The sequence below is a fragment of the Monomorium pharaonis genome, chromosome 1 (genome assembly GCF_013373865.1).
Source record: "Monomorium pharaonis isolate MP-MQ-018 chromosome 1, ASM1337386v2, whole genome shotgun sequence".
Taxonomy (NCBI): domain Eukaryota; kingdom Metazoa; phylum Arthropoda; class Insecta; order Hymenoptera; family Formicidae; genus Monomorium; species Monomorium pharaonis.
This window is the reverse complement of record NC_050467.1, coordinates 28400694-28472782: the sequence shown is the minus strand read 5'-3', so window position 1 is coordinate 28472782 and position 72089 is coordinate 28400694. Positions and strand designations below refer to the sequence as shown.

The 72089-nt window shown below is 42.2% G+C and overlaps 4 protein-coding genes and 1 long non-coding RNA gene across 6 annotated transcripts; 2 read left to right on the top strand and 3 right to left on the bottom strand.

Moving 5' to 3' along the window:
• Window positions 1-13288: 13288 nt before the first annotated feature.
• On the bottom strand, window positions 13289-17370 carry LOC118646722. Its single transcript, XM_036290250.1, has 4 exons — window positions 17082-17370; window positions 16242-16987; window positions 14347-16200; window positions 13289-14290 (listed from the first exon to the last, which is right to left on the bottom strand). The coding sequence occupies exons 1-4, from the start codon at window positions 17368-17370 to the stop codon at window positions 13289-13291; spliced, it is 3891 nt and encodes a 1296-aa protein (XP_036146143.1).
• A 3202-nt stretch (window positions 17371-20572) lies between these two features.
• Window positions 20573-22229, bottom strand: LOC118648886. The gene is made up of 2 exons (XR_004965473.1): window positions 21064-22229; window positions 20573-20964 (listed from the first exon to the last, which is right to left on the bottom strand). It is a non-coding gene; the product is annotated as an uncharacterized LOC118648886 (long non-coding RNA).
• A 10731-nt stretch (window positions 22230-32960) lies between these two features.
• LOC118644157 lies at window positions 32961-38228 on the top strand. The gene has a single exon (XM_036290245.1). It carries the CDS (start codon window positions 32961-32963, stop codon window positions 38226-38228), a length of 5268 nt encoding a protein of 1755 aa, XP_036146138.1.
• Window positions 38229-39681: 1453 nt separating this feature from the next.
• Window positions 39682-42127, top strand: LOC118647031 (trihelix transcription factor GT-1-like). Its single transcript, XM_036291167.1, has 5 exons — window positions 39682-39867; window positions 40495-40572; window positions 40703-40768; window positions 40893-40961; window positions 41289-42127. The coding sequence occupies exons 1-5, from the start codon at window positions 39756-39758 to the stop codon at window positions 41843-41845; spliced, it is 882 nt and encodes a 293-aa protein (XP_036147060.1). The 5' UTR covers window positions 39682-39755; the 3' UTR covers window positions 41846-42127.
• A 121-nt stretch (window positions 42128-42248) lies between these two features.
• LOC118646981 (putative nuclease HARBI1) lies at window positions 42249-61166 on the bottom strand. Of its 2 annotated transcripts, XR_004964332.1 has the most exons (6): window positions 60217-61166; window positions 44490-44874; window positions 43492-43705; window positions 43145-43417; window positions 42619-43004; window positions 42249-42537 (listed from the first exon to the last, which is right to left on the bottom strand). XR_004964332.1 is itself a non-coding variant. In XM_036291047.1 (4 exons), exons 1-4 carry the CDS (start codon window positions 44861-44863, stop codon window positions 42675-42677), a joined length of 1191 nt encoding a protein of 396 aa, XP_036146940.1. In that variant the 5' UTR covers window positions 44864-45520; the 3' UTR covers window positions 42249-42674. The 2 variants fall into 2 exon arrangements, 1 of the variants encoding a protein (XP_036146940.1); XM_036291047.1 differs by lacking the exon at window positions 60217-61166 and having other exon boundaries at window positions 42249-43004; window positions 44490-45520.
• Window positions 61167-72089: the final 10923 nt, after the last annotated feature.

Sequence of the window (72089 nt, the reverse complement as noted above, 5' to 3'; positions counted from 1 at the left end):
AATACCAGCCCCGCGATGCGAAGTCCAAGCCAATACCAAACGCGCAGAGAAAATCCATCCCCGCAATGCACGAAACGGCCAGGGCCGGCAATAGGCACACGGTAACCTCACGCTGCAAATCGTGAAGTGAAAGCGTAAGCGAAATTTCCTCTCTGATTTCCGTTATTTGTCCGTTCGCGTTGCGAATCCGGAGATCGCGCGCTCCAGTCGTCGGCAACGCTAATCGTCGTACGATTTTAATACCCTCGTCTCCCAAAATTGTTCGGCTAGACCCTGAGTCGACCAGCGCCATTAACGGGAATTCTCCGATAAAAATACGGAAATACCGTAACGGCGGTAATTCTAGGGCACGAAACGCTAAATTCAAATATTCAACGTCGTCAACAGAATCAATGTCGCGGGTCTCAACCGATTCGGCAGGAGTCGCGACAACCCGCTCTAGCGACTCGCCTCCGCGTTTCCCGTACACGTCGGGCAAGTTCTCACCGTGACGTCCTTCTTTCCGCATCGATAACAATGCACGCGGCGGGTCTCCGTGCACTCCCGCGCGACGTGCCCACTTTTCTCGCAATTCCAACAACGAATGGCTGAAGCACGTGCCGGATTCGCGGCGGCGGTCGCAGCCGGTACGACGGCGGTGGTCGGGGCCTCGGCGGCCCTCACCGGCGCGCGAGCTCGCCGACCCGATCTTGTATTTCCCGTCGGGCCAGACGCGGCGAGTCCCGCCGTCAGGGTGTCGGTAACGCGGGATGACTTCTTCGGCGGCCTGTATGCCAGGTCAGGGAACAGAGATTTCTCGGGTGGCGTGTAATTACAGAATCGCGAACGAGACTCGTAACTCGCCTCCACTCGAATGGCCAATGTCTCGAAAGTCACAAAGTCGCGGAACTCATCGCGGCGCAGAGCCATCTGCAAGTGCGGCTGCATGTTGCGATGGGCGTAATTAAGTTGTTCCTCGACAGTCCACGGGGGACTCAAACGTTCGAAGAACGATTGCATGCAGGAGAGATACTCCGCGACCGGCTCCTGTTCCCCCTGCACGCGTCTCAAAATCTCATCCCGCAACGCGAACTGAAAGTCCGGTTTACCAAAACGCGCACGCCACGCGGCCACGAAATCCTCCCAAGTTTTCCATCCATCGCGCCGATTCCTAAACCAATACAGCGCGGGTCCCGTCAAGAAAGGCGGCAAGCATTTAAATAACTCGGCGTCGTCGACCGGGCACATGGTGCGGCCCTCCTCAATGCGATCGAGAAAGGCCTCCGAGTCACTTCCACGCGCTCCCGAAAACGAGGAATTCCACCTACGCAGCGTGTGGTACATGTCCCTCGCGTCATTTCGCTTAGGTGAGCGCGGGGGCGAATTACGGGCGCGAGGGAGGTGAGGGGAGGCGACGGGCTCCATCTCAGCCACGTCGTCCTCGTCGAATTGCCCCGGGCTATCGGGTCGCATGTCCGCGGGTGGCGACAGGTGTAATAAGTTCGACGCCCCCTCCCCCGCGCTTGTCGAGGCCATTGGCTCTGGCGGGATACCGAGTTCGAAGCGTATTAGTCGATCGCGCAAAACAGTACTCCCGCCCTCGCCCCCCTGGCCCCGCTGTAGCAACTCCTCTCGCAATTGCTCCGCTGTTAACTTGTAAATCCACCCGTAACGCTCGCGTCCCTCCGACATCTCGAAAATATTATTTACGCGTGATAAATATCCCTCAAGGATACACGAACACGCGAATTCGCCGTGGACCCTCCGCTACAACCTTCACTAATAACGCTAAGTCGGGTGAACGACTACGCGGGATAACAAACCTTGAATCGACCTGTATTATCGCCAATATAATTTGAACCGATCCGTATCGGTCAACAACAAGCGTCAAAATTTTCACGCAAAGTCGGATTACGGAGAGGCTCCCAAGGCGACACGCGCGAACGTAAACACGACGCGGGGTTCCGTAGAGAGAGATAGCGACACTCGATCAAGATCACTATCAATATTTACCTGTTTCCTAACACACATTGACAGGCAATTGTTTATTAGAAAACTAGTAAATATTGATAGTGATCTTGATCTTTAATTAATAAGAAAGTAAATATTGATATGGATTGTTTAAAGAATTGTTCCAAATCTGTTGAAGTGACAGATTATTATGGTACTAGAAAAGTTCCTTGTTTTATACTAAAGATGGAAATTTTCAATCATCCCATGAATATTAAAGTAGGCTCTTGTTCTGGATACATAAAGGGTAATCATGTCTGTGACCATGATCACACCACTTGTGACACTAACATTAATTTCATATGGCTAATAATTTCACTTATCTTCTTCTTGTCTAGTTATTCAATTTTAATGTATCTGAGATACATAAAGTTACATAGAGATTTAAAGACAAATAATCTTTCTATGAAATATAATAAATTTCAAGTAGAATTTAAGAACAGTACTACACATTTTAAAAGAAATGTATTACATATTTTACTATACTTATTCTTTGGTATTACTATCACTCATGGGTGTTTGAACTTTAACCCTAATGGCAAGTTACTAGGAGTATCTGGAGATTTAATATGCACTAAAGAAGGAAATTATTCTCTGCAGGAACAGCACTTTATGATTAATGTTGAGAAAATGTATATCACTTCTGAATGGTATTTTGACAATAATTTAGAATGGGCTTGTGCAGGTGGATCTTGTCCTTGGATTGATGACTGTTTAAAAATGAACAATGAGAATCCCATCAAAATAAATTCTGTTAAATGGAAAAAGAATTTCTGTAAATCTTTCCCCAATTCCTGTCCATTTGGAAGAGGATGTATTTTAGGAGATATAACCCTAAATATCTATAACACTTTTGATGTTTTCAAAATCTCAAGCATAAATAATTACAATAATGTAAAAATTAACCTAAATGGATGTGAACTTAAGAACACTATAGAATCAACTGACATAGTGGGTACACATGTCATAGTGACATCTCAAACAGCTGCATGGTTATGTGAAGATTATTCTAAACCATTTTCAACAGAATTTCAACAATTAGGAGATTTACAAATAATGAATAACGAAACTATACTGTTCAATTGGGAAATTTTGAACTGTGGCACAGACTGGTATGATATCAATTGTAAAATTAGTAGAAATTTCTTATCAAGCATAAAAAACAGATGTATAAGGCTACCAAATCAGACACCAATAGGATTTATAACAAAAGATTTAAATGGCAACTATGTTATTTTATCAAAAGGGCCATTTGATATTAATATTGAATGTAAAGAGGGGGAGAATGAGTTAATAGTGGACTCTTATAATTGTACTATAAAAACAATGGAAATTTGGGGAACAAAAACACATTCTACTGGTTTATATTTAGCTATTATAGCCACATCCAAGTTTGATAAAGTTTCAACAACAGTAATCAACCCTTGTACAAATGATATCATGACAATTTCATGCAATGGTCAGTTTAATTATATCACTATACCTGAGACTTCTTATGAGACATGCTTGAGGAATAATATAACAGACAAGACATTAACAAATAATCAATTCTATCATATGAATGACTTTGATCATGTAAAACCAGTGGGTTTTTCTAATTATTTTATAGGCACATCATCATCAGTTTTAGGATTAATGTCTGCTCTTGGAGGATCTTCTATATTATGGATTTTAATATTAATTCTAATAATTAAGAGATAATAATACATTAATAAATATCAATATTTAATTATTACAATTAAGATATTATAAGTTAATGCATAGTATATTTATAGGATGGAAATCTAAAATAAAATAAAATAAAATATAATAAAACAAAATTTTGCCAGGCCCCGGCTGCACTGGGAGTAGCGGTGGTCTCCTCCGCAGTTCCAGCACCCAGCTCGGGTGCCCCTCGGCTTTTTCGGCCCTTCGGTACCGCGCTTCTCCGCCCGCGCCTTGTCGACTCCTGGGTCCGAGTCCTCCTCCGCCAACTTCCACCACGGGACGGCAGCGTCGGTCCCCGTCTGTGTCCCGACTTCCCGTCGGGTGGCCGAGCCGGTGTCCGTCTGGGCCGCACTCTCCCTCGTCTCCCTTGGCTCGGGGGGGTTGGTCCCGGCGTCTCGCCGCTCCGCCTGCTCCTCCCGCCACAGCTCCCGCACGGCCTCCAGCATCTTGGCAGCCCTTGGCGTCTGCACTCTCATGTCCACCAAGGCTGCCGCCAGGTGGAACTCCACAAACCGTCCCTGCATCCTCTCTTCCAACGGATGTGCGGGAGTCTAGTACGCTAATCTTCGGTGTTGACGGGATCCCACGGACGGACACAAGAAAGAATCACACAACAACACAAACATATCAGTCTACATCGACACAATGATACGGTTTCAGGTCTTTTATGTGGACTTTTCCCGCTCCTGAATTATCCAAATTTGATAGCTCGTACACCACGGGAGATAAGATTTTCGCAACTTTAAAGGGGCCATGAAATTTCGGTGACAATTTTGCGGCAATATTCTGAGATGCCGCAGAAAGCGTGTGCTGTCGCCGCAATACCAACTCCCCCACCCCAAAGGATCTGTCACGTCTCCGCGCGTTATAATAAGTCGATTGTTTTTGATAGGCAAGCTCCAGATTTTCGTTAACCCACCCGTGTAGGGCCTGTAGGTCTTTCATTCGCTTTGACCACTCTCCCGTTTCGCTTTGTTGTACCTCGGTAACATCTTCACGACGGCGACGTACCGTGCGGGCAGGCTCTAATTCTCTACCGCAATTTAAGAAAGCTGGCGACGTTCCTATCGACGAATGATGCGCGGTATTGTATGCGAAGCGAAAATCGCTCAAATGTACGTCCCATTCCCTATGATCTCTATCAAGGAATGCTATGATCATCGTCTTCAGAACGCGATTCACCCTCTCCACGGGGTTAGCTTGTGGATGATATGGCGGAACGGTAGTGTGCTTAATTTCGTAATCGTCTGCAAAAGAACGCAGCGTACGGTTAATAAATTCTGTCCCGTTATCGGTGAGTAGAAATTTTGGCGTTCCCCATCGCGCGATTACTAGATCTTCTAATGCCTCCCGTATTAATTTCCCATTCGCAGCTCTTAACGCACGGCACTCTACCCACTTCGTAAATAAATCTTGGATGACTAAAATATACGCGAAACCTGACTTGCTACGCGGAAGCGGTCCCATAATATCGGCGGCGACCACAGTCCACGGGACTTCCACGACTCGACGACCCATGAGTCCAGCTGGGCTCGCCTGCTCGACTTTCGTGCGTTGGCACGTGCCGCACTCTCCAACGTAAGACGCGACGTCCCTAAACATGTTAGGCCAGTAGTATGCAACGATCAATCGATGGTGAGTTTTTTCTACCCCTAAGTGGCCCGCCTGGGGATCGTCGTGTGCCTCTCGGAGAGCCTCCCCCCGCAATTCCGACGGTAACACTAATTTCCACTCATTCAAATCGTCGACCACGGCCGAAGTTGTAGCACGCGGTCGCGAGTAATACAATTGTCCGTCCACTATTTTCCAATCCAGGAACCTATTCGGAGTTTCGGATACGTCGCAAACTCGATCGAGATACCAGCGGTCACGTATGTCGTCGGGAATCTTAACATCGACAACGGCGGCAAGGGGGATCTCGGTGTCACTCTCAAACATTCGGGATAACGCGTCAGGCACGTGATGTAGAGCGCCTTTTCTATGCACGATCTCATAGTCGTATTCGAGCAACTCCAGTGCCCAACGAGCTAGTCGACCTGTCGGATTCTTCAAATTATGCAACCACCTTAGACTACTGTGGTCCGTTATTACCGTAAATTTATATCCTTCTAAGTACGGGCGGAATTTCTGAATAGCCCACACAACCGCTAAGCACTCCTGTTCCGTTACCGAGTATTTTCTTTCGGGATCCGACAAGGCACGGCTCGCGAACGCGATAATATTTTCTACGTCCTCGATATGCTGAATCAGGACAGCACCCAGCCCAACGGAACTAGCGTCAGTCTGTAATACGAACGGAATCTGAAAGTCGGGACACGATAAAGTCGGAGCGGACGCCAATCGGTCGCGAATCTGCGCGAAGGCGCTTTCCTGCTCCTCTCCCCACTCCCAGCGCTGCGCTTTCTTTAGTAATCGAGTCAGAGGCTCACTTACAGTCGCGAAGTGCGGTATGAATCGACGATACCACGATGACATGCCGAGAAAACGTCGTAATTGTTTAAGGTTACGCGGCGCCGGATATTCAAATATCGGCTTAGCTTTGTCGGGGTCGATAGTTAGGCCGTCCCGCTGCCAGATAAATCCCAAATAACGAACCTGTGAGCGACAAAATTCACACTTCTCGGGATTTATCGTAAGACCGGCAGCCGTGATTTTGCTGAGAACGCGCTCTAGCCAATCTAAATGTTCCTCGAAAGTAGGCGTAACAATCACGATGTCGTCTAAATACGCGAACGCATGGGGTTCCATTTCCGGCCCGATTAATTTGTCCAAAAGACGTTGAAACGTCGCGGGAGCTCCAGTTAATCCATACGGCATTCTCGTGAAATGATAAAGTCCTTTCCCGGGGACGCTAAACGCGGTGATCTCTCGACTATCTTTCGCCAATGGTATTTGAAAGTACGCCTGGCTCAGATCAATCGTAGAAATGTAACGCGCCGATCTCAATTTATCCAGTATACCATTCATATTTGGTAACGGATACGCGTCCTTTTTCGAAACGCTGTTAACTTTGCGAAAATCTAAACAAAACCGATATTTCCCGTTTGCTTTTCGTATCATGACAATGGGATTGGACCACTCACTAAACGACGGCTCGATAATTCCGGCCGTTAACATTTTGTCAACCTCCCCGCGAATCGCTTCCTGCACTTTAGGCGAAACCAAATAACAACGCTGTTTAATAGGAGCGCTTTGACCAACGTCGATCTTATGCTCCGTGAGAGAAGTGACACCGGGATCGGTAACCGCGTCAGGTATCTTATTTTCCAGGAACTGTCTCAACCGATTTTCCTGGTCGTGGTTAAGCTCGGATAGTCCACAGCAAACGCAAACGCCCTCATCATCGGCAGAATCGAAGGAACGACGCTCCCAAGGTCGGTTCGCGAAATACCAGCCCCGCGATGCGAAGTCCAAGCCAATACCAAACGCGCAGAGAAAATCCATCCCCGCAATGCACGAAACGGCCAGGGCCGGCAATAGGCACACGGTAACCTCACGCTGCAAATCGTGAAGTGAAAGCGTAAGCGAAATTTCCTCTCTGATTTCCGTTATTTGTCCGTTCGCGTTGCGAATCCGGAGATCGCGCGCTCCAGTCGTCGGCAACGCTAATCGTCGTACGATTTTAATACCCTCGTCTCCCAAAATTGTTCGGCTAGACCCTGAGTCGACCAGCGCCATTAACGGGAATTCTCCGATAAAAATACGGAAATACCGTAACGGCGGTAATTCTAGGGCACGAAACGCTAAATTCAAATATTCAACGTCGTCAACAGAATCAATGTCGCGGGTCTCAACCGATTCGGCAGGAGTCGCGACAACCCGCTCTAGCGACTCGCCTCCGCGTTTCCCGTACACGTCGGGCAAGTTCTCACCGTGACGTCCTTCTTTCCGCATCGATAACAATGCACGCGGCGGGTCTCCGTGCACTCCCGCGCGACGTGCCCACTTTTCTCGCAATTCCAACAACGAATGGCTGAAGCACGTGCCGGATTCGCGGCGGCGGTCGCAGCCGGTACGACGGCGGTGGTCGGGGCCTCGGCGGCCCTCACCGGCGCGCGAGCTCGCCGACCCGATCTTGTATTTCCCGTCGGGCCAGACGCGGCGAGTCCCGCCGTCAGGGTGTCGGTAACGCGGGATGACTTCTTCGGCGGCCTGTATGCCAGGTCAGGGAACAGAGATTTCTCGGGTGGCGTGTAATTACAGAATCGCGAACGAGACTCGTAACTCGCCTCCACTCGAATGGCCAATGTCTCGAAAGTCACAAAGTCGCGGAACTCATCGCGGCGCAGAGCCATCTGCAAGTGCGGCTGCATGTTGCGATGGGCGTAATTAAGTTGTTCCTCGACAGTCCACGGGGGACTCAAACGTTCGAAGAACGATTGCATGCAGGAGAGATACTCCGCGACCGGCTCCTGTTCCCCCTGCACGCGTCTCAAAATCTCATCCCGCAACGCGAACTGAAAGTCCGGTTTACCAAAACGCGCACGCCACGCGGCCACGAAATCCTCCCAAGTTTTCCATCCATCGCGCCGATTCCTAAACCAATACAGCGCGGGTCCCGTCAAGAAAGGCGGCAAGCATTTAAATAACTCGGCGTCGTCGACCGGGCACATGGTGCGGCCCTCCTCAATGCGATCGAGAAAGGCCTCCGAGTCACTTCCACGCGCTCCCGAAAACGAGGAATTCCACCTACGCAGCGTGTGGTACATGTCCCTCGCGTCATTTCGCTTAGGTGAGCGCGGGGGCGAATTACGGGCGCGAGGGAGGTGAGGGGAGGCGACGGGCTCCATCTCAGCCACGTCGTCCTCGTCGAATTGCCCCGGGCTATCGGGTCGCATGTCCGCGGGTGGCGACAGGTGTAATAAGTTCGACGCCCCCTCCCCCGCGCTTGTCGAGGCCATTGGCTCTGGCGGGATACCGAGTTCGAAGCGTATTAGTCGATCGCGCAAAACAGTACTCCCGCCCTCGCCCCCCTGGCCCCGCTGTAGCAACTCCTCTCGCAATTGCTCCGCTGTTAACTTGTAAATCCACCCGTAACGCTCGCGTCCCTCCGACATCTCGAAAATATTATTTACGCGTGATAAATATCCCTCAAGGATACACGAACACGCGAATTCGCCGTGGACCCTCCGCTACAACCTTCACTAATAACGCTAAGTCGGGTGAACGACTACGCGGGATAACAAACCTTGAATCGACCTGTATTATCGCCAATATAATTTGAACCGATCCGTATCGGTCAACAACAAGCGTCAAAATTTTCACGCAAAGTCGGATTACGGAGAGGCTCCCAAGGCGACACGCGCGAACGTAAACACGACGCGGGGTTCCGTAGAGAGAGATAGCGATACTCGAGCACGCCGTAATCACGCGGTCGGGCGAACAGCACAGCTCCGAATAACGAACCGAATTTCTCAAACACTGAGTACTCGCGACACCGAAATTACATGAGCCCGAAAATACTAAAAGTAAAAGGGTCAAATCCGCGACACGCACAATTTCACTTTTCTGAAAGAAAATTATAAATTAGCACAAATATCCGCTCACCAAAATTCAGGTCACACTGAAATATAACACAAAAAAAATGCACAATGAAATATCACACATAAAGAAAATTCGACATGCACACGATATAGATCTCTCGCCCTTCCGAACCCGAAAGTAATAAACAAAAGATTTTAATCACTTTATTTTTACAGGGGGCCCCACGTTGGGCGCCAAATTTGTAACCGCCGCTCGCGAGCGACGGCCAACTTCGCCTCCGTCCCTGGCCGCGGCCCTGAGCCGCCCGGGTGTCGGGACGGCTATCCTCGCGAGGTTTCCCGACGCAGCACTAAGTTGGGCGCCAGGTACGTTAAGCGTACCACTCTGTGTGCACCAACTCGCAAACCAATGTTTCGAGACGTGAATTTCGGGAAAGACGGGCGCACGCTAGGCGACCGGGGCGTTAGCGGCTCCGAGATCCAGCTGCTCAGCCCTCGAATGGTAGAGGGGGAGGTTCGGTGCGGGCGGATGGAATCGGGAAGGCGAGAGAATTACTTGTACGACACAGATGTAACAAATAAAAATAACAAGTGTATTTGATCGTAAATAATACAGAAACTACCGACTCTGCGGAGCGGTGGTGGCTCGCGCGCGTTATCAGCGGGTGTCCGCTGGATATCAAATTCTTCGAGAACGGTCTGTTAAACGAGCGGGTTATGATGCGTACGCGGGAACTCTCCGACTTGTCTTACGCTTGACTCGGCGCCGTTGGAGGACGCCGACTTCCGTCAGGGTGACCTCGCCACGGGCGAACGGGACGGATCGCAACTCCGAGCCCGCGCGACATGCGACGGACTCGTGTTCTCCCGTGCTCGAACGATTCTCGCGAAGATAAGCGCGATGATGGCTAATGCTTCTCCCGCACGGCGGGATACGACAAACGCGTCGACAATTATCCGAATATACTCCCCGAAGGGCTCGCAGTCACAGTGCGATCGACCAAATTTTACAACATTGACGAACAAAATCTTCTACGACGCGACAAGATACAGCGCGGGAATAACCCGCGACACGACGACCGGACGCAACAACAATTGACTCGGCTGCGGATCGGGACGCACACGCAACGCGAAACGATTCAGAAACACACGGCACGCAGCGAAATCACGCGGACGGGCGCGATCGGGCGAGACGACGAAGCTCCGTGGAATCCGGAAGCTCGAGATTCTCATAAACGCCGAGAGATTTTGCGACAAGTACGCGATTTCCTCGCGGCTCGCCCAACCCGCGAAATCGGTGGCTTTACAATATGCGTGACGCTCGTCTCACCACTTCGACTCTCCTCTCGTGGCCTCCTCCGGGTCGGGATAACGTTCTTCCCTGCGTCCTTCTGTACAGCTAGGCTCGGGAGCTCGAAAACGCACACACAGTTTTACGAATACGTCCGCAGCACGAGTGAGGAATCCTGGATCTCGCGGGGACCGCTCGGCGGCGCGCCCCACCTTGCCTCCGGCGTTCCCGGCCCTTATTGGCGGATTTCGCGAAAATCGATTTTCGCGCAGAGCGCGGTGCCCACGCTGTCGCCGGCTGATCGATCCACGCACGGCGGTCGATGTTTATGGGCCCCGGGCACGGGAATCCTGGCGCTTCCTTGCGCGGCCGGCTCTTTTCTCTTCGCCCGGCGTATCCTCCGCCATCGGGGCGTCATTTCCTCCTCGACGGGGCGTCGGCGGATCTCGAGTTGTCGTGATTCCTTCGCCGCACTTCCCGCGGTATCGGGTCTGCAGTCGCCCCGTCGGGATGTCGGCCTCGCGCGCCGTCACTGGATCCTGAAAGCGTGATTCAGCGGCAGTATCGGAATTCTTACATGGCACAAACGGTAGGCAAGATGAGGGCGGCATTACCTGTGGACCCCCGCTTAAAAAGGGTCTTCCTTGACTCCCTCGTTGTCCGTTCCTCTGCAATCTCCGGGAAGATTTTCCGTGGAGACGAGACGTCCGACAACTACAATGAGATCTTCACAGCCACCGATCTCCGCCGCACCCGCGGTATAACGCTCGCAAAAATCTTAACACGTAATTAAATGGACAGCACGTGGGACGTCACACACACAAAAGTACAGAGAATACGCTTTTGCGTCCGCTCCCGAGCGGGAGGACGCAGGGCCCGCGTGATGTTATTGCGTAAGGGCCCTCAGGGCCTTGTGACGGACAGCAGCCTGCGGCTGTCACGTCACAATATATATATAAAACATATATTTTTTATTAACTTTTAATATTTTGATATTATATAATTATTATGATGTCAAAATTACTTGAGGTATGCACGATCACCGTCACAAACGTAATTTTCTTCAGAACACAAAGAACACAACGCTCGTGCGAATACTGAGTTTATTCGTCACACAATCGCACACACAACACTTCCGCGCGAAATATATCAAAAAATCACATAAGTAATCGCGATGTCGCAAGCTACCCCCGCGGAAGAGAGAGAGAGAGAGAGAGAGAGAGAGAGAGAGAGAGAGAGAAAGTACATACACCTGTATACAATACACACTAATGTATTCCACTTTTTGTTTCTTATATTAATTCTTTTTCTATGTTTCTTCTTCTCTCTTTAATGTCAAATTAACGTAATTTCTTATTATTATTTTATTTCCTTTTTTTCAATACCAAACAATTAACAATTTTATCTGATATTTTATCTTCTTATTTCTCCTTTTTCACTTTTTTTCTCTCTTTCTGTCGAACCTCTTTCCTTTCCATCTCTTTTTCTAAAAAAATTCATACTTTGTCAAATACGTAAAATACGCAAACTGTTAAAATATATTATCTTAAATTAAATTTTTATTTAAATTATTAATTACATTATATTTTAATGTCATTTTCTATTATATTTTACTATTACCTGATGTTTCTCCTTTCTTACACTCTTTTTTCCCCTTCTCTTTCTTTTTTTTACTCTCTTTCTGTTCCTTCTTCCTACAAAAATTGCTGTTTTTCCTTTTAAATTCTTTCTCCTTTACTCTCTCTCTCTCTCTCTCTCTCTCTCTCTCTCTCTCTCTCTCTTCCCCCTCTCTCTCTTTCCCCCCCTCTTTCTCTCCTCCCTCTCTCTCTTTCTCCCATTCTTTCTAAGCTCTTTCTCTTTCTGCTAAAATTTATGCCCTGTTAGATACGTAAAGTACGCAAATTGTTAAATGTATTATTTTAAATTAAATTTTTATTTATATTATAAATTGTATTATATATTATATTTTAATGTTATTCCTTATTTTATTATTACCTGACGTTTTCCTTCTTATTTCTGCCTTCTCCCTGTCTCTTTCTTTTCCTCCTTTTCTCTCTCTTTCCTCTCTCTCTCTCTTTCTCTCTCTCTCTCTCTCTCTCTCACACATTTCTTTCTTTTCTTGCTCTCTTTCTGAAAACTCAAATACGAAAAGTATGCAAAATGTCAAATTAATGTTATTCCTTATTCTATTTCCTTTCCTTTTATAACAAACAATTGAAAAATTGAACGAACTTACCGTGAAGTTTGATTACAATTATGCTGTCTCGTCCGGATGGATAGAATGTAGTAGCGTTCCGCTGCGTCTTTTCCCAACAGGTTTGTTTTAACACGCCCAAACTCAAATTTGGTGCCTACGCCTCGCTTCTAGGCGTGCACCCAGGCGTCCTGCCGTGCACGCGCGCCTCCCCTCCTGCGCGCGCGCCGCCGGAAGTTCATTAATTTAACACTGACAAATCTGAATCTAGGAGGTGGGTGGGTGGGAACCTCCATCCGGACGAGACAGCATAATTGTAATCGAACTTCACGGTAAGTTCGTTCAATTTTTCAATTATGCAACGTCTCGTCCGGATGGATAGAATGTAGAAATTTAACACCCAGATTTGTCGGCCTCACGAGGGTTGCGACAGTTTTATTTGTAAAGCAATTATCGTGCCCTTGTAAACCTGGGACAATTGTTATCAGGTTTGGCGAAAGGATATGGCTAAAGATGCTAAACGGTTAACATAAGTATTGTAGTTGCATTAACAAAAATGAGGTAAAGGCGCACAAAGTCTATGCAAATAAGCGTTTCCGAATTTAATTCGAGAGAACCGGAGATTTAGGGCATATCCAGAATTGCGTTTTGGAAGGCTGGGTCCTTGATAATTGGTCGATTGTAAAATTGCGCGAATACTCTTGAGGTTTCGGTCCATCCCGCTGTTTGTCTGATTTCTTCTAAGTTAACCCCTTTGCTAGCTGCAAAGGAAGTAGAGGCGTGCCGAGTAGAATGGGCAGAGAAAACGGAAATGTCAATTCCTGCTTCTTCCAATATATCTTTGACCCAGCGGCCCAAGGTCTGAGACGTTACCGCCCTATGCGGAGGACGTAAGGAGATAAAGAGTGCATTACATCCCTCCTGTCTGATTTCCTGGGTGAGCTCAAGGTAAACCTTCACTAGCCTGACGATGCAAAGTTCTGGTTTGGCTAAGAAGGGATTGAAAATTAGGAGCGGTTGGGATTTCCCAATTTTTGATGTCTTCAGTCTAGCCAGGATCTTTATAACTAATGAATCTGAAATGGTTATATTAGTAATTTGGATAGCTGTTAGGGTCTGGAGCCTTTGCGCGGTTGTTAGCGCGAATAAGGTTACCAGCTTCTTAGGTATCCTGTCGAATGGGAGATCTTCATATGGGTATAAGCTGGCCAAATGAGCTATGACCGGCGATGGGTCCCAAACGAAATCGTATCGGGGGCGTTGCGGTTTCAGTGCCGCTACTCCTCTGAGAAATCTTCTTACCAAGGGGTGTGAACCCACCTCCTCTGCGGACACCAAAGAGATTGCCGAGCGATAAGAATTTATACTGGAGTAGCCGATGTTGCTCATTGCCTTAGATAAGAACTCCAGTACCAACGGGATTGGTGGGGAAAAGCAGTTAATCTCTTTCTCCTTGCAGAAGCACCACCACAATCTCAAGGGCTTAGTGTATTGCGCGATAGTGGAGTTCGTGATGGACGCAAGCGTTATGTCTAACGCCGTAGCTGGGGTTCCTCGGAACAGGAAGGCCTGGCGGATAATTTCGCGGCCGCCAGGGAAATTGTTCTCCACTTTGGATGGAACTCTCTGAAAGGAGATGATAACATATTGATATTTGGCTCAAACAGAACTGGACGATCAACCATTAATTGCTCAAAAAGAGGGAACCACGGTTGCGCCGGCCACCACGGAACCACCAGTACACCTTCCGCTTTATCTGTTATTATTTTACGAAGGGTTCTTAGGATGAGGATGAAAGAAGGGAATGCATAAAAATAAAAACTTCCCCAATGTAAGGAGAATGCGTCAACGGCAAACGCCAGAGGGTCGGGTAGCCATGAGACAAAACAAGGGCATTTCTTATTAATCGAGGAAGCGAATAAGTCGATGTCAAAGAAACCGAAAACAGAGCTGATTTTATCAAAATAGCTCTGTTGTAGGCACCATTCTGTTTCTTCTGAAACGGCCCTTGATTCTGTATCCGCTTCAATATTCTGGGCTGAGGGGATATATGCCGCATAGATAAACAGATTTCGGTCCGCGCACCAGCACCAAATCTTTCTCGCTAGCTTTGACAAGTGAGGGAATCTGATCGAGCCCATGCGATTAATATAGGATAAGGCTGTCAGATTATCGACTCTTATCAGAATTTCGCAATCTCTTAACTGAGATGCGAAGCATCTCAGAGCGTAGAAAACTGCTAGAAGCTCTAAGTAATTAATGTGGTTCTTTTTATCGTTCGATGACCAAAACCCGTGTGTTCTTGATCCTTTGCAAACTGCGCCCCAGCCGGTCAAGGAAGCGTCCGCGAATATTTCAAGGATAAATTTTCCTGGACAAATTATATTGCGCTGTGTCGGGTCCGCGAAGATGGACCCCCACCATCGGAGATCCTCTTTTATTGAGGCTGGGAGAGTCATTCGAGCCTCAAAGTCTCCGTCCAAGGCAGCGAGTGCCAGAAATTTCTCTCTTTCCAAGATCTTTGTGTGTAACAATCCGTATTGGACCGCTGGGCATATGGAAATCAAGGATCCGATGTAACTTGCTAGGAAACGAATTTTACAAGCGGACCTGGTTAAAAGATCCAAGGTCCTGTGGAGAAGTTTACTTCGTTTGTCCTGTGGGATAGAAATTGAGAAATGGTCAGTATCAAAGATAAAGCCTAAATAGCGACAGGATCTCTGAGGAGAGAGACTACTTTTCCGCTTATTGACTATGAAACCTAGAGAGGAGAGCAGGTTCAGTACAACGGACACGTTTTCCTCACTCTGACTGCGCGAGGGCGCCATTAGCAAAAAATCGTCCAGAAAGACCACTGAGAATATTCCCCTTTGTCTGATATGGTGTAAGATAGGTTTTAATATTCTAGTGAATATGTACGGCGCAGAGGCTAGGCCAAAGGGTAGCACCCTAAACTGAAAAAACTGGCCTGAGAAGCTAAAACGTAGAAAATGTCTATCTTCCCGATGGATCGGCAAAAGAAGGTACGCGTCCTCCAGATCAATTGTCGCAAGAAAATCCCCTGGAGATAATAATTGTACAACTGTTCTCCAGTCTTCTGTTTTAAAATGAGGAACTGTGATAAACTCGTTAAGACGCTTCAAATTCAAAATGAACCTCCAGCCTCCCGAGGTCTTTCTAATGAGAAAGAAAGGGGATAAAAATTGGTTTTTACACTTGCTTACAGGCTCAATCGCTCCTCTTTTGCAAAGCCTAGCGATTTCCTTCTTGCAAATAATTATTTCTTCCTGCGACATTTGAATGGTAGGTTCGACTGTCTGCGCGGGAGGTTGGTGGGAGAAAGGTAACCTATAGCCGGAGATGGCCTGCAGAATTTCTCGATCAGTAGTGATCTTCCTCCATTGAGCAAGAAATAGGGATAGTCTGCCAGCGATTAATACCTCGCAGCCCGCTAATGTCTCCTCGAGTGGGATCTCGATCGGCGTGACGACCGGCGCTCGTTGGTTCTCGCCCCTGTCCTCCTCGTTGAGGCCGGTCTCGAATATTTCACAGGGGCGCGTGCATTTCCCGTCTTAGCTGTGGTTGGTCCTATTGGTTGCTTGATTGGCTGTTGTGACCTGTTTGAGATTGATAGCGGTGTTCTCATCATGTCTCTTGAAGATTTCTCCATAGTAGATGCCTTCTTTAATTCCTCTCCAAATGAGGTGCCAAATAGAAAATTGTCCGCGGGAATCGCGTTTGCGGTCGTCTTAGCGAGCAAGCTGAAAGCAGGTGTAATTTGAGCCCTTCTAGCTAAAGACAAGCGAAAAAATAGGTCAGCCAACACCTTGGCACCCTCATGGACCTTGGCCACCGCTCCGCGAGCCTCAGGGGTTAGGGACGATTGAATCTCTGGCCTGAGAAAGTCTGAGATGGCTTCGCCCAAGGCATACAAGGCTATTCCTACCTGGTCTTGATTTTTTGTGTTGTACTCGTCTCGCTTACGAATTGAGTTGCTTCCTAATCCAGATTTACACTCTGGGTTCAGTTGTGGTGCCTTGAGAAAGGCTATTGCCTCCGGAGGTGAGTACTTCTTTAGCAATGGGGCTCGCTGTTCTGTCGGTAGTCCCTGTCGAGTGATGGTCTGCCATTTCTGGATCACCATCTCGTTCCAGGTTGCCACGTCCGTCCCCTCAGGGTCGGACCCAAACAATTCCTTAGCCAGGATGTTCACAGACTCATCTTCCGTTGGAGGCAATTGACAGTTATCGACTAGCTCTACTGCCCTGTCTACTGGAGCCACAGATTGTAACTCTCGGTCACTCAAGTAGCCACTTACCGCTTCTGGAAAATAGATGAGGAGTTTTGAGACTAGAAAGGGTTGTGTCGATCTGCCGCCCACGTTTTTCAAACGCAGATCCAGCAGATGTGTACACACCTGAATGCGAATCTCTCAGCCCTTCCTGACTAGCAGGCGTTGCTGGAAAACTCTCAAGCGACCCGTCCCTGTTTTCCCTATTATCGGAAACCTCGCTGCGTGGATTAGATTCATTTCCACGCACCGGGAAAGGGCACACGGGCGTAGGTGACGAGAGGCGACCTTGCGTCCTAACCTCTCCTCGTGCTAGCACATCGTTTAAGCGCGCTAGCTTACTTTCAATGTTCCTTAGGCGATCCTCCGGGGAGGTACTTCTTCTCTTTCTACTCCTATGGGACGATTTGCCCATTCTTAAGCCTGAAAACGCAGAAATGCTGGAAAATATACACACACTGTTGAGGGAACGCCGCAACAGGAAAAACAATGAACTTCCGGCGGCGCGCGCGCAGGAGGGGAGGCGCGCGTGCACGGCAGGACGCCTGGGTGCACGCCTAGAAGCGAGGCGTAGGCACCAAATTTGAGTTTGGGCGTGTTAAAACAAACCTGTTGGGAAAAGACGCAGCGGAACGCTACTACATTCTATCCATCCGGACGAGACGTTGCATAATTAATAATTTTACCTAATATTTTACTTTCTTATTTTTTAATTCTCTCTTTCCTATATCTGTCTGTGTCTCTTTTTCACTCTCTTTCTCTCACTTTCTCCCTCTCTCTAATAAAATGCGCGAACGGTTAAAATATATTGTTTTAAATTAAATTTTCACTTAAATTATTAATTATATTACATTTTAATGTTATTTTCTATTTCACTATTACCTGATTTTTCTCTTTATTTCTTCTTTCTTATACTCTTTTTTTTCCTTTCTCTTTTTTAACTCTCTTTCTGTTCCTTCTTTCTATAAAGTCGCTGTTTCATTTTCTAAATTGCGCTATTTAATTTTCAATTATAAATTGCAAAGATAATTGCACAGTTATTTGACAGCTGTCAGTATTATTTGACAGCTATCAATATTCAATCGTAATGATGACAGTTAAATGACAGTTACTCTCGCAACACGAAGCAAGTTGAGCGAGAGAACCAATCAGCATCGCGGAAAAGCGTCAACAATACGTGCGATGTATTCGACTCCGAACATTCACTTCAGGGTCAAAATGGATTTTTTTATTATTGATTGATTGATTCATTGACTAGATCGCTACGCGCGCGTCTTTGTTCAATTCTGTTTCGAAAATTTATTTATCATGTTAAAAAATAAAAAATGTTTAGCCTAACTGTTCCAATTTCTGCAGTTTCAACGCAAAATAACTTAATAAAAATATTTGTTTTTGCTGTTTTTTTTTAAATATATGACAAACGCATGATTAGTAGACGGTAATATATGGCACGTTCAGTTCGCCTTTCTTAAATTGCAAAACCTTTTAATGTTTAAATTAAATTATTTTTATTAGTTTATTACTTTATTTAATTACATTAAATATAATAAAACATTGACACGTTAAACAACTTTTAACTTAATTTACTTAAATCTTGTTTATTTTAGTTTATGCTTCCTTTATCTTAACATTGATTTTTTTTCTTTAACATCTGTAAAAATAAAAATTTATATATTTAATTTGAAACAAGTTTTGCTTTTCATAATTTTTAAAATTATTAATCCTCCGACTGCACTGTAAACCCAAGTGTGTAGTTTTTACACACTTAAGTGTGTAAACTCTGTAAATGTAGTCACTTTTTACGCGTTTGTACGTATGTATTTTTTTTACACGGTTTATCTGTGTAAAATTACAGATTTCTGTGTAACGTTACACGCTTTATCTGTGTAATTTTACACGTTTTAATGCGTATTTTTACACATTTATATATTTAAAACGTGTATTTTAATATTACACGGAAAAAATTTTGTATCAAAAATTACTATGCTCAGTGGTCATAGTCACAGACCATCAAAAAATTAGAAAAGATTTTTTCTATGTTTTTTATATAGCCTAACTATGTTTACCGTGTTTACTAATATGTGAATACATAGTAAAAATCTTTTTTAAAAATTCCTTGATAGTCTGCAGATTATAACTACTAAGCATTGTAATTTTTTATATAAAATTTTTTCCGTGTAGGACAGTAAGTGATTAATAGAGTTACTTACAGTCCTAACATTTAAGAAATTACATATTTTAAATATATATTGTTATAATTTCTGAAAACACAATTTTTATAAATAATTTAATGTCTTTTTGTAATATTATATAATGTCAAATTTTATTTAATGTTTTTTTTTGTAATATTACATATAATCTCACATATTATATATACTTACATATATTTAACTGTAGTGTGATTACATATTTATCTTTGATAATATTACAACAATTACAATAACTTTATTTCTTATATAATAACTTTCATGACAACCTGTTTTTTTTAAATATTACATGGCACAGTAATTGTACTGAGTAATTCACGAAATAGTATAGTAAGATTTATAGAATTTAAATGTTCTCTTTTAAAATATTATCTCGAGAGCGAATAAACTGTTTGATGGTAGTAGCAGTTGGCATTGGAGACTTTAAAAGCTCATAACTTATAAAATTAAAAACATTTGCATAAGCTGCCGGAAATTTTCTATTCCACACATAATAAGAAGCAAATAATCCAGCGATAACTTTTTTTATTGTAGGTTGAAGAATTTCTATTTTTATTTCAGCATCTGCTACTAAGTAAGCAATTATAATATCTTGGCTATATATGACTGTACGAGGTGCGTCGTCTTCATTTGTAATTAAACTGTTTAGAGTTTTTAAAGTTCTCCCATTACCTAAACAAATTTATTTAAATATTTTATTAATTATTTAAAATAAAATAAATAAGTATTAAAATTAATAATATTAAACTCAATCAACTAACTTCTTTAATAGTGAATAAAGGAGGAAAGTTTTTGTGTTTCTTTGTAAGCTCAACATACAAATCTTGCATAATAAAAACCTTAATATAAATTGGCTTCTCGTTATTATTTGGCTTCTTTATGGAATAATATTTTGTCAATTTCTCAATCATTTTTTTAATATCATCGAACAGTGCTTCTTCTGTAATTTTTTTTAATTCTAAAAATTCCAACAATATCTGTACACAATAATAGAATAAGGTATATAAGTAAATAATGTTCAAGTAAGAATTAAAAAAATATATATATATTATACATACCAGCTCATAATTGTTTAATTGAGGATACTTATGCACTATGTCAACTATTCGGTTCGCTTCATCAATCCATGGTCTTCGATGGGATAGTGTTATCTTGAGGAGATACTTCATATGCGAAATATTTTTATGATTAATAGATTTTTTCTCTAGTTCTTGTAAAGCATTTTGTATATCTTTATCGGTAACATAATCGGTTGCCCTATAAAACATTTTTAATTATGTATTATTTTTGTTTTAAATTAATTTTATATTAGTATATGAGATGTAATTATTTTCTAACCTATCAATATTTTTAGCAGTTGTACTAGTTTGAACAATTGCAGGTTTAATTTTTTCCTCATCTTTTTCTCTCTTTTGGGATTGTCGTTTATCTAGTGCTCGATGATTCCTAATCCAAACACTTAATTGACTTTTGACTAGAGTCTATATAAAAAATAAAATAAAAACAAATTTACTTAAAATGCAAGATTCTTAATATTTTAAAAATATAACCAAAAGGACTGTAAAATTTATAATAGAAAAAATGAGTATATACATATATATAAATTATAAAAAGAACACATACGTATATATATGATATGGAGTATACATTTATTCTTATTCTTATTAAGAGTCCTTAATATTTATTTCCTTATTAATTTTCTGCTTAAAGCTACGGCTTACATTTTTGCACTTGTCGGATACTGCTTTTTTGAAAATGTCGTCTACATTTGGCATTGTTTTTCCAAAGTATTGTAGAACAATCTTTAAAAAAATGAAAAATAATGCAATAAATAAATATATAAATATAGCATATGATTAAATCAAGATTGATGTATTATTTAAAAAAATGTTTATCTATACCTTTTATCGCAACATATTTTGCATCGTTTTGGATTGATTTTTTTTCGTCTCCTTTATTCGTTATTTTTCCGGTTCTTGAAAAATTGGTTAGCACTTGCCCTTCGAACAATGCGTCAAGCAGTCCGCAGGTCATCAGGCCCACTTTCGTTTTGTTGATGTTGCTTAAAATTTTTGCATCAATTTTTATACTTGATGACCCCAGCGAAACCATATTAAACTAGAAATAAGAAAACTCGTAATTAAATTATAATAATATACAACGATATAATGGAATATTTTCCATATCCTATTAAGAAATTCCCATTACTGTATGTGCATTTCGTACATTGTTTGTATCAGTTTCTTTGTGTTTTTCGGTATTATTTTTCACTGTATCTTCAAAAATATCCAATAAATTGTGTTCAGTATTCTTTGAGATATCCTCAAAATTCAATATCCATTCTATCTTCTTTATCATTTAGCATTTCCGCTGCAATATTGCGGTTATTAGCAATCTGAAAAATAGATTTGTGACGAAAAGCATCGTCCCTCGGCGCGAGAGCCGCCGATCGCCCTAACTAGGAGGCGAAAAGGCGCGAAGCGCCAGCTCTCACCTAAACTCTGTGCTAATGACCGCGACCAAGGACCGAGCAAACGGCAGCGTCGACGATGTCTCCCCGCGCACGCGCCCGTCTCCTCCACGGGAGTAGGGAAAGCGGAGGACGGAGACGACCGAAAGCGCGACGACCGTACCCGAGCTCGCGCCTCCACGGGTATAAAAACCGGGAGGAATCGCGACAAGTGACACTTCTGTCATCCGCCTCGATACCGTCCGTAAGGTAAAAGTACCTATGACGGAACAAATATTAATAGGAGTTTGAGGTTTCCATGAAATATAAATAACTGAGTGCATTGATGTTAAAAATATTAATGATGTTCAATAAACCTATCTTTTTTAAGTCAAAAATATTATTTATAAGCTTAATTTAACTGTTTTAAAAAGAAGTTAATAAAAAAAACTGAGACAGTCAAAATGTACATATTCTGGAACAGCGTTTGCGTACTGTGTACCACTGTTCCGTGCTGATTGTCCTTATTGTGGAACGAAAAATTAAAATGGATTAATCAAATAAATTATAATTTTATTACTTAAACTAATTAGTAAATTAATCAATATTACTTTTTAATTTATTATATTTTATTATTTATACATTAACATTATTTTGATGAATTAATCAATCAATTAAATAATCACTTAATGTCAATTTAAATAAGACTTTATTTAAGCTTTGATATAATGTTTAAATCTGTTTAATTTTCTTTATTAATAGTAACTTTGCATATAAAATATGAATAAAATATTTAATTAATATATTCTGTATTAATACTTAAACTATATTATACTCTATATTATACTCTAATACTTATCCTAAATAAATTTCGAAATAAATATATATTGGTTTAAAGAAATCTAGTTAAATTTCTTATACACATAAGAAAAGATTTTATACAGTTTCCGTTTTTATTTTTTTTTGTATTTCTCTCATTTGTTCTTGCAATTTCTTTTTTTGTTCAGCTAACTTTTTTTTCTCTTCTTGCAACACTTTCTTTTTAGCTGCTTTTTCTTCTTTAATACTTTGCTGTTTTTCCTTTTCTTGTTGTATTTTCCACCATTCATCTGATGGTAGGTTTTGTTTCACACGTGCATTCAAAGTGGTTCTCTTTTTTTTTGGTAAATATTTAAAAGGTAAAGTAAATATTTCACTTAAATTTTTATTATTATTTTCTGTAAAGAATTAATATATAAATGGTTATATTTATTTAGTAAAACATGTTTATAACTAGACATTACCTTGATTAATACAAAAATTATTATTTTTTTTGTCGGCTTCAACATTTACAATTTTATTATTTAAATTTATGTTGGCATCAAAAGTTGTTGTAGTAATAGTAGTGGCAGCAGTAGTACTAATAGTTGTGGTAGTAGCATTGGTAATAGTATTGGTAATAGTAGTAGTAGAAGTAGAAGTAGTAGGAATAGTAGTATTAGTAATGGTAGCAACAGCCTCATCAGCAGCAGCAATAATAGAAGTAACAGTCGCTAAAAGTTATTTAAAAATTTTTGAAAATTTTACATTTTATATAATTAAAATTTTTATTAAAACATCATTAAACTCACCTGCTTGATTATCCTGAAAGAGATTATTTGTATAAATTTTTACTGGACTTATTTTTTTATCAATATTTAAAAAATCAACTTGACTTTTATTATTAGTCACCGGTTCGATATCTAATATATTTTGAGTACTATTCTGTAATATGTGTTCATTTGTGATATTGTCTTCAGAATATATAATATATTCATTTATAATATTGCCTTCAGAATAATTATCATTTATAATAACATTATCCAAATACGGTTCAATGCTTTGATCACTATTACATACTTCTAATATGTTTTCTTGAGAAGGCTGAATTGTTTCGCTGATCGTTTGAGGTAATATTATTACTCTGTGATTATCAAAATTCTGAATACTCTTAATTGTAGGCTTATTACTAATTCTTTCTTCTGAATTTATACAAAAAACAGATTATTAGTCTTAAATAAATATTATGTAAAAGATAATATAAAGTAAAAAATTGATTAAATTTTGTAAATAATTGATAAAAATTGTACATAGTTGATTAAATTTGTAAGTATATGTAATTACATTTAATTTGTAAATATATTTGTAAATATATGTGTAAATATTATATATATTATTTTAAATTATTAAATATTATACCATGATCTGTTTTTTTAATCTGAAGCCAGTATTCGAACAATCCTTTTTGCTCAATATTTCCACTCCACGACTTACTCGACTCAGCATTTTTAAAATCTGTAAGTACTTGAGCTGGTAAAGTCGCTTCAAATGTTAGTAAAAAATCTTTTTTTGAATTATTTAAAACTGTTGTATTATCCACTTGTTGTTCATTTTTATTTGGCTCATAATTTTCTTTTGATTCATAATTTTTAGTATAATTAGTTTTCTCGTTCTTCTTTCTTTTTCTCAAAATATCATATTCTACGCTATCAGGATTAAATGGCATCAATCCACATGATCTGAATCCATTCTGTATAATTTTTTTCTCTTCTGTTATAGACTTTAATGCCATTTCTAATACTGCAGAAAATTGCTCTTTTCTTAGACGCATAACGTTGTTTTGAATTTTCCATCTTGGAACAGTCTTTTTCCAAACTTCTTTGAACGGATGAAAGAATGCCACGTCGAGTGGCTGTAAAATATGTGTGGCATTGGGGTATAGTGAAATTAATTCAATTCCTTTTTCTCTACAAAATGATACCAGTGGTATTGTTACATGTGATGCATGTCCATCTAAATATAAAATTACTGGGAAGTTAATATCTTCTTTTAACAACCACGGATAAAATACGTTGGCAATGTACTCATAGAAAGTTTCTATTGTCATCCAGCCAGATTCCGATATGCCTATACCCCAGCCACTTGGAAAGTTTTCAATAATTTTTTTGGGAATACTTTCTTTGTAATTGTATAAGATCATTGGAGGTGCTCGAGTTCCTTCAGCATTATACATAAATAATACAGTGACACTTTCTTTTTCATTGGCATCTACTACTGTATACACTGTACGTGCTCCTTTTAGTGCAAGTACTTTTTCTCCTTTTGGGCACAATTGAATGTTTGTTTCATCACAATTAAATACTTGTGAGGCATGAAGGTTAAGCAGATTTTTTCTTTGTAAATAAGTTTGTATTTCTGCAAACCATTTTCGCAAATCTTCTTCATTAACGGATGCTCTTGTAAGTGTTAAATGTTGAGTTGTTCTTATTGCCAAATGAGAGTGACGCTTGAGAAAACCTTCGTACCAGTGACGACCGGGTCTATTGTCTTTGAAGGGAGTTTCTTTGCTTATACTTTTAATGTAATTTTGCATACAATCTAAGAAATGTGTTTTAGTAAGCGGAAAACCCCGTTCAGATCTATATCTAATCCAGTTAGCAATTTCTTCTTCCTCTTTTTCTGAAAAAACTGTCGATGGGCCACTTTTCCAATTTGTTCGTTCAGGATTCTTATACTTTCTAAAAAGCGTCGTTTGAGGAACACCAAACGTATCTGCAGCTTTTCTAATAGAAACCCCTTCAGTTACAGACTTCAAAGCACGTCGGAGTGCTTCAGATGAATATATTTTTCTCTTTCTGTTTAATTTAATATTTTTTTTACACTTTTTATCAATTTTTGCCACTTTTTTTGCACTCTTTCCCATCTTTTCTGGGAGCAATACATAAATTTTAAAAGTTTGCATTAAGTTAAGTTTAGTCTTTTAGGTTAGATTTTAGATTTTGATACAATTTTGATTTAAAATGTACTTACGTTGTCTTCGACGATAAAATAAACAAAGTAAACAGTCCTTACTTATTATTAAGAAAATTACATCGTTATTTAACGATGTATACATATGATTTAATAAGTACTTAAAATAGATTCACAAAGTGTATTCTGCGTGTTCCGTCAAACGGACATGTAATGAAAGTAAACTGACTGTGTCGCGGAACGCCGTTCCATAATATGGACTATCAGAAAAATGAATGTACATAAAAAGGAACATCTATTTAATAATTTGAAAAGTATTAAAAACTTCAAAAAATTGTAAAATTGAGATTTATAAACATTAAACAATAAAATACTAAGTATAAAATATCATAAAATTAATTATTTTTTAAAATACATTTGGTAAATCAGAACATTCATACCAGTTGCTTTGACTACAAAAATGAACAAGTTTTATAGGTCTAGACACGAATTTTGTTTAAACATTTTTTTTTTATATTAAACATTTATTAATGGTATTGATTTTAACATAAATATAAATCTAAAGATTTATAGATGTTAATTTAATTTTTTTAAAGTTATATGTACTATAATAATATTTATAAATACTAAATTTTATTAAACCGTTCCAAACATAGGGCATGTTCCATCATAGGTACTTTTACCTTATCCGGCATCCGACAGAGCACATCTTCAGAGAAGCCGATTCCCCGGGGTGAAGCGTCTTCGCCTCGACCAAGCATTCTTGGTGATCGGCCATCGCTAGCTTCAAAACCTATCACCGTATCTCCTACCGCCAGGCACGACCGTAGATTGAAGCACGTGGAGTAAAGCGTCTCTGCCCCCGCCAAGAGTACTTGGCAGCTTGTAAATCTCATGTACGCCTACTTCCCCTCCCACCGGCCAAAAACACGGGGACGAGAGTCTCGCCCTCAAGCGAGAGTACTCGATCGGCCATCCCATAATCCACGGAAAAGAAATCTAACTCCCGAGGCGGACCCGCAGTCCGTTTCACAGATATCCCCCCACCGGCCTAGTTTCCGCGCTCCGCCCCCGGGATCTGCGCCCACAGTCACGAAGCCACGCTGCTTCCGAAAAACGCGTACCCGATAACTGGCGCCGCGAAACAACGGTAAAACACATCACCACGATACCGCTCCGTATGTGTAAGCTCCGCGCTACCATCGGAACACTTGTACATATTTCGCCCGCATTCTTATGTATTAACAATATCGTCCGCGTCCAAATTAATTGTAATCATTCCTCTCTTACATCTCTAATTAAAAATAAAGACTTACTAAGAAACCGCGTAAAGACTGCCTTTTCTTTTCCCCCCCGCTCGAACCGTCCATGAGCTATTCCGCAGCCACAGACAGGTAGTTACAGATTAATTAATAATTAGTATATAGTAAAATAATATTTTTAAAGTCGTTAAATATATACTAATACTAATAACTATATACTATATACGCGCGCGCGCGCGTGTGTCTGTGTATTCATATCGATATTTTGTCGATCGTATTGTCCAATTTATTCACGTTTGCCAATATTGTTTCTGTGTCACTCATTGGATGCTCATACATTTTCAAGAAACTTTCTCCGGTATCATCTTCAATATTATCAAATTTTAATATATTGTTCCCTCTTTGTTCTTTATCTTCAGTAAATATTGCGGTTATTAACAATCTAAAAAATAAATCATTTAATACAATATAATAAGTAATTATACAATATTTTAAAAGTTATTATAAGAATAAAGTATTTTGTTGTGACGATATTATATGTATATAGTGAGGGTTTCATGCATGTATATATATCAACAGATTAATAAGTATAGTTTCTTTTATCAGTTATTTTTGCAAAAATTTACTGCAAAAAATGATGACAAAAATATTAAAAAAGTGTGTATACCGTGTATATACTGTGTTCAGCTACAAATGGGAAAAAATTTAAAGAGTGACTCTAGAATATAAAATAAAATGAAAATCAAGAATAAGACAGGTAAATATTTATACATTATATGATTATAAAACAAAGTTTCTACCAAATTTTGTTATTCTTGATTTTGCAATTCTGAATATTTAATTGTTCACATAAAAATGTTTAAAAAACGTAAATATTTAAACGTTAATGATTAAAAAACGAAGCCCTCCTTACCTCCGGTGTTTTAGATTTTTTATGATCAATAATTTTTCAGTTGTCAACGTTCTCTAATTTATTCAGATTTGCTAATATTGTTGTCGTTTTCTTGCTTATTTTGTCTATGTCTGAAAATGACACATTTTTATATATGCACATATAAAATAGAACATATATTGTTGTCGCTTTTTCGACAGAGAAGGGCACCACAGATGTAGATGGGAAGTCCGAGCGTAAAAAGAAAAGGAGGAGAAACCGAAAGGCTCCTCCCAACAGAAAGAAGCGCAGACGATACGCTTTCGCCAGGTGCCAAGAATTGATGAACAATTGCTCAAAGAAGTTGGCGGATGTCGTCGCCACCAACGATTTGTCGCTCTTACAAATGCGCAAACCGCCCGGCTTGACGGCGACCAAACAGTTCTACAGTGCTTCTGGGGAGCCGCTGGCCCGCGACAAGCGCCAGAGGAGCAAGCCGTAGCGACGATCAATGACTGCGATATCTTATCCAATAACACCGGAAAAAGTAATGGCTAAAATCAAACGCATAGCAAACTCCTCTGCGGCGGGCCTAGACGACCTAACTAAGAGGGACCTGCAAGCCAAAGACACCTGTGCAGTCCTCTCAAAATTCTACAACGTTCTGCTGCTCAACAAGGCTTATCCACAAGCCTGGAGACAAAACAGAACCACTCTGATACCTAAAGCAGGGAAGGATCCTATTGATATCAAAAACTGGAGACCAATAACCATCTCCTCCATGCTCGGTAGAATTTTATTCTCGCTAATGGACACCCGCATACGCATACGCAGAGTCGTGAGGCAAACTGAAAGACAAAAGGATTTCTCCGAAGAGAACGGCTGTTTCGCCAATACGAGGTTATTGGGGGAACGCGATTAGCGAAGCTAAAGCAAAAGGCGGCACATTTGTTATTCTTGACATATCCAAGACATTCGACAAAGTCTCGCATTACGCAATCCACTATGGGTTAAGACGCAAAGGAGTGTCGCCTGAAATTACGAGGTACATCGCAAATATGTATGATGGTTGTCACATCCTAATAAAAACGAGTGAGAGAGAGAGCTGCCTATCGAGCTAAAGAGGGGTGTCAAACAGGGAGACCCCCCCCTTTCACTGCTGTTGTTCAACCTAGTTATCGAGTCAATAATAGAGGCGGTACAGAACAACACGACGGGCATAAGCATTGATAACCGCAATCCGGCAGCAATGGCCTTTGCCGACATCATCCTCTTGGCACGAAACCGACAAACAGCCATCGGTCAAGTTAAACTGATACACTCGGAGTTGAAAAGGAGAGGTATGACACTATCTATAGAGAAGTGCTTCGCTTTCGAATACGTACATACCAAGGAACAAGACGTGGTACATAAAAGACCACGAACTAATCGTTCGAGAAACGCCGATACCATACGGCGACCCGAAGGAATCCTTCAAATAGTTAGGTGCGACAGTCACACCTTGGAAGGGCCTGATTCCGAGTTTCTAACTAGAGACATTTCGAGAGATTCTGGAAACGTATTAAAGCGCTCCCATTGAAACCAACGCAGAAAATAACTCTTCTACGCGTGTACCTGCTATCCAGGTACACGCACGGGTTGGTTATGCGACCACCATCCAGAGACACGCTGAGCAAAATCGACTCAGATATTAGGGCATGCGCTAAAAAGATACTACATCTACACGAGACGACAAGTAACGCCTCTTTGTACACATCCTCAAGAGAGGGAGGGTTGGGACTCATCGAGGTCCAGCCGATGGTGTTTTTAGCGTCATTAAGAAGTGCGGGAAAGGCCGCCGAATCGACGGACGAGCTCGTCCGCAGCACAGTGCGCGAGAGCAAAGCGCAGAAATTATATGAAGCTTATGCGGTTGCGTTGCGTCTGCCTTGGCCGGCAACCAAGGAGCAAATCCTGAGCCGCAAAAAGCAAATCAAAAGGGAGTATAGGCAAAAGTGGGCTGAGCAAACGTCCCAAGGCTAGGACGTAAACGATTTTTCCCAATAACCGCTCGACAACTTATGACTTACAAGGGAAAATTTGCTGAAACCATCCCGTGTCATCGACGTGATCATGCTGCGGACAAACACCTTCTCAACAAGAGCCGTTATGACCAGGGCACACGAAAATGTAGACACCAGATGTCGTGTCTGTGGAGTAGCCGTAGAAACGTTGGAGCACGTTCTCGGCCAATGCCCACGCACAAAAGCAAAGCGCATCAAAAAGCATAATGAAATTGTCGGATTGCTAAGGGAAAGACTAGCTAGCAAACATCAAACCATGGTGGAGCCGACCATCGAGCACTGGAAGACCGACCTCGTCCTATGGAATGAGGATTGGGTTCTCGTGCTGGACGTTGCCGTCCGGAGAACAAGCAGAGCCTCTCCGAAGCAGCCACAGAGAAGGTACAGAAATACAAAGCAGTCGCTAGCAAACTAAAGTCTGACCTCGGAGTTCCCGACGCCGAAGTGGTGCTTATCGTCGTAGGCTCCAGGGAAACGCTACCCAAACTCACGACAGACCTACTGGGGCAGATTAATATAGCCAGGAAGTATTGGCTCACAATCTCGCTCATCGCGCTTAGAAGTTCAATAGAAATTGCAAACGCTTTTATGAATGAGTAGGACACCGGCGACTCGTCAAACGGTGGAACCTAGGCCGGGGCCGCCGGCTCGAGGCGACCGAGGAGATAGCCTTTGTCCTCCGGGTTGTTCGTCGATTGCTTGGGGCGCCCAAATCGGCCGTGGGTCTAACACGAGTACCGTGGAAGGCGGGGAAGCCCCCTTTGATATGACGATGCCCCGCCAATCGGTGTTGGCCTCGCGGGGGTACGTGATTTCGCCGAGCGCGGTGGGAGTCTCGCCGAGTAGCGCAGCTCACAAATTCAGGACGCGAACAAACATGACATCAAACATGATACAAATGGAAAGATTGTTGCAAATGTAAGTTTTATCACCAAGTTTTCTTTAATATACGACAACTAGCTTATTTGTACGTGTCCTTTATTTTAATTTTTATTTTATGTACGTTCTTTTTATATTTTCTTTGTTGTATATTTCTTTTTTCTGTCAGGTTCCTCATCTACACAGTTCCATTGTACCAACAATATTTGATGACAATACATCTTCCATCTATAACAAAGTCCACATACCTAAATGGTTCACGCTACGGAAAGTCATCAGTTCATTATAGGAAGTATGTATTGTATACACTTACTGCGTTCATTTAGCCTTCAGCACACGAGATACAATTTTTCATGCTAGATCGCTATAAAACGTGTTACGTGTCCTGATCGGCTCAGATGATTATGTCACCAATCGTAAGCTAATCAGAATATGTATGGTTTGTTCGCGTCGCCATGCCCCGACATGCTCCTCCTCACTCCAACGCATTCTAATAGGTTGGCGTCATTGGAATCCGAACAAAATTATCTTTCTTAAAAGAAGGTAAAAAAAGGCGCCAAGTGTGGGTATGTGCGCCCTTAAGAAAAAAAAATTATATTAGGTAAATTGTCTTACTGTCCTATTGTTTTATTGTCTTTTCTACACAAATAATAATATAAAGTAAATGCGCCAATTATAAAAATATTTGTACAAAATTTATTTATTAATTATAACTTTTTATTAAAATATTTAATGTGCCGAGTCAGGGCTAAAACGCCCCTGACAGTACGCCACCACAATACGTTGTTAGAGAAACAGGACCACGCGCCCCTTGACAGTAGATTGCCACAGAGGCACAGTAAGAAATTCGAAATCCTACTTTCCAAAAACGCGTTACGCGCGTTCACCACTAGAGGCCCTCCTTACTCAGGAGTAAAGTGACAGTTACCAGCCTTTATAAGGAGCAGCGGTGAACCGGAAAGTCACTCTTTGCGCTCTGAAGCAGACAGTCATTTTACGAGCGGAAAGCACTACGCTTTACCGCCAGGGCAGATACCACGGCGACTACTCAGGAAGAAGCCAAGACGCTGCAGTGGAGACTCCGGGCGCTCACATTGTCACCAGTCCGGAACACGCGGCCACCTCGTGTATTGCTGGCCGAAGGAGATCTGAGAATCTGGAGGTACACCTCCCCACGGTATCAACTGCCGGACCTACTGGAGAACCTCGCCAGGGACAGTTGCAGTATCGCCACGCAGACGGATACCACAGACCGCTGCAGGAGAGATCGTGCGACGCAGACGGCCCTGGGAGCCACCACCACGTGCGGAACGCAGACCAACCGCAGTAGTCGGGTCGGCAAATCGAAACGGAAGAAGGCCAAAATACGGAGACCATCTAAGGAGAGACCATCCCGGGCAAAAAGACATCGTGTCGAGGAGACTGCTGTTACGCCGTCCAAGAACGAGGCCGACTACAACAACAACGAGGAACCAGCGTACCGGGTTACAATAACCAAACCGCCAATACAGTGGAGGCCTAAGGCCTAAAGCCTTTTTCACAAACGGCCCTTGTTAGGGCCACTTGTTTGGAATTCGAGATTCGGGGAGAATATTCGAGTTCTACAACATATGATTTCCATCATCTTTTGTTTATCGTTGGTAAAGCGTCGTGCCAGTGGAGTGCGATCGTATACCAATATTTCGATTGTTGCGAGCCGTGATGCTCGAGCTCCGCGGACGCGTCGGCGCTGCATGATCGAGTCGTGATCGTGGGATGCTGCATGTATTTCCTACATGCTACACTCCCTCCTGTTATGAGGGAGAGTCTTTGGAGCGATCGCTTGCTGAGCGACGTTCAGAATGTTTTCTGCAAACGCTCTCGCCTCTCAAACTTTCGCTCTCGTTTTTTCTCGATCGTGCAGCTCGCCGTTCGACGTGTCGTTAAGGAACACTGATCACTCGCCTGATCATTAGTGCGGGTTAATCGCTTTGTTTGTGACGTTTAATGTGTGACGCAAAGATTAGGAGGATCGACGGGTGATTCGCTCGCGAGAGTACGTACGCTTCGCGGATCTCAGTGCGGCGCCCTCGGTCAAGATCTCCAATCCGACGGGGCGTACCGGCTTACGCTCGGCCAGATCTCCGTCGCGCCGACGAACAGCATTTCGATAACGTATTCACCACGAAGATCTCCGCACGTCTAGTTACTCCGTCGCTCCTCCGGGTCTGCGCAACGTTAATTATATGGTGGAATTGATGTGTGAATCAAACAAATACATTTTCTTGTCAGTACAAGTCTGAGTAATCTGTCAATTATTTCTCTGTGCACTCGCCCAGTCCTCCAGCGGATTCACGGATTCGCGTAACGAGCACTCCGCGCTCATTACTGAGCGGTGCCGGCATCTCGCGCTATCGATCGCATTCGCTCGATTCTCGCGCGAACATAGTTTTGGTCCTTCGAGCCGGATCGCGAGTGTTGGTGGAGGATAACACATTACTTCAGGGACTTGATCATCAATTTCATCATGTCAGAAGCCTTATCAGGTCAACTGATGCGACAGCATTCAATTGAGCGGGCATTGGAAAACTTCAAAAAGATTGGCCGCAATAATCTAACGCCGGCGAAGATTCGGTCACGGGCCGCTTCTCTCAAGGATCTCTGGCGCGCTTACCAGGATGGTCACGTCACCTTAACGCAGGTGATTCCGGTTCCCACTCAGGCAACACTGGACTACTTCTCCAAGACTCAATTTGATAAAACTGAAGAAGTGTACAATGCCACCCTGGATTACATGATGGACTGCTTGGAGGATCTCGAACCTGTCGTGAGTCAACACAATCAGTCGAATGAAACTGTCCATTCGATTCATGACGCATCCTCTCTTTCGTTGATGCATCTGCCGTCTATTGATATGCCGCCCTTCGACGGAAACTACGCCGACTGGGAAACGTTTCGCGATCGCTTCACTTCCCTCATTATTCAAAATAAAGATTTAACGGATTTTAGTCGCATGCATTTTCTCGCGTCAGCATTAAAAGGCCGCGCAAGGGAATCTATCGCGAGTCTAGCCATAACTGCGAACAATTTCAAGATTGCGTGGCGAACGCTGTCGGGACGATACGAAAGTAAGCGACGACTCCTTTCGTTCCATCTATCCGCGCTACTCGATTTACCCCCTGTAACTCGGGAATCCGCAACAGAACTACAGCTCTTATGTGACAAGGTCAACATCGCCATCTCTTCGTTACAAAAATTAGACCGAACCCCGAGTGAGTTGTGGGATGACTTTCTTGTGTACTTAACGTCAAAAAAATTGGATTCGAACACACGGAAAGCATGGACGCTTCACACGAATCAAGCAGCTTCACCATCTACATTCGAGGTATTAAGTCGATTCCTCGACTCTCGCATTCGCGCTTTAGAGGAGTGTCAACAAAATCCTAACTCGAAAGCAACAACAAAATCTGCATCGTCGGCGCGCGTTCATGTTGCGACGGCATCCGACAGCGCTACGTTGACTTGTCCGTTGTGCAAGTCTCGTCATTTCATAAATGCCTGTCCACAGTTTACCGCAAAAAATGCTTGTCAGCGTCGCGAACTCGTAAAGCGGTTTAAGCGTTGTTTCAATTGTCTAAGCACTCGCCACTCTGCGTCGGAATGTCCTAGCAAGTACAGTTGTCGGTTATGTGACAAAAAACATCATACGACGTTACATATCGAATCTGAAACGAGCTCTGGTCCAGCAACAGTTACGTCGCAAACGGCGCAAGCATCTCCATCCGTCGAGCACGCGGATGAAATTAATTCTTTGCTCACCTCCGCGAAACCGGGCATGACCGCTCAGGTGCTTTTAGCTACCGCTTGGGTCAACCTCAAAGTTGCTTCCGGTCGATCTGCGACGGTAAGGGCCTTGCTCGACCAGGGCTCTGAAGCCACGTTCATATCCGAGAACGTAGCGCAACTGTTGCGCGCGAAGCGCATTCGAATGCCGGTCTCGATTTCTGCCGTCGGCGGAACTCGCGTTGGTACGGTTCAACATGCCGCCTCTGTTATTATATCTCCTCGCGTCTCTAATACTCCGGCTCTCGAAACGACGGCACTCATTCTCCCCTCGCTAACGTCTTACGCTCCGAAACGTGTGTCTGAACCGTATTGTCTGGCGCACCTCGCTGATCTGTCATGGGCTGATTCGAAGCCAACAAGCTCCGATCCGATTCAAATCATTATCGGCGCCGATCTTTATGGCGATATCATTCAGGCGGGCGTTCGCAAGGGGAAAACTGGCCAGCCGTTTGCGCAAAACTCTATTTTTGGCTGGATTATTTCCGGGCCTCTCGAAACAACGTCTGTCGCGTCGCGATATACCGACTATTTCTCTGCGAATTCGCGAAATTCCGCTCATCTAACCGTTCATCATTGCTCCTCTTTAGATTCTCTCGCCGGCGAGATTAAACGATTCTGGGAGATCGAGGAAGTTCCTCGATCCCCATCGCTAACGCCACAGGAAGATATTTGCGAGTCTCATTTTCGCGCCACGCATTCACGTCAACAGGACGGCCGATATATCGTTCGGTTGCCTTTTAAAAGAGATCCTCCCATTGAAATCGGTAGTTCACGGCGCTCTGCCGAACGTCTGTACAATACATTGCTACGTCGTTTTCGTTTGCACCCGGAATTAGAAAAGGAATACGATAAATTCATGCGTGAGTACGAACAGCTCGGCCATATGCGACGGGCGTTACCCCCTCTCGACTCACTTCAGCAGCACGTTCACATCCCTCATCATCCAGTCATTCGGGAGGATAGCGCTACAACGCGCCTGCGCGTCGTGTTCAACGCGTCGTGTGTCACGTCAAACGGATCGTCATTAAACGATCACTTACTCGCTGGTCCGAAACTGCAGGCGGATCTACCCACTATATTATTACAATGGCGTCATTTCAAATTTGTTTGCACGGCTGATATCGCAAAAATGTATCGACAAATCTTGGTCGACCAACGAGATGTTGACTACCAGCGTGTTATCTGGAAAGGAGAACAGAACGAGCCTGTCGAGTATCAGCTGCTTACCGTCACCTACGGAATGACGTGCGCTCCTTTTCTCGCGCTTCGCGTGCTTCAAAAATTAATCGACGACGACGGACAGCGATTTCCGCTCGCAATCCCGATCCTGCGTGGTCAAATCTATGTCGACGACGTCCTGTTCGGCGGTGACGATATTGAGTTCGTTCGGCAATCTCGCGATCATCTTGTCGGTCTACTGCGTTCCGGCAAATTCGAGTTGCGCAAATGGGCCAGCAATTCCCAGGAATTGCTTGACGACATTGATCCGTCGGATCACGGCTTGGCGTGTAACAAACAGATCGCAGCCGACGACAGAGTCAAAGTTCTTGGCATTGTCTGGAACCCGGTTCGCGATATTTTTCAAGTAAAGGTATCTCTCCTTACGGTCATCCCTCGAAGCAAACGGTCAATTCTTTCAACCATTGCAAAACTTTACGATCCATTAGGCTGGGTTACTCCGGCTACAATTTCGGCTAAAATATATATGCAACAGCTATGGCGCCTACACATAACCTGGGATGAGGACATTCCTGAGCCTCTTCTCAGCAAATGGATATCAATCTACTCCAAACTTTCTTTCCTAAACGACCTTCAACTATCCCGGTGGACGGGCGTTCATTCGAACATCTCATATGTCGAATTACACGGTTTTGCCGATGCATCCACCCTCGCTTACGCGGCTTCCGTGTATTTGAGGGTTATTTCCGATTATGGGAGCGTCACCATCTCATTGCTTGCCGGCAAATCAAAGGTAGCTCCCCTTGCCCCCCTCACCGTCCCTCGCCTTGAGCTGTCCGCGGCGTTACTTCTCACTCGCCTCATGACCTTCGTGTTAAAGTCTCTCGCGATGCCATCCGTTCCATGCGTTTGTTGGACGGACTCAACGATCGTGTTGACGTGGGTACGCGCTCATCCATCGCGTTGGAAAACGTTTGTCGCCAACCGAGTAAACGCGATTCAAAGTCAGCTGCCTGATGCCGAGTGGCATCACGTGCCGACTTCGGATAACCCCGCGGACTGTGCGTCGCGAGGGCTGCCCGGTGACGAACTGATCCGTCATGACCTGTGGTGGCAAGGACCTTCCTGGTTACGAGCTCCAAGAGAGGACTGGCCTTCCGAGCCTACCTCCCAGACCATGGATGCTGGTATTGAGGAAAGAATTGTTGCTTTACATTCTGAAACGTCTGCTAGCTGGGATCTTGCTACTCGATACTCGTCATGGCCACGATTGGTTCGCATTACGGCATATCTCTTCAGATTTCTAAAGGCTTGTCGACGCTCTAATGTCGATCCGCCTCCCCTCTCCTCTCCGAATAAATCTCTTTCCTGCCTCGAATTCCGCTCAGCCAAGACATTTTGGCTCAAATGCATACAAGCCGAACTTTTTTCAGATGAGATTAGCTCGTTAAGTAAAGGGAATCAAATCTCTCCAAAAAATAAATTAACCGCTCTGCGGCCTTTCCTCGATCGTGACGGGGTGCTCCGCGTGGGGGGCCGTCTTCGCCAGGCTCCGCTCCCATATACTGTGAAACATCCCGTGTTACTCGCATCTCACCATCTGGTGCATCTCATCGTCCTGCAAGCTCATTCGCGGGTTTTACACGGGGGCTTGCAGCTCACTCTGAGCACCCTCCGCCATGATTTCTGGATCATTCGCGCTCGAAGTCTGGTCAAGGCTGTAATCCATAAATGTATCGTATGCTGTCGGGAGCGGGCCGCGATTCCCGTGCAGCTAATGGGAGACCTTCCCCCCATGCGCGTCTCGGTACCTTCTCGTCCCTTTTCTCACTGTGGCGTTGATTATGCCGGGCCGATCAAAGTGCGTTCGGCAACCGGTCGCGGTATAACGGCGAGAAAAGCTTATATCGCTTTATTTATCTGTTTGGCCACGCGAGCTATCCATTTAGAGTTGGTCGGGGATTACTCGACTCCGGCATTTCTCAATGCATATTTGCGATTCTGTTCTCGCCGTGGTCTCCCGTCTGATATGTACTCGGACAATGGAACGACATTCGTGGGCGCTGAGAGAGAGCTTCGATCCGCTTATCAATCTGCTATGCGCGACCCCAATTTTCAAAATAAAATCGCGACTGATGGTGTTTCCTGGCACTTCATTCCTCCGTCTGCACCGCATTTCGGCGGAATGTGGGAAGCGGGCGTCCGCAGCGTGAAGCACCATCTGCGTCGCATTTTAGGTGAACACACTCTCTCCTTCGAAGAGTTCACCACTCTTTTATGTAAAATCGAGGCATGTCTGAACTCGCGTCCAGTCGCTCCATTGTCCGATTCCTACGACGATTATGAGATCCTCACTCCGGGGCATTTTCTAATAGGCTCCGCTCTGACCGTCCCGCCTGAACCTTCGCTGTTGCATCTGAGGGAAAATCGATTGTCTCGATGGCAGCTCGTTCGTCACATAACCGAGCGTTTCTGGAGGGTATGGACAAGCGATTACCTCAACACTCTGCAGCAGCGAGGCAAATGGCGAAAGGTCCAAGCAAATATAAAAATCGGACAAATGATTCTCTTACGCAATGCGACGTTGCCCCCGTGTAAATGGGAACTCGGACGGGTCACGCAAATTCACCCTGGCCCCGACGGTTTAGTGCGCGTCGTGACCGTGAGAACCGCGACTTCGGAGTATAAGCGTCCGATTACGAAGCTATGCCTTCTACCGATCGAGAATGTGACGCCGAGCAATGACGATTGCACCGTTGGCAGTGTTTAGTTTTAGTTTAAGCTGCGCCGCTACTGTATATTCTCTGTTCGTATTACTATTAAGATTCGTTTGTTCAACTTCGCTTTCTTCTGTTCAATATGTTATGTTCGTCTCGAATTTGAATCTGTATTGTATTGCGGAGCGAATAATTAAGCATCATTTTGAAACGTGCGTTTCAAGGCGGCCGGTATGTTTGGAATTCGAGATTCGGGGAGAATATTCGAGTTCTACAACATATGATTTCCATCATCTTTTGTTTATCGTTGGTAAAGCGTCGTGCCAGTGGAGTGCGATCGTATACCAATATTTCGATTGTTGCGAGCCGTGATGCTCGAGCTCCGCGGACGCGTCGGCGCTGCATGATCGAGTCGTGATCGTGGGATGCTGCATGTATTTCCTACATGCTACACTCCCTCCTGTTATGAGGGAGAGTCTTTGGAGCGATCGCTTGCTGAGCGACGTTCAGAATGTTTTCTGCAAACGCTCTCGCCTCTCAAACTTTCGCTCTCGTTTTTTCTCGATCGTGCAGCTCGCCGTTCGACGTGTCGTTAAGGAACACTGATCACTCGCCTGATCATTAGTGCGGGTTAATCGCTTTGTTTGTGACGTTTAATGTGTGACGCAAAGATTAGGAGGATCGACGGGTGATTCGCTCGCGAGAGTACGTACGCTTCGCGGATCTCAGTGCGGCGCCCTCGGTCAAGATCTCCAATCCGACGGGGCGTACCGGCTTACGCTCGGCCAGATCTCCGTCGCGCCGACGAACAGCATTTCGATAACGTATTCACCACGAAGATCTCCGCACGTCTAGTTACTCCGTCGCTCCTCCGGGTCTGCGCAACGTTAATTATATGGTGGAATTGATGTGTGAATCAAACAAATACATTTTCTTGTCAGTACAAGTCTGAGTAATCTGTCAATTATTTCTCTGTGCACTCGCCCAGTCCTCCAGCGGATTCACGGATTCGCGTAACGAGCACTCCGCGCTCATTACTGAGCGGTGCCGGCATCTCGCGCTATCGATCGCATTCGCTCGATTCTCGCGCGAACATAGTTTTGGTTTAGATTGCGGGACCACTCACTCCGTGGCCGGGACGAGGAGCGTGGCGGGGTGTCGTCGCTCAGTCCGCGACTCGGGAGACACTCAGGGCTGCGTTCCAAAACTTTACTCCGAGTAAGAGAGTTAACTCATAGCCGTTCCGAAACGTGTAGTAACTTACTATATGGGCGGAGTCTGTTCGTTCCAAAACTCGTGGTAAATGTACACAGAGTTAACTCTCATAACCTTGCTTTCGAGAAGAGTTGAGAGAGTTAACTCTGGGAAAAAGCGCGCTTAGTTAAATCTGTGATAAGTTCAGTTTTGTTAGGCTGCGTTCCATTTGGCGCATACAGCGTTGGGCATCATTTTATTCTTATTGTTCAACAAATATTAAACAAGGATAAATGATGTTTACAAGCGCTTTGAGCACTAAATGGAACACAACCTTTATATGTCTCACAGGCCTTACGTTTGTGTACAAAAGTAAATACTATACAATGAATTCAACGGAGTCCTTCAATTTAATTGAAGGAGTGCATATTCTTATTACAAAACCCGATGGATATCCAATAAATGAAAATAATACGTTTTTGATTATGGATACAAGAGGTAAGATTTAATTTTATATACTTATAAATACATGATTGAAGAATTATATATTAATGGTTTTTGTTGAAACATAAATACGATAAATGCTTATTTATGTTTAAATAAGTGTTTTGTATAATAACATTTTAACATATAATACGTTTATATTTATAGGTTACGTTTATTTTTTATATTTATATAATGTTAATTAATTGGCTGCGTTTACCTAGTATTTACCGTTTGAATTAATTATTTGTGTCTTTGTTTATTTCATAAACAACAAAGATGAAATAATGCTTAAGGTTCTGATTGCCAAAACAAACTTGTTAAATTATTATATGTGTATATATTTGGCTGATTGCCAAAGCAAACTTGTTAATTATTAGAGGAAAGTCTCCTATTATGAGGTAGAATCCTAATATGAAATAGCAGAATTTCTATGGGGTCTATAGACCTTATTCCAGCCTATAAGTTTAACAGAAGCCTCGCTTTTTCATTAGAATCTTATCTCATAATAGGGAACTTTCCTCTATATGTGTGTATATTTACAACACATCTTTGTTAGTTAGCTGTAATTAACACACATTTTTTATTACTTATTATAATTTTATTTATTAATTTATTAATTTTGTAAATTACTTTTTGTAGACAATACCATTTTTACCATACCTGATATAAATGAAATTTGGGACTTTTTCCATTTACGTCGAAGAAATCACGCAAAAGGTGTCTTAATAATATTTTCATTTTTAAGTTAATATTTTAACTTTTTTTTTAATTTTTACTATCTTCTTATGTTTACTATAATTTTTGTTAACTGTGACAATTTCACAATAACATTAATTAATGTTTGCAGACTCAACAAATCCAGATAATCCTATGGAAACTAAAAACATTTCTCCCGATAAAAATGAAGATAATGGTAAGATATAAAATATATTAAGTCAATATTTTAACTTTTCTACTAATTTTTACTATCTTCTTATGTTTACTATAATCTTTGTTAACTGTGACAATTTCACAATAACATTCATTAATGTTTGCAGACCTAACAAGTCAAGATAATTCTATTATGGAAACTAAAAACGTTTCTTCCGATAAAAATGGAGATAATGGTAAGATATAAAATATATTAATTAAAATTTTACATAAAATCATACTATTATTAATAATATAGTATTTTTATCACACGCGTCTTTGATATGCGTTTTTCTAAATATTATCGATTGTTGTGATGAATATCACGCGCAGTTTAAGATAAATTTGAATATATAAAATCATAAGAAATATCAGGACAAAAATCCAATTATGAATAAGGCTTATCTTAAATTAGCCGTGTTTCACATTTTAGTCTATTTCTCCTATTATATTATTTTTGTGAAATACTATTAAATTATTATTGGAATTAATTATTTTATTTCGATTTTTGTTTTTATTTGCAGCTACATGGGAACATTCGGCAATTATGCTTCTTTTTTCATTACGGAAAGAGCATAATGACTTATTTAAAAATGATGAAATAAGAAAAGATGTTGCATGGAAAAAGATTGCAGAGTTCTTTAAAGAGAAAGGTTATACGTATACTGCCAAGCAAATAGAAAATAAATGGAAAAATTTACGAAAAAATTATATGAAGATAAAAGATAATAATAAAAAATCTGGAGCATCATTAAAAAAATGTAAATATTTTGATGAAATGGAAGAAATATACGGAAAATCTCCTAGTGTACAACCTGTAGCTGTTGCTTCAAATCTTTCAGTAAAAGATACAATTCTTTCGACGGGTGAAGAGGAGGCAATCGACGAAAATACTTGTCCAGTTCCTTTGAAGAAAAGTAAGATGGATAAACAATTGGAAATGTGGACAACATATTTCGACGAAAATTCGCAGAAAAGAGAAGAAGCAAGGGAAAAAAGGCACCAAGAGAGACTTGAACAACAAAAACAAGCTCTACAGACTTATACGGAAATAATGGAAAAGTTTTTGAAAAAGCTATAATCTATATTTACTTTTTAAACATTTCTTACTTTAATTAGTTTTATTATTTACTTACAAGATTATATATTTTGTTACTTAATAATAATAGATTCTTAAAAATATTCTTTATATTTTTACATATTTTGGAGACTGCAATATAATTTATAATATTATGTTAAAGTCATGATAATAAGCTTTGTTACCCTTAGTCTACAATAATAAAGGATTTAAGCTTTAAGCTATAAGAAACTGACCAATTACAGTAATTTTTTATAAGAATACTCAGTGATTGGTCAATTTTTTACGGCTTAAAGCTTAAATCTTTATTGTAGACAAGACTTTAGTAATTATAAGTATTATATACGTACCTACGGTGAGTTCTCACAGGCTGTAATTTTATTGAATATATATAAATATGTATATATAACATACAAACGTATTTTTATTTCGTTTAATGAACATTTTTCTGTTTTATTTAGTTACATTTAATAATATAATTTTATTTGATTTTTTGTTCATCGCAATGTTTCTCTTATTTGCATAATATTAAGAAATAATACAAAAAAATAATATAATTAAAAGAGAAACGATTTATATTAAATAGGAGAATAGTAAACCTTAGTAATCCTTTGTAACGTGTAATACTGTATGTGACCATCGCGTAAGCAGCGGAGTCCTAATAACGGTCGCCTGTTGCAAAAGTTCCTTCGACCCTGCAGAAAAATAAAATTATTTGAATACACTTATACATCGCGTTAATTATGCGTCGTCGATTATTGGCAAGAAGGTATTACTTATATAAGCCTTTGTACTCCAAGCGCATTAGCGCCTTCTTTCCTTTACTGTTTGTTTATCTCCTTCGAAATAAAATTGTTGCAAGATAATTACGCTTTGTAATTCCTTCATTATCATAATTTTCAATATGCTCACATTCCTCATTATTTTCTCTATTCTGTTCATTTTCTCTGTTACCTTCCACAACATAATTCTCAATTTCGTCATCAATATCACCTAAACATATGTTGTGAAGAACACAACAGGCCAAGATTGTTGCCGGTATTAAATCAACCCTAGACATATCTAAATATTTCAAACGTCTTAAGCGGCCTTTTAACAAAGCAAAAGCACGTTCTACAGTTTGCCTAGTTTGTGATAGAATATAATTAAAATTGTTCTCGATCTGTAATATATAACAAATATAATTATGTAATATAACACAAAGATTAGACATGCAATATTTTACTGATATAATCAAATGAAATTAAAATATTGTAATACAGTAATGTTCATTTCTAATTAAAATATTGTAATGTATGATACCTGTGTCAAATGACCATTATCTCTATAAGCGGTCAAACACCATCCAAGTGAAGGATATGCTTTGTCTCCTATTATGAATTCTTCATTAGGAAAAAAGAAATGACGATTTCTATTGACACTATACCAAAGATCAGAATTTCGAAAAACTCTAAGATCACCTACAGAACCAGGATATCCAGCATAACAATCTGTGAAACGCAGATCTGCATCACATACAGCTTGAAGTATTACAGCATATCTACACTTTCTTGTCAGGTAGCAATGAGCATCAATCTATAATAAACATAAATGTTTAATAATCAAACTTTAATAATACAGTAAATAAAAAAGCAAAATATAAGTATTACCGATGGTGCTGGAATTTCAATATATGAACCATCAATAGCACCAAGAACATTTTCCAGGCCAGCTATTCGTTTAAACTTGTCTTTTATAGTACTCATATTAGTCACAGATGGCCATTTGATGATGTCACTTGAAATATTGCAAAGAGCCTGAATAACACGCCGCACACAGTGATTCAGTGACGATTTAGCCAAATTGAATTGGAGTCCAACAGATCTGTAGCAATATAAATTTTTTACAAAATTATTATATAATTATAAATATAAGAAATATGATATTATAAACAATATTTTGGAAATTCTTTATTTTAAAACTATTTTTTATTTTATTGTGCAAACAAAAATAAGCTATATTAAAACTATTAAAAAAGATAAAAGAACTCTTTTTTTTGCCAGTGATTAATTAAAAACAAATTTAATGAATATTTAACCTTATTGGCCAGATGTATTAAATAATCATAACGTTTTGACTCTAAATTTGAGTCCTTCACAAGTGGAATTAATACATTAGTTTTGATTGCACAAATTAATTATGACATCTGCCCGTCACGTATTAAATGCGTCAAAAGAGTATTATATCTCAACATTAGTATTGTAAAACAATTTTATTTCGCTTTTCTGTAATGTATTTCATAATTTTCTTTATGACACACTTAATATATGACATATTTGGACACAGTTATAATTAATATGTACGATTATAACTAATATATTCTACTTCAAAAGGGCTCAAATTTAGAGTCAAAATGTTGTGGTTAATCAATAAATCTGGCCAGTAAGGTCGAATATTTATTATATATTGTTTATAATTATTTAAAATTGTATAATATGTGTTGATTAGGTTGATTAGGAACAAAGGTTGATTGAGAACTATTATTTTGAAATAGTAGGAAGAATGGCAATCTTCCTATTATTTCTCTAGCTTGTTTATTTTAATTGTTACAACATTATTTTCTAAAATTTTTAATTTGATTTTTCTAGTTTGTAAATGATACCTCTACCTGTAAGAATCAGGGGTTGCTAGTAACCACAAAACAGCAAGTAGTTGTACCCTTGGTGATATATGAGATCTTCCTATATTATTATTTTCTAGCATTGGACTAAGTTTATTTTCCAATAAGGAAAAACAGTTTGGTGTCATACGAAAATGTTCTTTGAACTGGCGTGACGAGAACCTAGGTACAACGTTGTTTACGTATCCTTCAATTCGAATTGCTTTTCCCCTTTTTCCTCTTAATCGACAAACTTGTGTGGGAATAATAAAGTTTAGAAATTCTTCCGTCTCACTTTCGCTTTCGCTTTCACTTAAATCTAGAGCTAAAGCAGTCTTTAATATATCACTACTAGCTGCATTTATGAATAGAAAGACTTCCATTGTATCAATATCTGAAATTAAAAGAAGCAAATATAAAATTTTGATTTCTTAAGAGCAGATAACTATAAATTAAATTAAATGTTTCAAATTAAGCAATGATGATTTTATTTAAGGATGTTTAACGCGCGGACATAGAGTCCCTGCAAAAATTTTTACTTTTAAAGGATATTGGAAATGTGTTAATATTTACATTTTTCTCTATCTTACTTCACGATCACGACACCTACATCTCGTTCTCTGCCTTCCCGACCTAACTCGTTCTGACTCGTTCCAAATCTGTTGTATGTAGTAGCTTACTCTGACTTACTCTGTCTCCCACCACTCGGGGTTCTATAGAGTTGATCGAGTAAAGTTTTGGAACGCAGCTCAGTGCGTGTCGATGGGATTTGCAGGTTAGGTGCGCACTCACTCCGTGCTCTAGGAGGCCAGGCTCAATCCACCCGGAGGTACGATCAGCTCACTCCGCTGATCGGGAAGATCTGCCTTCTCTCAATCGGTGGAGGGTTTCTGTACCCTCCACCGGGTGACGAGAGGGGTAGAGAAGTAAGAAGCGGGAAGCCCGCGTGAGGTAAAGGGTAACGGCCTTACAATGTTTTTACCCGGCTTATCCCGGTCGCGGGTAACGGCTCGTTACAATAGTTCTAATAATTTAAATAATTACTCGTAATAAATATATAGTATACGAGTAATAACGAATAATTATTAGAACTATGTATAACATAAGGAAAAAAAGGGAAAGCATTATTTATATGAAGAAAAAAAGAGAGAAAGAGATCAAAAATACACACACACACACACACGCGCGCGCACATGTGGGTGCGTACATCCTTATATGTACATACATACATATAAAAATAAATGCATATATACATATAAGCACATTATTAGCAACTTTATTCTCTATTTTGTTGTTACACGTATCTAATATTCTTCCTTATTCCTTCTCTCTCTCTCTCCCTTTCTCTTATATTTTTCAGTTTTTCTTGTTTTTATTTACTGTATCAATTTTCTTTTCGTATTAATTCTTTCTCACTCTTATTTCTCTTGATATTTCTAGGCAAATTTATCTTTAAAATATTCTTCGTTTTCACTATTAAAAGATAAAAACAATATTTTATAATATTCAGGGAAAAACATGACACAAAAAAGAGAAAGAAGAATAAAATACACATGCATGTATATATATTATTACACAATGTTATTCTTTTCTTTTTTCTTCTCTCTCTTTCTTTCCCTTTCTCTCAATTTGACAATAACACTCTTTTTAACATACATTAATTATAATTTATTTATATGTGTATATATGTGACTTACTTTATTTTATTCTTTTTACTTTTCCTTCTTAATTTTTCCTAATTATTAAAATTTTTTTTCTCTCTCTCTTTACCGACTTTTTCTTTCTTTTATCTATTCTTCTTCTATTCTACTTTACCTTCAAATACAGTGTTTCTTCCTCTTTTTCTTTTAATATAATTAAAAATAAAACATGGCACAAAGTATATTGACTTATCTCAAAATAATTATTTTCATTAAAAAAAATAAAAATTTTATACCATATACTTATCTGATTGTATAACGGATAGTACGTTATACTATAATCTCTTTTCGCAATGTAATATGCGTACAGAAACTAAATAAAAACTTACTCGCCATTAACCTCGCGCACGTCACATCATTAATCCCGAACTGTCACATTATCGTCGTGAAAGTCGCCGCGGATTCGTCTGCTAACGTCAAAGTATATTCGACTACGAACGCGCACTTTTTATCGGATCTACGAGACTTTTCTTATAAGAAATTATTAACTGTACGATTTACAGATATATCACTTAATATTTATTCTTTACTCTCATAAAACGATCATATCACGAATGACAGCGATTTATCATTATATCAATATGTAGTATATATTTTATAAGAAACTGTCACAGGTAAGTCTTAGAAGAGCCCTCTCGTGTTGAATTCGTGTACTCGACAAAGACCGACGACGTATCTTAAATGAAAAATTTACATTTTGGACTTTGCGTCGCTATATCTCCGCTCGTAGAGCACGCAGAAAAAAAATGAAAACATTTTTTTTATAAATTAAACCAAAGCTTTCGATTGAACCTAGTTAGAACTCGATCGATTAAATTGTTATTGAGATCTGATAATCTCAGGTGCTCGCAAGTCGCGTACTCGCGTAAATGTACGGTGGTCTCGCGCTGCGCGTTCACTTGGCGCGAGACACTGCTGTGTCTCTTGATCAATCAACGTATTGGAGTGCATTGGGATGAGTAGCAGCATATCGGGACATGGCGACTGATGTGACGCGAACAGACTCGTAGTAAAATACCTCGTATGCGATCTAGGATGTAAAGTTGTATCGTCTACCGAAGGCTTGTAGTTGTGACAATAAACGTTTCAAAACTATAAAATAATCGCAGTAAATTAATCGATTATTTAGATTAATCGGCAACAAGAAAATAATTGCAAAATGGCGATTGTTTAAGCATTGATTAATCGATTAATTGATTAATTGATTGACATCCCTATTGGACAATCAAACCTAAAAGTAGTGTATGGCAAACTCTACTCTCTGCTAGTAGTTGTATGTTTTTTTGCTCTCATGTTGTCAGCTTTTGAACGATTTGCTAAAGCCATTCGATTTTAATTTTAGAATATCTGTGCAAGCAGGTACTAAAAATTTATAACTCGTGCGACACTTGCATACAAGCTGTGAAATTGATTCCTGCAATCAAATTTCAGTACCGAATGCTGTAACGAAACTGACTGATATAAAAACTCGTGGTGTTATTAATTCACGCCAAACTTAGGTTTTTTAATCTCATCTCGTTACACAGAAGCATGCTTCGCAAAACATGCATCTCATGTGGGAGTGTCCCAGATGTGCACAGTAATAAACGAACACAGCAGGCTGAGTGAAACGGACACAGACCAAATGCGCACAGACCAAATACGTACGGACCAGATGCACACGGACCAAATGCGCACAGACCAAATGGACACAGTAACCTACAAACTTACCACATGGGTTGTGACTTTTCGGGCACCTTTATCGACGGAGTGGGTGCGGGAGGAGCGAAGCCCCCCCTTGCATCTCCCCGTGTGTGTGTGTGTGTGTGCAAAACATTCTCTGCACCACATAAGTTTGCGACTGTGCGCATTTGGTCCGTGCGCATTTGGTCCGTGTGTATCTGGTCCGTGCGTATTTGGTTCGTGCGCATTTGGTCTGTGCGCATTTGGTCTGTGTCCGTTTCACTCAGCCTGCTGTGTCCGTTTATTACTGTGCGCATCTGGGACTCACTCTCTCATGTGGATGTTTTTAATTTAACGTTGGTTGACGTTGTTACAACGTATGATTTTACATTTCCGTGCAAACAGCACACTTTTAACATATTATCTTTTCTATTAGTTCTACTACGTTCGGTTAAGGATGAGGCAACACGCTCATCAACAAAACTTAAAATTAACTAAAAAATTTGTTGTCAAAATTGTTAAAAAAGCTGTCAAAATTGACAAATAAATAAACTGCTCTTTATATAATAATGTTATTTACGAAATAACATTAAAAAAGTACTGTACTTTTTTCTTTACCATGTAAACCTGAAATGTTTTTTTTTCAAATCTGATACGATTTAAATATTATTCATGAGTGAATAATGTTGAAATTGTATCAATGATTTATTGGTGAATGATTCATCCGGAATCGAACACCAATATCACCAAAATGTCTCATGCTAAAGACACTCGACTAAATGTTATTTAAAATTACGGTATAATAAGACTCGGTCATATTTATTGTGCTCGCCTGCATTGTACAACGAATTTATTGCCCGCCAGTCAGCATCGCGATTTTTTATTTGTCTCGTTATAACCGTACTTAAATTTGGCGCGTTTTGTAATTCACTGTCTGGCCGCCGCTGTTGTTGCGATCTAATAGGGCGTAGTGATCCTCAAAGGAGTGATTGGACAACGCGGCTATCGTTTTCTATTGTTTGGCGGCCATTTTGATCAAAACCGGAAATAGACAGAAAAAGAGCGAGCGAGTAAAAGAGATAGAGAGAGTGCTTTGGTCTTGGTTAGACAGGTTAGAGTGATTAAACTCGATCGAGTGCGGACTAGTGTGGACATCGGGACGTGTTTGCCGCAGTTTACTGTACAGAAAAAGAAATATGCCGGGCTGTAGTGCAGGTTATTGTACGAACTCGTCCAGTAAAGGCAATCAAATGAATACACTACTTTTGAGCAAAATGGCGACGCTTAGTCTAATCACTTCCTAGAGGATCACTAATAGGGCGACCATAGACTAGAATAGACTGCTTATGAGGTAGAAAAACGGTGGTGGGGATATCCGTTACTGAGAAAAGGATAACTGTCGTTAATATCTTTGACTATGGGCCGATTTTATCAATCACGGTTAGACGAACCGACGGTCAGAGTTATCAGGGCGGCCAACACATATGAATCTTGGCAGTTTTAACCTCAAATTTCAATACGTTGTAAATAAACTAAAATTAAGAAATTAAATTTTTATTATATAAATATTAGTGTTTTATATAAAATAATTGCAAAATGAATGATATTATAAACTTAATATTTGCTGGTTACAACTTACAAAACCATCGAAGTCTAATCCACGTATAATCAAACCACGTATGAATTATTTAGAAATATTTGATTTTGTTAATTGCCCTACGATTCTATGCAACAGGATCGTTTTTGCAAACTATTGCAGATTTTTGTGGAATCAGCACATCTAGTGCACAGAGAATTGTTTATCGTGTATCCTGTACTATTGCTGCATTAAGGCTAAAATTTATAAAACTTCCAATATTACCCGAAGAAATTCGTCAAAATGAGGAGGAATTTTATCAATCTGCAAAATTTATTCGTGTTATTGGTTGCATGGATTGTACCCATATAAAAATACAGTCATATGGTAAGTAGAATTTAAATAATATGTTAATACATTCTTTTAGCCAAGTTTCAAAATTCACTATCAGTGCTAAAAATCAATAGAATAATAGTTTCGATATTGTCGTCAGTACTAAAAATTTATAATGTATGTTACTATATATTTTTTTAGTACTGGCAGTAATATTGGGACGCAATCTTTATTACATAATTTTCCAGGTGAAGAAAAAAGTGAATTATATCGAAACAGAAAGGGCTGGTTTTCCATTAATGTACAAGTTGTTATTAAATTAGAATTATAAATTATAAATTATATTAAAATTATAATTTGAAAATTAGAAATTATAGATATTGTGGCACATTGGCCAGGATCTACGCATGATTCCACTATTTTCGATCATTCTGAAATAAAAAGTTTGTTTGAAACAGGCACATTCAGTAACAGTGTAATTTTAGCAGATTCCGGATATCCAAATTTGCCATACGTCTATTGCGATGTCCGACAACAGCTGAAGAGCATCTCTACAACGAATCTCAAATTAGAACACGTTCAAAAATTGAACGTTTCTTTGGTATTTGGAAGAGGACATTTCCAATTTTATCTAATGGAGCACGTTTTGTAACACTAGAAAAAATGCTTCCTGTTATTGTTGCGACAGCAGTGTTACATAATATTAACCTAGATGAAAGAGAAATTAAAACTAATTCTGAAGCATATGATAATGCTATTGCATTAATGCAGGACATAGATGATGCTAATAGAAATGTCACTGATGTACGACATACAATAGTGAAATATTTTCGAAGGTAATAATAATTGTTTATTAAAAATATATTTACTCTTTAATATATAATACATTTTTAAAATAATAATAAGTTACTTTAAACTGCCAAACAACAAAATGTCAACACAATAGATGACGAAAAAATCTCAAGTCAAGAATATGTCAACTTGTTTGATATGAGGCAATATACAGGCAATATATGAGGCAAACATTTTTATCTAATTAAAAGTCGATCGGATTTTAAATGGCAAACAAGTTTATTATAGTCAAAATTTTATTTTTCAAACCATACATATATTTTATACTTATTGCATACAAATATAAACTAAAACAGTGCTTGAGCCTAGTTGCCCTTTTCGAGCCGATTCCTGAACGCGCCGCCTTCTATGCTTCCACTACCGCGCGCGGCCTTGACGGCCGAGCCGCCGATCTCGCCCGTACGCTTTGTCTCAGGAGCAGCTCTGTATAAGAAATAGTGCCCTGCACAAAATTCATTAAAATTACTTTAAGTAAATAATTTTTGTTTTTATAAAAAAGTATTAACTTTTTTATTACTAATTTATTTTATGTAGTATAACAATATTTAAAAACATAATATGTAAATTAGAATTTTGACAATAGTTTTCCACATCATCCGTGAGATACTATTATTGATGCGTTTTTTTTTTAAGTGGTTTCCCCAGTAGGCCTAATTCACTAAAAGATGAAATATAATATACAGCTTGGCAGGAAAACAAAATTTTATATATTGTAAGATATATAAAAACGACAGGAAAATTAGAAGAATGCCAAGCTATATATTATATTTCATCTTTTAGTGGATTAGGCCTACTGAGAAAACCACTTAAAAAAAGCATCAATAATAATACCTCACGGGTGATGTAAAAATTAAACTATTGTCAAAATTCTAATTTATATATTATGTTTTTACGTATTGTTATACTATATATAAAATAAATTAGAAATAAAGAAATTAGTACTTTTTTGTTTATAAAAACAAAAATTATTTACTTAGAGTAATTTTAATGAATTTTGTGGTGCAGGGCACCATTTCTTATACAGAGCTGCTCCTGAGACAAAGCGTACGGGCGAGATCGGCGGCTCGGCCGTCAAGGCCGCGCGCGGTAGTGGGGGCATAGGAGGCGGCGCGTTCGGGAATCGGCTCGAAAAGGGCAACTAGGCTCAAGCACTGAACTAAAATAATACATATACATGTATTGTTTTGTACTTTGTATATTGCACTTATTTATATTGTTACGTCCGGCGGGGTCAAGGATCGCGAAATGTTATTTTTATTAATTTTTATATTTGTCGCCCTACTCTGCCGAGCGGAAACAGAGAGAGCGTAGCAGATGCAGCACGGTTATTACGCATGGTTTTATGTAATTTATCTTCCCGCCCTGTGATGGGAAATGCCATATCTTTTGTTAATTCTCTCGTTTAAATTAAATGGTGTAATTAATAATTAGTTTTTCGGAAGATGGGAATTTAATATCTTTGATAGTCGGCGGCGCGTTCGGTTGATGCTTTTCGCGATAATTTCTATTATTGATGTACGGTGGACGCTGAATCGCCCGGAGGCGTGGATAGCAAGCGATCGAGAGATGTATACCTCACACCATAGATTTGGATGGAGGCGCCTGGTTAAGTAGCGGCACCGTCTTTGGTGTCCGCTCCGGTGCTGTCTGAAATGTCGGAACGCATATAGCGCGCCGGTAACCCCGCGCCTACGCTAAAGTCTTGCGACTTCGTAGGGGCGGTTGACAGGGAAGAACGTACACTTCTCAGCGCGCGCCTTCCCGCACCGTTGGCTAGTCGTTTTCGAAAGGATTGAAAATTGCAACTGTGAGAGAGAGAGAGAGAGAGAGAGAGAGAGAGAGAGAGAGAGAGAGAGAACCGAGGCGCACGATGCTCCCGCGTGCCGCGAGCGAACGCTGAAAGCGCTCCCTCAGTGACAGGGGCCGTGGTTCACCACTCTCACTGTCTGGGGGAATGACACGCACACACAAAAAAAAGGAGCAGCACCACCGATTTACACATGCACGATTCCGCGACGCGGGGAAAAAGAGGAAGAAAAGAAAAAGATCTTATTTCAATAACACTGCTTTTACTAAATAAAAAAAAAAAAAGAAAAAGAGAACTCGCACCTTCACACTTAAGTTTGCTCGAGTCGATAAGTAACCCACGCACGCACGCCGATGTCTCACCGATGGGGTTCGCACGCACGTTGCTCGCTGGGATCGCTGCGATCTATAATAATAAAAAAAAACTAATTAATAGAGCGAGGGAGAAGTTGCCACCTCCTATCTCTCTTGTAAGTCTGAACGATAAAGCGAAAGTAAGCCGAATTAAAGATGTTCGAAAAGATTCTGTTCAACTTGCGAAAGATATTCAAGATTCAAATCACGATAATGTTCTAAGTCCGAAAGTTAAATCGCGAAAATATTCTAAGTTCGAATGATTGACTCGCGAAAATATTCTAAGTTCGAAAATTAAATCGCAAAAATATTTCAAGTTCGAATGACTGATTCGCGAAAATATTCTAAGTTCGAATGTTACAGAGCAACTCTTACAGCCTTTCGGCGCGAGAGGAAGAGGCAAAATCTCAATTTTCGCCCGAAAATCGCGCCTTATATATCCGAAAGTAGGGGCATTTGGGGGTGAAGAGCGCGGAAAGAGGAACAATAAATCATCTAATACCTGTCACTTAATTTAATAATTAAGTGGTCATCGTGTTTGATTTTGTGGTCATCAGATGATTTCCTACCCTCTCATTCATATTTTTCATTCGCGGGGCACGCAACTATCGCCCACTCTGTTTAATCGCTCGCATTCCTAGATCGAGTTTTTATTAACGGAGTTGAGGATAGGAGCTTCGTGTACCACGGAGGTACGGCGTGCTCCTCCTTGTGTTCGGTATTCATTTATGTCAGTTTTTAAGGGGGCCGTCTACATTAGGAGGCCAAAATTAAGCACTTATTTATGATTTTTTTCTAATGAAACTAAGCAATGGATCTTTTTGCGATTTTTTTCACTTATTGTGTATGTCTTTAGGTACTCAAAACAATTTTTATTATAAAATTTTATTTATTTAATTATAAGTTGTAAGCAAAAATGCACAACTGCCTTAAAAAATTCCTTCCACACTGCGTACACGATAACATCCAGTAGAATCGACTGAAAGAAAAAAAACAAAGTTTTTTGTAAAGTTTATGAGTATAGCTTCTAAGTGAACCTAAGAAAGTCATACATTTATTACAAAAAATTTATAAAAATAGCATTTAAAAAAAAATTGATTTTTTCTGAAAAATTTTTGACTTTTTTTTAAATAACTTTTTTTTACATGACTTTTAATTTATATTTTAGGTTCACACAGAAGATAATTTAATAACCTTTAATTAAAAAAAAATAGAAATGGATCCGTCGATTAGTTTTTTTTTAATCGTGTACATAGTTTCGAAAAAAGTGGTTTCGAGAAAAACGCGTTTAAAGTTTCCAATCAAAGAAAAAGCTTGCGAATGATTGTTTATTTGTACTTTTCGATTAATCTACTATTCCTGCTCCATATAAATGTCCTCAGTGTTCTCATACAATTCATTCTTCTCCAACAGCCATTGTTTGTCGTAAGTACGCGTTTCCTGCGCAACAGATCTGCTACGACGATTTTGGCTAATCGTGCGATTTTCGTTTATTCTATCCGTAACATCTCTGCATACTGGTCCAATAATTATTTCCATGCATGACATGATTCTTAGAACCGGCAAATAGCCTTCATTGAAAATTCCAGCAGCTATATAGGCAGCAATTTCAATGATTTTGCGGCCGCAATGGAAGTGTTTTGGGGCCAGTTGCTAAATTGTCGCATTAAAACTTTCATTGATATTTTGTGTATACCCACCTAAACACCTCTCAAGTAATTCTTTCTGAGCAGACAATGTACCTTTTCAAAGACCGTTAGGGATTTTTACTTGCCGTTCGGAGCGCTCGGGACGTGCGCACTACACATGCTCATTTCGGCCTGATACAATTTGAACCTATACTTGGGACTTCAGGAGCATGTTTTACGGATGAAATACTATCGATTTAAGCAAGAAAAAAAAATCGATTTTTTTTACCCTTTAATGTAGACGGCCCCTTTAATCAATTAGGGGTGCTCGGCCCTTACTGCCCTACTCCAAATGATCTCGCGCGAGTGCAAATGCACCACCGCTAACGGCGGCGTAGGTTTGTCTCCTTTCTGAGGAGTAATTAACTAATTGAAATAATTAATTGTTTGCGCGAGTACTACTATTATTTCGGGATCGAGGCGCCTCAGGGGGAAGCCCGCTAGGGGGAGGATCACTCCCCTTTTTGAGTTTTCACAATTTTTAGCACGGTTCATTAACAACAGGCGTTTTTAACTGGCGCATGCGTGCCGCCAGAGCGGGCCGCATGCTCGCGGCGCGTGATTGCTCGGGCCCGGCACCGAGAGCGCGTGAATCTGCCGGCGTTCGGTTGCCGTGGCAACGCGTCATCGCAAGGTGCGATTCTTGCCTAAATTGTGACGGCCGGCACGAAAAGTCGGCCAGACGTAACAATATTCTAAAATTATATATTTTAAAATTAATATTTATAAATTTTTTAAAGGTCTTTAGAAGGGTCTAAGTAAAAAATTAAAAACATTTAAATAAAAAATATCGATTTAATGTCAACATAATAATATTGCAAAGATGTTTGTAATATATTATAATTATAATATAGAATTTATTCTTTTTTTTTCTTCCGTGTCTTTTTCTTTTTCAATAAGTATTTTTAATAGCTCAATTTTAAGTTTTTCTTTCTCCAATTTAGCTTTTAATACTTCTTTTTTCTAACATTTTTTTCCTCTACATTTACTTTCAGAGTATTTGTTAATTCAGTTTTTACGTCATCTAATGTTTTCTTTGGATATTGATTGCTATATTTTCTTTTTTTGCATGCACTATCCGACGATGACGTTTGTGAATCTTCGTCTTTGTTTAATAGTGGACTTATTTGCGATTTTAATTTGTCTGAATCCCAGGATTTCTAATTAGTGATTTCTTTATTCTGTAATAGGTACTACAAAAATTTTTATTTTCGCAAAATAAATATTTTTTATTAAACAGAGTAACCCATTGTAAAATTCTAAATATTATAGTAACAAAATAAATAAAACTTACTGAAAATACTTTTTGTGGATTTTCATTATCCTTCTCGAGAATGTCTTGTTCAATATTTATATTTTCTTTGTCGTTTATTGCATCAGAATCAAAGGGATTCACTAATCCATATACTGATGTCTGGCCCATTATTTTATTTACACGCTCTAATAAAAGATTTTGTGATACATTTATTATCCCTCCACCTACAAATGTAATAATAATAATTTAAGAAGTTACTTTATTAATATTTCTACAATAAATTGATACCTGTCTTATAAATTTCCCGTTTAAAAGTTACACAATATTTTCTAGCTGTTTTTTTCGAGTGAGTCCCAGATGAGCACAGTAATAAACGGACACAGCAGGCTGAGTGAAACTGACACAGACCAAATGCACACGGACCAAATGCGCACAGTCGCAAATCTATGTGATGCAAAGAATGCTTTGCACACACACACACACACACACACACACACGCGCGCGCACACGCACACGCACGCACACACACACACACACACACACACGGGCGGGTGCAAGGGGGGCTTCGCCCCCCTCCCGCACTCGCCCCGTCGGTAGAGGTGCCCGAAAAGTTGCAACCCATGTGGTAAGTTTGTTGGTTATTGTGTCCGTTTGGTCTGTGCGCATTTTGTCCGTGCGCATTTGGTCCGTGTGCATTTGATTAACTCTGACCTGCCCTAATAACTCTGACCGTCGGTTTGTCTAACCGTGGTTGGTGAAATCGGCCATATGGTTGGGTTCGGAGAGCATGCTTTTGGCGCTGTGAGCTTGCTCTGTCTAGAGACCCTTTACTAAGGGTGCTGTCCCATGGGCCTCGAAAAACGGAATCGGAAAGGCGGATCACCAATCACGGGATCGTTCTGATAAAACCCTTTGAAAAATTCCGTCGAAACGGGTCCCGAGATTGGTGATCCGCCTTTCCGATTCCGTTTTCCGAGGCCCATGGAACAGCACTCTAAGGGTGCGTTCCGTTTCATGCATTAAGCGCATAGACTGCATTGTTCGCGCGTGCGTAGGGTAGACGCGATCGCACGGGGAGAATTGCCGGGATCCGTCCCGATAGAGACGCGAAGTGAGTGGTCAGGAATGCGGGAGGTTCACGGGAGGTGACAGGAATAAAGAGGAGGCATTGGTTTCACTCACACTGCCTTATTTATTACAAAACGAACGTTCGAAGCGAGGGGCGAACCGTATCTTTTTACAATATGTCGGATATCTTGATAACCTGATATTGCGTTGCCTAAACGACGCGGAAATCTTGTAGAGCCTCGAGATCGAGGCCCTCGCGAATCCGGAAATCTTGCGCGCGATCCGACGGAGATCTTGTGCGCGAGGCAGAGGACGTTCGCGGGAAAGATACGGTCACCTGCGCACGGACGTAATACTCACACCATTCACGCAAATATGAAAATTAAGAATTGCTTGGTAGAAGCGGATTAATTAATAATTCACTCGCACTATCACGGCGCGAATGATAGGGAAAAGCGGAAGTGAATCCCCGCAGCTAGGATCGCCGGAAGACGGAGAGATCTGCTGGACGATCTCACTTCGGTGCCGGGTTGCGAGAGACTGAAGAATTAGCCATTGTAAAACAATTACGATCGGAGGCGAGAAAAGGGGCGGTAGGGAACCGATATCGAGACTTATTTGGGCATGGATTTGGACGTGCCCTTTTTTGGGCATGTTTATTTGCATAGTTACCGAGATGCATAGTTACCGGCGATGAGAGCAAACGAAAATCGCGCGCGTTGGAGCGCGAGGAGCTAGTGACATCGCCGCGCGACTCGGTGCATCGAAGAAATGAACTATCAGGAGCTCGATGGTTGTCAGGAGCTCTCACTACTCGCGGATAAAACAGAACCGATAAAAGGGGAAAAGTTAAAACTCTTATATAATTGTTATAGTCTCGAACATGCATAGAGAACCTAGAGTCCCTATAATAAGAGTCCGGACAACATTTCTAGTTCGACAAAACATGGCGTCATAAATATAAATAGTGGAACAGATTAATAGAGACTGATAGTTGTATATTACTGTGTAAGATATTGTGATTTATAAAGGCATAAACAACTAAAACAATATTATGAAAAATAAAGTATATTAAAAAAAACATTGTAATGCATGATATAATGCATGATCATAAAAATCACAATTCCTAATCTTTAATATTATATTTAATGTTTATTATAAATTACAAAAATTTTGTAGAAAATGCCTGCTGCATGCCTAATTTTTTGTTAACGAAGCAATCTACAATTATTTTTATGAAATGGAAATTATTATAAGGAGGTATTTACCCTATATTAGAAACAAAAATTGTAATTTAATAAAATTCTTTATTTTCAAAATGGTTAATATTCGCTGTGACACGCTGGAAACTTGTTGCAATTTATTCAATAAAATAATGAAACGTTTTATTTTATTATTTTGCATAAAAATTGATTCCAAAAAAAGGGCGATTAAAAAATAAAATTTATAGCAGCAAAACTATGGTTAGGCACGCTGTTATTGAATAATGTTATCTTTTATTTAAAATTATATTGTTTTCATTTTTATAAGTACAAATAAAACTTTTAAAAACAAATTTATTTCCTATTGTTCGATTCCTACCAGTTGAATAATACCGCGAGCAAAGTATTAATTTAAGACACCTAATTGGTTCCGCTATACATTGTCGGCACCAATAGGATTACTGACAACGTTGTCCAGATTCTTATTATAGCATAGAGCTTGTATTAATGGAAGGGCCTTGGTGCATCCCATAGACATAGTATATCTAGACCGAGGATTGTCCCAAATTTTAGGAGTGGGGGTAAGGCTTACGTACGATATAACAGGTATTTCCTTTTTTCTTACACACGCCTGCATGTGAGAGAGAAGAAAATACATGTTACTAAAGACCTATAATCAAAGATGCGCCAATGGCCTCCCACCATGACTGCTATCCACCATCTTGTACCCATACAGAGACTGGATGGAGGCTGAGGCCGGGGGCTGAGGTCTGGGGCTGGGGTCTGGAGTAGTGAAGATAGTAAACAATGCGAGCCTGCTCCAAGTTGTACGCAGCCATACAACAGATGCAAATTTAATTTTTCTTGTTCTTCCTGAGTGTATCGTCAAAATATGGTGACCCTCGAGAGTGCAGAGATTGAATTACCTTATAATTTCTGACACATATTCCTTTAACCTATACTGCTCAACACAGAGCACTCTCCCCTCTTCCTCGCCCAGCGTGGGTACGCAATGGCGGATAAACCATGTGACTCAAGTGACCAATCAAAATTGTGTTCGCCATTGGCGAATCTTTGATTATAGGTCTTTACATGTTACATCGTCCGTCCCTTTTCAACGTTTACGTTTGTCCTTTTCTACGTATGCCTCCCACTCCTAAACCGAGCAGGCCTGGTGCATCCCGACGCGCGCGGGGAGAATTGACAGAGGTGGATATATTCTGTCTTTTTTCGTGTGGGAACAGGTTCGTAACTATACAATCTGAGGCCCGATTGTCAAACTCGTACGAAAAAAAATTGCTTACAAAGATAATACTGTGTATTCATTAAGTGGTACATAATTTAGAATCTAAAAGATGCATGCCAATCAAGGAATGCACAGTATTACTTTCGTATGTAAAAATTTTTTGTACTAATTGTAATAGCCCGAGGCCCAAGTAGGCACGAAGTAAATAGGCTCGTACCTGTCGTACCGCACGTATGTGCGCTTCTTTCCTTCTAGAAAACGGAGTGGTGGGGACGTCTAACACGAAAAGAGACAGAATATATGAAAATATATTCATGTCTCTGTCGATTCTCTCCGCGCGGACTCCGACTTATAGCAATGGCCCCTCTATTAATACAAGCTCTATGTATTATAGGGACTCTACCGTAACCTGTCTGCTTGCCGTAACCGGTTGAATCAAGTACGTGATTGGTCGAAACTTTACTGTTATGGTTATGTCAATTCATGTGTGAGGGCCTTTAGGGCCTTCACACATGAATCAAGAGACACGGTAGTGGCTCGCGCCAAGTGAAAGCGCAGCGCGAACCCGACCGTGCTCTTTTACGCGAGTACGCGACTTGCGAGCACCCGAGATTATCGGATCTCAGAAACGGCTAAACCGATCGAGTTCTAACTAGGCTCAATCGAAAGCTTGGGGTCGATTTATATTAGAAAACTATTTTTATTTTTCTTCTACATGTCCTATGAATGGAGATATTGTAAGACCTAGATTTAAGCAACCATGAACAGCGACCCTAAAATAAGGTTGGTAGCACTAGAGTGGCGTGCGAGTCGCATAAGAGACGGTGTGCAACACTGAAGTAGGTGGCGTGAAAAGATACTTCCGGAGGCATGCTCGCTGCTCCGGAGCAACAGTCAGTCGGAGTCAGTGAGAGCGAGTTGTAGGTCGTGGCGGAGAGAACTCTTGTGATACCCGGTGAAATACTGTAACAAGTACAAATATATATATACTTACCTTTCTATAAAACTAGATCTCTGTGGTTATTAGTGAATTTCCCGGCCATTCCTGAAATAATAATTCCCGTCCAGTAGAATCTAGTAAACTCGAAGAACAGCCTTACATCTCAGAAGTGGGATAGTGCTCCAGTCAAACTCATCTCGCGTCCCGACGAAAGGTGCTCCGGCCGAACTCTCGCCTCGAATCTCGGTGGAGTAGTGCTCCAATTACGCTCGCCTCGAATCTCGGTGGAGTAGTGCTCCAATTACGCTTGCCTTGAATCTCGGTGGAGTAGAGCTCCAATTAAGCTCGCCTCGTGTCTCGGTGCAGTGCTCCGGTTTAGCTCTCGTCTCGAATCTCGGTTGGAGGGTGCTGTGCACTCGTCTCGTGTCTCGACCGGAAAGCACTCCGATCTACCTCGCCACGTGCTCCGACGAACGACTCCCCGTTACTCGTCTCGACTCTCGATAGTGTTCTCGCGTTAATCCGCGTGTAAAATTGGCTCGTCCTCGGGTAAGGAAATCTCGCGAATTAGTCGCGTCGCGAACAAAAGTACATTTTTACTCGAATCCGTGCGTCCCGTCGGCGCCGGAAATTCGTTCTCGCGTCAGTGTCTCGTGCCTCGAACCGCGTATTCTAATTAGCGCTCCGGCGTAATTAGCAGTGGAAGAAGCTGACTTCAGATGGATCGTGCGAAGTTGACCAAGCTGGCCACGGAAGCCTTGAAGAAGGAGGCAGTGCGCGCTGGCCTGGCTGACCAGATTAAGGTGCCGGTCGACCGCAATGAGCTGATCGACATGATTCTCGCACGAAGAGACTAGGATAATCTAATCGATTACGTCGAGGGATCGGTGAACTCGCCACTGGATGCGGCGGAAAACGATAGCGTAGCAGCAAGTGCATCCCAGCCAGTGGAATCTTTGCCTCTCCCGCAGGACGTTAAACAGTTGTTGGCCGCGGTGACGGCCGATCTTCTCGGAAAGCAGGCCGAAATGGAACGTCGCCAGCAACAGTTCATGGAGCGACAGCAGCAGCAAATTGACAGACTCACGCAGCTCTTGGCAGGTCAACGCTACGTGCTGCCTAGCCTGGGCGAACCAGAGATGGTATCTGGGGTGAGTGTCAATTTCCCGGCCTCGGTGGTGCAATCTCCGGCGAACCCCCAGGGGACGCCAGGAACCTCGGTAGCGACGACAGCAACCGTCAAGGTCTCGACGCTCGTGCCACAGATACCCGAATTTGGCGGCACGGAGCAAGAAAATGTTCGGGTCTGGATTCGGCGGGTGAACAGCGTCGCCAGGATTCACGCGGCCACGGACGGCGTGACGCTGTTAGCGGCCTCCAGTCGGTTCACCCGAATAGCCAGGAAGTGGTACGATAGGCAGGAGGGAGCGGCCCTGGAATCATGGACAACGCTCCAGCAGAAGCTGCTCAAGGCCTTCGATTCTAAGCTATCCATGTATAGCGCCATGCAGCAGATTGAATCTCGAACCTGGAAACCTGCCAAGGAAACATTCATGGATTACGCCATGGATAAAATGGATATGATGAGTAATCTCGATCTATCTGCACAAGACTCGATCAGCCTAATAGCGGGCGGAATCACGCTAAACTCGCTACGATATACGGCTCTGCTTTGACGGCGGAGACCGTCGAGGATTTTCTCGAGAGGATGAGGCCCCTTACGAAAAGCGTTCACGAAATCGACAAGAAGCCAGCGTATAAGGGAAGTCCGCGAACAAGGGATCCCGACGCCTGTAGAAATTGCAGGAGAAAAGAACACAAACACACAGAATGTCGCGGAGATGCAATATGCTTTTATTGCAAAGCTAAGGGACATTGACAATATGATTGCCCCGTCAAAAGGAGGAAAGGAGATGCGGTTCCGGCTCGAAACACCCAAAATCGATCGGCGGTGGCGATACGGACAACGGAGACATCGGCAGCGGTTTCGGACGATTCCCCAGCGGCCGATGCAGTAGCGGCGGTTCACGAGACGCCGAGCAATCCAGGGAACCTTCTGGAAATTTCCGGCCCGTTCGTAGCTATCCGAAAAATAAGAAACAATAGCTGTAAGTTAGCGGCGTTGGTGGACACCGGAAGTCCAGTTTCATTTGTGAATCAACAGGTCTATAAGTTATATATTAATTCAAATGTAAGTGATCTAGCCCCGGTGGATAGCCCCACGTTAACGAATTTGAGCGGGAAACCGTTAGATTTACTCGGAATAATGAAAACAAATATAACTTTGGACTTGTTGCCGAGCAAACAGTTTAATGTTGATCTTTATGTTATTCGCGATAAGTTGTTTAGCGGCGACATGATCTTGGGACGTGATTTTCTTCATAAGGAGGATCTCACCTTGGTTTATCGACCGCTTGTCCTCGAACAGGAGGAGAAAGTTAGTTTGTTTGCTTCTCTCCCGTTATGTGTAGATAAAAGCACGGAACAGTCCCGCGTACCTGAAACAATAGATGAAATGGTTATTGAATTTAACTTGAGATAAAAACACGCTGAAAGGACGTGATTTGCGAAGCATTGTCCCGTGATATACAGATCGTACCTGATGACTATACCGTAAGAATAAATGTACGCGACCCCTCGATATTCGCGTTTGCCCTGCGACGTTTCGCTTACAGTGAAAAAAGTTAGAATTAAGAAAGATAACGGATGACCTGCTGGAAAGGGGAATTATCCAGCCAAGTATCTCTCCGTATTGTTCACGGGTAGTTCCTGTTAAGAAAAGAAACGGAAAATTAAGATTATGCGTAGATCTAAGACCGCTTAATAGTCGTATAGATAAACAAAAATATCCGTTCCCGATTATTGAAGATTATTTAACAAGGCTAAGTAACAAAAAGGTCTTTACCTTACTTGATTTGAAGGACAGTTTCCATCAGGTTAAAGTATGCCCAGAGCATACAAAGTATTTTGCGTTCGCGACCCCGGATGGTCAATTCGAGTACACGCGTTTGCCTTTCGGATTTTGTGAATCGCCTGCAGAATTTCAGAAAAGGCTGATACATATATTAAACGATTTCGTTCGAGCTGACAAAATTATGATATACATCGATGATGTATTAATACCGTCGGAATCGATCGAACAAAACTTGGAGACCCTCGCGGAGATTCTCGTTAGACTAAGACAACACAAGTTTGAATTGAATTTCGCTAAGTGTCAATTCCTTCGTAAAAAAATAGAATTTCTCGATTATATTGTTTCAGACGAAGGTATAACTTTAAGTTCAAGGCACACGGAAGCGATACGCGAATACAAAATCCCGAAAACAGTACACGAAGTACAACGTTTTCTCAGTTTAACAAATTACTTTCGTAAGTTCATCAAAGATTATGCCATTAAGGCAAGACCGTTGCAATCGTTGTAACGGACCGTATTTCCCACGCGGGCTTAGTCTGCTAGGATCGGGTATGAGAAGGTCCCTGAGACAATAGACGCAGTTTTCCTCCGGAATAAAGAGTAGATATATATTTAAATACTTCGTAATTATGTACAGGCTATTTACAATCGTTGAGGTGTCGGTGTGTATGACGAGTCGTGTGACGGAAGGTGCTATTTACAAGTGTGGTGTGTGTGTGTGCGTGTGTGCGTGTGTATGTAAGTTCTCGCGTCGCGGGCAAAACAGCTGTTTTGCTGTCGCGTGCGTAGTTCGCTTGGTGATGATCGCGGTGCGCGGTGACGGGCCGGCGGGCAATGCCCTGGCGCGCGAAACGGCGCTTCGTGGCGCGGTGAGGCGAGCGGTACGGCGGGCGGTAACTGCCGATGCCTCGAGACCGGTGGTGCGCGGTGTGCGGCGTGAAGCGCGGGGTGTTTACGCCGCGCGATGATTTCTCTGAGATTTTGAGGAAACGCCGGTCGATCTCGAGATTTCTCGAGGGAGGCGGAGAACTCTCCACCCCCGTTGTGTTCGAGCCGGGTGATCGGGCGACTAAGGAAAGTCCGTAGCCGAGAACTCTCGGCGAAGGCGGAGTACGCTCTACCCTCTGCTACGGAGACGACTAGGATCTGGAGTGCGAGCGGTACCGAGAGCTCTCGGTTAAGGCGGAGAACACTCTACCCTATTTGCCGGTCGCAGGAAGCTTCTCAGGATCGTACTCTGGTCGGGATCGGAATCCAGTGTACGGTCGGAGCGAGAAGTGTCGCAGCCTCCACCGGAGCGGCTTTTTATACCCGTTCGGGTGGAGGATCGGGGATCCTCGCGGATCTTCGGGTTTCCCCGCACTTGCTCCCCCCCCCCCCCGTGGAGGTTGGGAGCGTGCGGGGAAATACGCGGAGCGGAGACGATGCCTCATCTCGACGCTTTTAATGCGGACGATTAGGACGGGCCGGTGCCCGTTTGTGCGGTCCGGCGGATGTTCGGCCGGACCGCGCGCGGTCGGTGATGCCGGCGGACGGGAGGTTCGTTACATCGTTATTAAAGAAGTAAAATAGATCACGCATGCCTGGAATCGTTTAATTGCCTTAAGGAGGCACTGGTCTCGGCCCCGGTACTGCAATTGTACGATCCAGCGGCGGAAACCGAGCTCCATACAGACGCTAGTAGTCTTGATTTGGGAGCTATACTATTACAAAGACGGCTAGATAAAAAATGGGCTCCAGTCGCGTTCTTCAGTCGTTCGACGAATCAAGCTGAGATGAAATATCACAGTTTTGAGCTCGAAATGTTAGCAATCGTGCGCGCGGTGGATCGGTTCCATCTCTATCTGTACGGCATAAAATTTACTGCGGTTACAGATTGTAACGCGATTGTTCACGCAATAAATAAAGCAAATATTAATCCTCGGATAGCCCGATGGACACTGACCTTACGAAGTTATGATTTTAAAGTGGTCCATCGACCCGGTAAACTGATATCCCACGTTGACGCGCTGAGCCGTTGCGTTGCGATAATCGACGAATTGCCTCTCGAATCAGTCTTAGTTTATAGGCTGTGACGTGACGCGTCGGGTCGCGTTCGTCACAAGGGCGTAAGCCCGACCGAGGGGGTCGAGTTGGGGCTTTTCCTCGCCGAGCCGAGGGGGACGCGACTTTGTTTTACGTTTGTTTCTTTCTTTTTTTAGTTTCCGCGTTACCGGGTCAGATTGTTTAGGGTATTTAGGACTAAGGCGCCGAGTGAAGGCTTAATCTTATTGTACCACGAACGAAGGAGGAGCAGCCATCGGGGGAAAAAGTATCGCGAGCAGTCGACAGTAGGAGAGGTGCCCCGCGCAGAGTTTCCCCGCCGAGCCGTGCACCGAGCCCGGCTGATTATTACCGCCCTGAGCCGCCTGGATACCGCCGCCCTGAGGATACCGTGGCAAAAATGATACCGCATAGCAACCGGAAGGATTCTTGAGAGGAAACACGCCGAGGGCACGCCACCGGGCTGCGGACCGGGGGAGTTACCGTCAAATTGTAAACGGCCCGCCACGCAGATCGGTTCGGCCACGGCATGGCCAGCCGGGCCAACCGAAAATGGCAGAGCCATAGCACTCTCCCCGGCGGACGTCGTCACGCACGGACCACGAGACAAGTGGATAGGCGATGCGGCGCAGCATGGGATCGAGGCGTGCGGATCGACCGAAAATCGAAGCACGCGCATGCGCGGCGGCTCGAGCCGGCCGTCGTGGGACCGGGGCTCCTCACTGTTCGGCAAGCCGTGACTGCGTGTAGGCAGAGGACGAGCCCCAGATACCGCGACAGTTACCGAAGGATTCAGAGACCAGGACTCCGTTCAATATTGTAAGGCCAGCACTCGGCAGCCATCGATACGTAAGGTTCGGAAAAGGCGGTCAACCCTCGTGCGGGGCCGGATACCGGATACCGTTTCCTCGGAGGACACCGGTCATCCGAATCCGATATTATTAGTGATATTAGTGTGTAAAGTAACTCAAAGAAAGAGTAGAGTTTTGTGGCCGCACGAGGGCTCGGACCGACCGGCCCCGAATAATTGATACCGCGAGTACGTCCCTCTCGGACTACGCCGGAGCCGACAGTCATAGGATTAGAATCATAGTTACCGCGAATCGGTTCCGCAACCATTTATTTTGTCTTTGTTTGAGCGGAGAGCCTCGTCGGCCTCCCGCCGCGTATTATCAATTTTGTCTTTTCCACATGTTTGTGTCCAAAGTTCGTTTCCGTCTCTATCACAGTAAAATCCATGAAGTAATCGTGTGCAGACGCATTGAGTAAGCTCCTTGCAGCATTGTTACCGTTTTCAATCAGTAAAGAAATATAAAATATTCTTTTATTGTTTAATAAGTGAGTATCGAATCTTTATACGACCTGCCTCGATCCGACATCTCCACGCCTTCCGTCTCAAAAAGAACCACGCCACTCTATCGTCTCGCGAGAAAGAGCTACCGGCACTTGTAGCGCTTTCCAGTTGGTTATCGTATTATAGTTGATTATTGTGTGGCGCGAGAAGTCGCGCCTGGCGCCCAGCAATTTAGCGTATTGGGAAGTTACCGTTCTTGCAAGCTACCGCTATCGTATCGAGAGCAATCTCGCCCGATATTTGGGGGATACCGTCTATGAGTTACCGTTCTCGCTTCGAGAGCAAGTCTCGAGCGAGTGGGAGATACCGTATGCAAGCTGCTGATACCATATCGAGAGCATTCTCGAGAAATATTGAGACTACCGTTCTAATAAACTATCGCATCTAACTGTAAGAGCGTTACTCGTTACCGCGTATACTGAGATTCCCGTTTAATTGAGCGTAGCCCCCTCGGACCTGGCGTTCCCGAGGGCAAGCGACGTTGCAAGGCAACTCGCCGACCCTAAAATTAAAGAAATAGGTAAATTATTAGAAGAATCACCTATGGAAAAATTCGCGCTAGTAGACGGATTAATTTATAGAATAGTTGAGAATGAGCTGCGGTTTTATGTACCTGATGCAATGACTGTTAGCGTCATGCGGGCGCACCATGATGAGATGGCTCATTGTGGGTTTGAGAAAACGCTTCGAGGTATACAGAGGACATATTGGTTCCCAGCTATGAACAAGAAAATATATAGATAACTGTATCACATGTATAGTAGCAAATAGTTCGACGAATAGGCTCGAAAAGACTGTGCATGTACCCACAGATCCCGGTGCGATAATGAATCAATTACATGTAGACCACTTCGGTCCGTTGCAGACCACGGTCGATGGGTACAAGCACATTCTTGTGGTTGTAGAAGCCGTCACACGGTTTACATGGTTATTTCCTGTGAAATCAACCAGCTCGAGAGAGACAATCAATAATCTTGACACAATCTTTAGCACTTTCGGTAAACCACTTGAAGTTATCTCGGATAGAGGTACTGCCTTTTGATCAGATGAATTCGCTCTGCGCATGAAAGAGTTGAGCATAAATCACAGGAAAGTAGCTGTAGCTTCCCCGTGGGCTAATGGGATGGTCGAGCGCGTTAACCGATTCTTAAAAACTTCGCTGTCAAAATTGATTGTGTCTCCCGATGACTGGAAAAGACAATTAGCTCAGGTACAATATGTGATAAACAATACGTACCACTCGGTGATTAGGGCGACGCCCGCCCAAGTAATGCTTGGTTTCGATCAGCGGAATCATGCGGATGCGTACCTGTCTCGACTTACAAGAGCGTTGACGGATAGCGACGCGGAACTAAGTGATAAGCGCACTCATAAGCGACAGATTGCGGCAGAGGCGACTGCTTCACTGCAACTCTACAATAAGAAATACGCCGATAAGAAATCCCGTAAACCTAGTATATATAAGGAAGGCGATTTTGTGGTAATTAGAAATACGCGCGTTAAAACAGGGCAAAGTGCAAAACTGAAACCTAATTACAAAGGACCGTATATAATTGGCAAAGAACTTGGTTTCAATCGTTACGTGATTAAAGACGTACCTGGATTTAACCATACCACAAAACCGCTGAACACGATCTTGTCGTCAGACAAGCTTAAAAAATGGAATAAGTTAAGCACTGATTAATTATTGTATAAGTTGTCACGACTTTTCCTGACCGGAAAAGCCGCGGGCAAAAAGCAGCAAAACCGATAGGGTAACCGATACCCCCGATGCCGTGCTTGTCGCGCTCGAATCTCGGCCACACGCTATCGCGAGAAAGTGCTGGGCGCCAGACGCGCTCGACGACGCGTCAATTCGCGAAAATCGTTACGCCAAGGTGTCCTTGATCCTCGCGCGACAATCTCGACCAGCTCTGCCTAACGGTAGAGGGGCGGGGTAGATCGTAAGGGAGCAGGCGGCGGCGGAAACACGAAATGGTGGACGACACACCAAAAAACTAGACTCCGAGCTTAACAAATAACGAACTTTATTAGAAATAAATGTCAGATAGAAACAATAATCTCACGGGACGCGGCATGCGGCACTCCGACAATGCGGCGCCACGGCGCGAATTAGACCAAAAAGAAACGCGAACGATACGCGGGAAGCTCCCGCGGTAGGCACGCGGCCGACAAGGACGGGCGGCGGAATCTTCCGCGCACAATGAATTTCGGGCGTTCGAACGTGCCGACACTCCCGGCAACTATAGAACACGACCGCGTGGCTCACGAGGGTCACAAAGCAATCGCCGGCCGCGGCCGCACTTTACCCCGTCGTGAAACCGGAAGTCCCGTCCACCCGCTACTCGCGACACGATACTCGCTCGCGCGAGGGCTTTGCGGCGCACACGGTCGAGGGGAATCTCCGACGGAACCCGAGCGTCGCTACACTCTTCTTCCCCGTGGCTCGGAGCGTTGACGTCCCGCCCGCTTGCATCCGCCAATTCCCCAATTAACCACGCGAACGTATGACCGCCCCGCGGCCCACGCGAATCACGCACCAACACGAAAACGGATGCAGAACGGACGCGGGGACGCCCCGCTAGCCAGCAACCGCTCACACGAAACTATTCTGGCGGGCCACCTCACCGATAAAGTCTAGGCGATGTCCTCCCCCGTCTCCAGGCTCGTTCCGTCGCCCTCGCTGAGGCCTCGCACACGCCACACCGATAATTCCACCTTTCGGGGCACAGCACGCGACCTTACGCCTAGAACGCTCGCACGCAAAAGTGGGGTGGATCGCGGTCGATCCCGGATCGACGCCGTGACCCCCCGTTCGGTCATGCGCATTGTTTCCGCGCCGCGACCCAATTGCTGCAAGGCACGCAGTCCTGCGTACGGAGGGACGTGCGCGCCGTAATCCTTCCGGGGGCCTCGCAGGCCCCCGCGAAATTTTCTTTCTCCCGCTGGGCCACTTCCCGAGCCGGGGCAGCGCACGCGGAGACCTCCGTTCCTCGCGAGAGGACTTGACGCCTCCCTTGACGCGTTTGGTCCCATCCGGGCTCCTCCACAGCCCTCCGGGACGTTCCGCCGTGGTGTTGGCGGGCACCGCCGCTTCAGGCTCCGGCCGTGGCTTTCCCAGGGCCACGCCGAGTTCCCGTGCGGGCCGCGTGCTCGTCTCTCCCGGGCACCGGTGGCGTCCTTCCTCCTTCCCCGCATCGCCGTCGCTCATTCTCCTCCTCTCTCGCTCTCTCGCCGAATTCCATCGAGAGGCGGTCGCCGCGCAAAGAAATCAAAAATATGTAACATTAATAATACGCTCGCTAGGCCCGTCGCGGTTCCCCATGGAGATCCCCTCTCGCCTCTCGCCTATTTTCCCCGTACGGCGCGAATTCGCAGCCTGTGACGGGGGAGGAACGCTGCTACCCGTGGCAGCTGAGCTACCACGTCACAAAGTACTATTAGTAGAATAGAATTAGCATAAGGAAATGTATGTATACCTGTATATTTGGCGCGCAGCTTCGAGACGCAGCTGATTTCCAGAATCGCCGAGCTGTAAGACCTAGATTTAAGCAACCATGAATAGCGACCCTAAAATAAGGTTGGTAGCACTAGAGTGGCGTGCGAGTCGCATAAGAGACGGTGTGCAACACTGAAGTAGGTGGCGTGAAAAGATACTTCCGGAGGCATGCTCGCTACTCCGGAGCAACAGTCAGTCGGAGTCAGTGAGAGCGAGTCGTAGGTCGTGGCGGAGAGAACTCTTGTGATACCCGGTGAAATACTGTAACAAGTACAAATATATATATACTTACCTTTCTATAAAACTAGATCTCTGTGGTTATTAGTAAATTTCCCGGCCATTCCTGAAATAATAATTCCCGTCCAGTAGAATCTAGTAAACTCGAAGAACAGCCTTACAATATCGTGACGCAAAGTCCGAAAAGCCAAAATTTCATTTAAGATACGTCGTCGTCATCATTATTATCGTCAACCTTGTAGGTATCTCTGCGGGTAGTGCGGGTGCCGAAATGAGGGACGAAATTCCATCTTTCCTATCTGTCACCATGTGGCGTTCGCATCGTCACTATAGCACCGTATATGGCAAATGTATAAGTCACGTGGGTCGCCAGTCGCTCGCTCGCGCCATGTACCAGCTCACGCGAAGTGACATGTATATTGTGAGGTTATATTGACCATTTCTCTTAACTTTTTAACATCTCATCTATTTATTTAATCATCGACACCAATGTAAAATTAATTAATCAAAGAGTAACATAGTTCATTAAGATTTTACACTTGTGTCGATGAAATAGATTAGATGTTGTGTGATGTAAAAAAATTGTGTATTTTTATTGCTATTGTCAATTATAATTATTGACAGCAACGTTAAATTAATTAATCAGAGAGTAACAAAGCTCAGATTTTACACTGGTGTCGATGAGGTAAATGATAATGTTGTAAGAATAAGAACTTTCACCTCACCATCACAATGGTATTACTTTTGTACTTTTGTCACCAAGATATCAACATATATTACTAGTAAAGTAAAGAATTGATTAACAATTACAGCAACATTTAACCAATACACAATTCTTCTACATTATACATCTTATCTGTCATTGACATTAATGTAAAATCTGATACTGGTGTTGATTAATGAATCACATGGATTGCTCGGGCCACGAGTTAGCTCCTGTCAAGTGTGACATGTGTAGCAGAGGTTACAGCAACATTTATTTAATCAATACACAATTCTTCTGCATCATACATCTCATCTCTCACCGACACTAATGTAAAATCCAAAAGCTTTTTATTGTTGATTAATGAGTCACATGGATTGCTTCGGCTATGAGTCAGCTCGTGTCAAGTGACATGTGTAGTGGAGGTTAAATCATTTATTTCTCGTTCATTAAGATTTTACACTTGTGTCAATAAAATAGATGAGATGTTTAAAATTGTGTAAACATAATTTTTTTGTGCTCTAATTGATAATCGTATTGATGGTAGACCGTCGTCGTTGAAGAACAGCTTCCTGCATCTTCGACGACGACGTTCTACCATCGACACGATTATCAATTAAAGAACAAAGAAGTTATGTTTCAGAATTGCTGTCGGTACTGAAAATCTATAGTTGTGTATAGATGGAACGGAGGAAACTACTTGATGTTCATGGTAAGAGACTAAAATCTATAATTCTATTCTAAGTTTGACAACATTCAGGAGTAGCATAGGAGAAGCGTGCACTGCAGAACCACGATTATGACAACAGATGGGTGCGTTGATGGAGATGACAGGTCTGTACGAGTTACTATAAACTGACTTCGCTGTTTATTATTTATGTTGTAACTTTAACACGTGTTAGCTTTAATAATTAAATTAATTAATAAATGCAGCCAGAGTTAAATATTAAACAGCAAAGTCAGTTTACATTATTGTATAGATTTTAAATTATCTAAAGTTATCTGAAATTAATTTTCTTTTGATTCTTTCAGAGTTTATTTTTATCATTAATCAATCTTGCAGAAGTGGTTTTGCACAAGGAGCAAATATTCCCCATACAATTCACAAACATCTTTGGGAATAGATGTTGTATCATAGATAGCTCAGATCAAATTGGCATACGACGGATATTGAAGT

Bases quoted from the DNA above. Each gene is read 5' to 3' on its own strand.
- LOC118646981 (XM_036291047.1), bottom strand. From the start codon at position 44,863: ATGGAAGTCTTTCTATTCATAAATGCAGCTAGTAGTGATATATTAAAG. The intron at 43,706-44,489 runs GTAGAGGTATCA...ATATTGCTACAG, and splicing joins GCAACCCCTGATTCTTACAG to ATCTGTTGGACTCCAATTCA. The intron at 43,418-43,491 runs GTAATACTTATA...TGTTTATTATAG, and splicing joins TTGAAATTCCAGCACCATCG to ATTGATGCTCATTGCTACCT.
- LOC118647031 (XM_036291167.1), top strand. From the start codon at position 39,756: ATGAATTCAACGGAGTCCTTCAATTTAATTGAAGGAGTGCATATTCTT. The intron at 39,868-40,494 runs GTAAGATTTAAT...TACTTTTTGTAG, and splicing joins TTTGATTATGGATACAAGAG to ACAATACCATTTTTACCATA. The intron at 40,769-40,892 runs GTAAGATATAAA...TAATGTTTGCAG, and splicing joins CGATAAAAATGAAGATAATG to ACCTAACAAGTCAAGATAAT.
- LOC118646722 (XM_036290250.1), bottom strand. From the start codon at position 17,370: ATGGGCAAATCGTCCCATAGGAGTAGAAAGAGAAGAAGTACCTCCCCG. The intron at 16,988-17,081 runs GTGTGTACACAT...TCTATTTTCCAG, and splicing joins GCTGAGAGATTCGCATTCAG to AAGCGGTAAGTGGCTACTTG. The intron at 14,291-14,346 runs GTTGATCGTCCA...ATCTCCTTTCAG, and splicing joins CTCTTTTTGAGCAATTAATG to AGAGTTCCATCCAAAGTGGA.
- LOC118644157 (XM_036290245.1), top strand. From the start codon at position 32,961: ATGTCAGAAGCCTTATCAGGTCAACTGATGCGACAGCATTCAATTGAG.